Source organism: Sceloporus occidentalis, unplaced genomic scaffold (assembly GCF_023333645.1).
Source record: "Sceloporus occidentalis isolate IW3139 unplaced genomic scaffold, rSceOcc1.0.p SCAF_242, whole genome shotgun sequence".
Lineage (NCBI taxonomy): Eukaryota > Metazoa > Chordata > Lepidosauria > Squamata > Phrynosomatidae > Sceloporus > Sceloporus occidentalis.
This window is the reverse complement of record NW_028317222.1, coordinates 386,069-438,604: the sequence shown is the minus strand read 5'-3', so window position 1 is coordinate 438,604 and position 52,536 is coordinate 386,069. Positions and strand designations below refer to the sequence as shown.

General features: G+C 48.0%; 2 protein-coding genes across 2 annotated transcripts; one reads left to right on the top strand and one right to left on the bottom strand.

Moving 5' to 3' along the window:
- The first annotated feature begins 14,629 nt into the window (after nt 1–14,629).
- On the top strand, nt 14,630–38,690 carry LOC149276307 (uncharacterized). The gene is made up of 15 exons (XM_089503710.1): nt 14,630–14,684; nt 15,203–15,502; nt 15,772–15,905; nt 16,353–16,442; nt 17,665–17,739; nt 17,901–17,963; nt 30,504–30,605; nt 31,287–31,421; nt 32,488–32,610; nt 32,711–32,798; nt 33,027–33,117; nt 33,733–33,838; nt 37,504–37,597; nt 38,095–38,175; nt 38,425–38,690. Exons 1-15 carry the CDS (start codon nt 14,630–14,632, stop codon nt 38,688–38,690), a joined length of 1,803 nt encoding a protein of 600 aa, XP_089359836.1.
- Nucleotides 38,691–43,918: 5,228 nt separating this feature from the next.
- On the bottom strand, nt 43,919–47,911 carry LOC149276306 (profilin-2-like). The gene is made up of 3 exons (XM_089503691.1): nt 47,786–47,911; nt 44,100–44,289; nt 43,919–44,016 (listed from the first exon to the last, which is right to left on the bottom strand). The coding sequence occupies exons 1-3, from the start codon at nt 47,909–47,911 to the stop codon at nt 43,919–43,921; spliced, it is 414 nt and encodes a 137-aa protein (XP_089359817.1).
- Between the last annotated feature and the right edge of the window lie 4,625 nt (nt 47,912–52,536).

The window sequence follows — 52,536 nt, the reverse complement described above, 5'->3', positions numbered from 1 at the left end:
CTAATCCCGTCCTTATAACCCGTTATATCCTGTATATTCCTCATATTATATATTATATACTCTCCGGCCGTATAACTAATCCCGTCCTTATAACCCGTTATATCCCTGTATATTCCTCATATTATATATTATATACTCTCCGGCCGTATAACTAATCCCGTCCTTATAACCCGTTATATCCCTGTATATTTCTCATATTATATATTATATATTCTCCCCCGTATAACTAATCCCGTCCTTATAACCCGTTATATCCTGTATATTCCTCATATTATATACTCTCTGGCCGTATAACTAATCCCGTCCTTATAACCCGTTATATCCTGTATATTCCTCATATTATATATTATATACTCTCCGGCCGTATAACTAATCCCGTCCTTATAACCCGTTATATCCTGTATATTCCTCATATTATATGTTATATACTCTCTGGCCGTATAACTAATCCCGTCCTTATAACCCGTTATATCCCTGTATATTCCTCATATTATATATTATATACTCTCCGGCCGTATAACTAATCCCGTCCTTATAACCCGTTATATCCTGTATATTCCTCATATTATATATTATATACTCTCCGGCCGTATAACTAATCCCATCCTTATAACCCGTTATATCCCTGTATATTCCTCATATTATATATTATATACTCTCCAACCGTATAACTAATCCCGTCCTTATAACCTGTTATATCCTGTATATTCCTCATATTATATACTCTCCGGCCGTATAACTAATCCCGTCCTTATAACCCGTTATATCCCTGTATATTCCTCATATATTATATACTCTCCGGCCGTATAACTAATCCCGTCCTTATAACCCGTTATATCCTGTATATTCCTCATATTATATATTATATACTCTCCCCCCCGTATAACTAATCCCGTCCTTATAACCCGTTATATCCTGTATATTCCTCATATTATATATTATATACTCTCCGGCCGTATAACTAGTCCCGTCCTTATAACCCGTTATATCCCTGTATTTTCCTCATATTATATATTATATACTCTCCGGCCGTATAACTAATCCCGTCCTTATAACCCGTTATATCCCTGTATATTCCTCATATTATATATTATATACTCTCCGGCCGTATAACTAATCCCGTCCTTATAACCCGTTATATCCCTGTATATTCCTCATATTATATATTATATACTCTCCGGCCATATAACTAATCCCGTCCTTATAACCCGTTATATCCTGTATATTCCTCATATTATATATTATATACTCTCCGGCCGTATAACTAATCCCATCCTTATAACCCGTTATATCCCTGTATATTCCTCATATTATATATTATATACTCTCCAACCGTATAACTAATCCCGTCCTTATAACCCGTTATATCCTGTATATTCCTCATATTATATACTCTCCGGCCGTATAACTAATCCCGTCCTTATAACCCGTTATATCCCTGTATATTCCTCATATATTATATACTCTCCGGCCGTATAACTAATCCCGTCCTTATAACCCGTTATATCCTGTATATTCCTCATATCATATATTATATACTCTCTGGCCATATAACTAATCCCGTCCTTATAACCCGTTATATCCTGTATATTCCTCATATTATATATTATATACTCTCCTGCCGTATAACTAATCCCGTCCTTATAACCCGTTATATCCTGTATATTCCTCATATTATATATTATATACTCTCCTGCCGTATAACTAATCCCGTCCTTATAACCCGTTATATCCTGTATATTCCTCATATTATATATTATATACTCTCCGGCCGTATAACTAATCCCGTCCTTATAACCCGTTATATCCTGTATATTCCTCATATTATATATTATATACTCTCCGGCCGTATAACTAATCCCGTCCTTATAACCCGTTATATCCCTGTATATTCCTCATATTATATATTATATACTCTCCCCCCCGTATAACTAATCCCGTCCTTATAACCCGTTATATCCTGTATATTCCTCATATTATATATTATATACTCTCCGGCCGTATAACTAATCCCGTCCTTATAACCCGTTATATCCCTGTATTTTCCTCATATTATATATTATATACTCTCCGGCCGTATAACTAATCCCGTCCTTATAACCCGTTATATCCCTGTATTTTCCTCATATTATATACTATAATATCATGCCTATTATTAATTTTGTATCTCCTTCCGCACTTTTTCAGGCTCCATAATGTCCTCTTTAATAACAAGTGCCAAGACTTCCCCTGGATATTCAAAGTGGGGGTCTTAACACTGACTTAAACAAGGGAAAAATTATATCCCCCCACCAGGAATCTATACCCCTTATTATACATGACAATGCCTTACTGGCCCGTGCAGCAGACACCTGACATTGAGCACACACTGTAACCTCAGACAATAACACCCAATTCAGTCTAACAATGTACACTGACACCAGAACACACACACACTCATTCTAACAACACCATACTCTGACACCCCACACACATTAGCATTGTGCACTCACAGTCATTGTGCCACTGTACACCGACACATGCTCCAACACTGTACACTGACAGTCCCCTCACACTCACACACCATACACTGACACGCACACCGTACACTGACAGTCCCCTCACACACACACCGTACACTGACAGTCCCCTCACACACACACCGTACACTGACAGTCCCCTCACACAAACACCGTACACTGACAGTCCCCTCACACACATACATACATACTTACACTTGCCGTTGCAGCCAGAAGCTTACTTGCACTTAGACACATTTTCCATAAAGTGCACACCCTTTCACAACCCTCTCTCTCTCTCTTCCCTTTTGAATTATCTATCCATTTCATCACAATCTCGCCCCCTCTTTTTCTTTCCCCACCCCTCTCCTTTCTCATTATCTCCTCTTTCTCCCCATCTCTCTCCTCTTCATTTTCTCTCTCGCCTCTCTTTATCTTTCTCTTTATCTCTCCACCTCACTGTCTCTCCTCTTTCTCACTGACATCCCTCCCCATCTCTTACCTCTCTCTCTCCCCTTCTCATTGTGATTTTGTGTTGGGGGGTGCAAGGTCTGTTCCCCCGCCGAGCTCCTCCAGCAGCGGGCAGCCGAGTCCGCCTCTGGGGAGAGCTGGCAGGGTGACGGGCGCTAAGACGGGCCCTTCCTGGGTGCTGCGGTGTCCCGCTGATTACGCCCCCCCCAGGCAACCGGCCCCGTGCAAGATCATTAATAAAGATAATAATAATAATAATAAGCAAGGAAAGCCCCGCCGCACAGCACGGGATACCGTCTCTGCCTGCATGGCCAGCCCTGCTCGGAACTAAAAACCTGGAGCGTTGCCGGGAATCGTAGGCTCTGTTGTGAATTCGCAGCGTGATAGCAGTCAGACGTGTTCGGACCGGCATACCCTGGGTGTGACATAAACAAGACTGTATGAGGAATTTGCCCCATAATAAAGGCTTGGCGCCCCCTCCCTGACCCAAGCTTTGCCCCGTAGCGGTGGAAGCGACGGAGACAGGAAAAGGTGAACTTCCTACGTCCAGGAAGGGAAAATCCTCCTAATCCCAGAGGGGGAGGAGGGGGAGGGGAGCACAAGCTGTACGCCAGTGACCTGCAGAGCTGACACTCTAATATGCAGAGACAAGGGATCAGTAACCCACAGAGCTGACACTCTAATATACAGAGAGAGGAGGGATCATTACCCACAGAGCTGACACTCTAATATACAGAGAGAGGAGGGATCATTACCCACAGAGCTGACACTCTAATATATAGAGACAAGGGATAAGTAACCCACAGAGCAGACACTCTAATATACAGAGACAAGGGATAAGTAACCCACAGAGCAGACACTCTAATATACAGAGAGGGGAGGGATCATTACCCACAGAGCTGACACTCTAATATACAGAGAGAGGAGGGATCATTACCCACAGAGCTGACACTCTAATATACAGAGAGAGGAGGGATCATTACCCACAGAGCTGACACTCTAATATACAGAGAGAGGAGGGATCATTACCCACAGAGCTGACACTCTAATATACAGAGAGAGGAGGGATCAGTTACCCACAGAGCTGACACTCTAATATACAGAGAGAGGAGGGATCATTACCCACAGAGCTGACACTCTAATATACAGAGAGACGAGGGATCAGTTACCCACAGAGCTGACGATAATATACAGAGACAAGGGATCAGTAACCCACAGAGCTGATGCTCTTATATACTGAGAGAGGAGGGATCAGTAACCCACAGAGCTGACGATCTAATATACACATATGGAGAGGAGGAAGGATCATGACCTGCAGAGCTGACACTCTAATACATAGCAATGGGTTATTAGCACGCTATTGCCCCCGTGATACCCCAAATGGGGTGCGGTTAATCCAGATATAGCGGCTGGTGACAGGGCTGGGGGTAGAAAGCACTGCCCTGCACATGTGTGTCACCCCAGGGGACTGTTACTGAGAAGTGCAATCAACCCCTACAGGGGTTTCCTATTGCAGTGTAGGTTTCGGTGGGGGCGCTTGATTTGGGACACCTGCCTCTGGCTCCTCTGATACCCCTGGCACGGGGGGCACGGGCGCAGGCATAAGGACAGGAGGACCCCAGTCTGGGGTGATCTTCTTAGGGGCTGGCACTCACAGAGTTAAAACTAGACAGTGTCCCAATGATGTCACAGACCCAACCGATATCTGAATGACATCACCCAGGTCCTGCGCCTTAAATAAACTAGGTGTGATGGTCACATGACGCAGCCATACGGTCCCAAACATGTGACATCACACAGCGTCATAAAGGGTTTCTGGCAGCCAGGAATAAAAACACCCCTATATATGATGGGGCAACAACGTGTGGGTGGGGGAAATTCTGGGGGTCTTCAATGCCCCCCCCACACACACACAGCTGACACACAACTGCCCCAAGTCCTTACCTCTCCCTGGCTGGGTGCAGACTCCGGCTGCCTGGGGCTGGGGACACATCCTGCGTCTCATTCCCAGTATCCCTCCAGTATGACACTGCCGGTCCCAGTATCCCCAGTGCAGTGTGTGCTGGCTCAGTGCACAAGCTGGAGGGGGAGGAGAGCTGTATGGAGGGAGGGGCTGGCTGGGGTAAGGGAGGGCAGTCTATTGTTCTCTCATATGGACCTGGGAGAGGGAGGATACCAGTAACAGCAGCCGCTATACCCTGCCCCTATACACTGTGTATATACACTATATATACCATACCCCTATACACTGTGTATATACACTATATATATACCCTGCCCCTATACACTGTGTATATACACTATATATATATACATACCATACCCCTATACACTGTGTATATACACTATATATATATACCATACCCCTATACACTGTGTATATACACTATATATATATACCATACCCCTATACACTGTGTATATACACTATATATATATACCATACCCCTATACACTGTGTATATACACTATATATACCATACCCCTATACACTGTGTATATACACTATATATATATATACCATACCCCTATACACTGTGTATATACACTATATATATATACCATACCCCTATACACTGTGTATATACACTATATATATATACCCTGCCCCTATACACTGTGTATATACACTATATATACCATACCCCTATACACTGTGTATATACACTATATATATACCCTGCCCCTATACACTGTGTATATACACTATATATATATACATACCATACCCCTATACACTGTGTATATACACTATATATATATACCATACCCCTATACACTGTGTATATACACTATATATACCATACCCCTATACACTGTGTATATACACTATATATATATACCATACCCCTATACACTGTGTATATACACTATATATATATACCATACCCCTATACACTGTGTATATACACTATATATACCATACCCCTATACACTGTGTATATACACTATATATATATACCATACCCCTATACACTGTGTATATACACTATATATATATACCATACCCCTATACACTGTGTATATACACTATATATATACCCTGCCCCTATACACTGTGTATATACACTATATATATATACATACCATACCCCTATACACTGTGTATATACACTATATATATATACCATACCCCTATACACTGTGTATATACACTATATATACCATACCCCTATACACTGTGTATATACACTATATATATATACCATACCCCTATACACTGTGTATATACACTATATATATATACCATACCCCTATACACTGTGTATATACACTATATATATATACCATACCCCTATACACTGTGTATATACACTATATATATACCCTGCCCCTATACACTGTGTATATACACTATATATATATACCATACCCCTATACACTGTGTATATACACTATATATATACCCTGCCCCTATACACTGTGTATATACACTATATATACCCTACCCCTATACACTGTATATATACACTATATATACCCTGCCCCTATACACTGTGTATATACACTATATATATATATACCATACCCCTATACACTGTGTATATACGCTATATATATATACCCTGCCCCTATACACTATATATATACCCTGCCCCTATAACTGTATATACACACTATATATACCCTGCCCCTATACACTGCATATATACACTATATATACCCTGCCCCTATACACTATATATATACCTTGCCCCTATAACTGTATATACACACTATATATACCCTGCCCCTATACACTGTGTATATACACTATATATATACCATACCCCTATACACTGTGTATATACGCTATATATATACCCTGCCCCTATAACTGTATATACACACTATATATACCCTGCCCCTATACACTGCATATATACACTATATATACCCTGCCCCTATACACTATATATACCTTGCCCCTATAACTGTATATACACACTATATATACCCTGCCCCTATACACTGTGTATATACACTATATATATACCATACCCCTATACACTGTGTATATACGCTATATATATACCCTGCCCCTATACACTGTATGTATGCACTATATACTCTGCCACTATATATACACTATGTACCCTGCGCCTATTCAATAAAAAAGCACTAACTCCGCCACCCTGCATACTGTATACATTTATAAACTGCCCCCATATACATGATGCATGCAGTTCCGGGCTCCGGGCGGGTGTTTTTTTTCTTTTTTATTTAGCAGGGTGAGGATCCAGATCCCCGCAGCACTGCTATGTGTTATATGACATCCTGGTGCACCACCATAGAAGCCCCGGCGGAAGTGCCGGCAGCAGCAGAGGTTTTCTGAGCGCATCGCACAGACTTCCCCAGGCAGCGCTGCAGGGGACCTGTATCCTCCTCTCTGTCAGCCGGGGAACGTCTGCGTGATGCGCAAAGACAACTTCCGCTGCTGCCGGCACTTCCGCTGGGGCTTCTATGGTGGAGCGCCGGCATAGAAGCCCGGCGGATGTGACGAGCAGCAGAAGAGGTTGTCTTCGCGCATCACACAGACGTTCCCCAGCTGACCCCACAAGCACCACAGAGTCTGGGGGTGCATTGGTAAGTGGGGGGGTCAGAGTGGCATATGGGGGGAGCAGAGTGTCATATTAGGGGGGAGAAGAATATCAGTGGAGCAGAGTGTCATATCAGGGGGCATAAAGCATATCTGGGGGGGCATAAAGCATATCAGGGGTTATAAAGCATATCGGGGGGGCAGAGGGGCATATCTATAAGTAAGTTGCATTATGAATTAAGGGGGGACCTTAAAATAACTATTGGTTTTCTGTCTGTATAATAGATACCCAAAATATTGAAATACGTGTATTCCTGTCCATTACACCGTTCCACTAATGTGTATTTTTCTATAAAAATATATACTCTTTAAAATAACACCAAACTTTAAGGGTGCGGCTTATAATCCAGCCAATACGGTATAATGGTAATTAGCGTGAATTAATTAATGGTAATTAAAAGTATGCACTGGTGCATTTTAGATTATTGATTGGGATTTTTTTATGTGACAAATGCAATGGATCAAACATCAAAAGAGGCATCATAGTCTGTCTGAGTCTGTGTGTGTGACTGCCTGAGTCTGTGTGAGTGAGAGAGAGACTGTCTGAGTCTGTGTGTGTGACTGCCTGAGTCTGTGTGAGTGAGAGAGAGACTGTCTGAGTCTGTGTGTGTGACTGCCTGAGTCTGTGTGAGTGAGAGAGAGACTGTCTGAGTCTGTGTGTGTGACTGCCTGAGTCTGTGTGAGTGAGAGAGAGACTGTCTGAGTCTGTGTGTGTGACTGCCTGAGTCTGTGTGTGTGAGAGAGAGACTGCCTGAGTCTGTGTGTGTGACTGCCTGAGTCTGTGTGTGTGAGAGAGAGACTGCCTGAGTCTGTGTGAGTGAGAGAGAGACTGCCTGAGTCTGTGTGAGTGAGAGAGAGACTGTCTGAGTCTGTGTGTGTGACTGCCTGAGTCTGTGTGTGTGACTGCATGAGTCTGTGTGAGTGAGAGAGAGTCTGTCTGAGTCTGTGTGTGTGACTGCCTGAGTCTGTGTGTGTGACTGCATGAGTCTGTGTGAGTGAGAGAGAGACTGTCTGAGTCTGTGTGTGTGAGAGAGACTGTCTGAGTTTGTGTGTGTGTGAGACTGCATGAGTCTGTATGTGTGAGAGAGACTGTCTGAGTCTGTGTGTGTGACTGCCTGAGTCTGTGTGTGTGTGACTGCCTGAGTCTGTGTGTGTGAGAGAGAGACTGCCTGAGTCTGTGTGTGTGACTGCCTGAGTCTGTGTGTGTGAGAGAGAGACTGTCTGAGTCTGTGTGTGTGAGAGAGAGACTGTCTGAGTCTGTGTGTGTGAGAGAGAGACTGCCTGAGTCTGTTTGTGTGAGAGAGAGACTGTCTGACTCTGTGTGTGTGACTGTCTGAGTCTGTGTGTGTGAGAGAGAGACTGCCTGAGTCTGTGTTTGTGACTGCCTGAGTCTGTGTGAGTGAGAGAGAGACTGTCTGAGTCTGTGTGTGTGAGAGAGACTGTCTGAGTTTGTGTGTGTGTGAGACTGCATGAGTCTGTATGTGTGAGAGACTGTCTGAGTCTGTGTGTGTGACTGCTTGAGTCTGTGTGTGTGAGAGAGAGACTGCCTGAGTCTGTGTGTGTGACTGCCTGAGTCTGTGTGTGTGAGAGAGAGCACTTTTATTTCAGGGTGTGGTTAGAGGCGTGGCCAGGGCGGGGCTATTAGAAGAAGAATAATGGGTTAATTTATAAAGCCGTTTCCTGCTGTTTCTATACACATTATCGGGGCTTTTAGGGCCGTAGAACCCTGCGATCCCCTCATACCCAGCAATCACTCTGACCTCCTAGAAAAGAGGGGCATCGGGGGAGGGGAGAGGGGCATCAGGGGAGGAGAGAGGGGGCATCAGATTGTAGATTGTAAGCTCCCAGGAGCCGGGCTCTCTTCTCCTTTTGTATCAGTTTATTATTGTTTGTGATCTAAAATTTATCCTACCGCCTCTGATTGTACATCGCTACGGAATCTGCTGGCGATATATCAATAACTGTGATGTAATCAGGGGAGGAAAAAGAGGCATTGGGGACAAGATGCTGCTGTACACAGTGATGAGCACACTGCGGGCGGTGCCTGCACACTCTGTATGTTTTGTGACCCAGGGCAGGCAGCGCGCAGCTGGCAGTGATCTCCGGTACACACCCTGCGCTGTACACAACATTAACCCCTATCATCCCAAACCAGCACCCGGGCATCACACGGAGACATGCCCCCTCCCTTTATATATATCGCCGTCATACTCCGCAGCGCTGTACAATGTGTGTTATTATTATTATTTATATATCACCGTCATACTCCGCAGCGCTGTACAATGTGTGTTATTATTATTTATATATCGCCGTCATACTCCGCAGAACTGTACAATGTGTTATTATTATTTATATATCGCCGTCATACTCCGCAGAACTGTACAATGTGTGATATTATTATTTATATATCGCCGCCATACTCCGCAGCGCTGTACAATGTGTGTTATTATTTATATATCGCCGTCATACTCCGCAGCGCTGTACAATGTGTGTTATTATTTATATATCGCCGTCATACTCCGCAGCGCTGTACAATGTGTGTTATTATTATTATTTATATATCGCCGTCATACTCCGCAGCGCTGTACAATGTGTGTTATTATTATTTATATATCGCCGTCATACTCCGCAGCGCTGTACAATGTGTTATTATTATTTATATATCACCGTCATACTCCGCAGCGCTGTACAATGTGTTATTATTATTTATATATCGCCGTCATACTCCGCAGCGCTGTACAATGTGTTATTATTATTTATATATCGCCGTCATATTCCGCAGCGCTGTACAATGTGTGTTATTATTATTATTTATATATCGCCGTCATACTCCGCAGCGTTGTACAATGTGTTATTATTATTATTTATATATCGCCGTCATACTCCGCAGCGCTGTACAATGTGTGTTATTATTATTTATATATCGCCGTCATACTCCGCAGGGCTGTACAATGTGTTATTATTATTTATATATCGCCGTCATACTCCGCAGCGCTGTACAATGTGTGTTATTATTTATATATCGCCGTCATACTCCGCAGCGCTGTACAATGTGTTATTATTATTTATATATCGCCGTCATACTCCGCAGCGCTGTACAATGTGTTATTATTATTTATATATCACCGTCATACTCCGCAGCGCTGTACAATGTGTGTTATTATTATTATTTATATATCGCCGTCATACTCCGCAGCGCTGTACAATGTGTGTTATTATTATTTATATATCGCCGTCATACTCCGCAGCGCTGTACAATGTGTTATTATTATTATTTATATATCGCCGTCATACTCCGCAGCGCTGTACAATGTGTGTTATTATTATTATTTATATATCGCCGTCATACTCCGCAGCGCTGTACAATGTGTGTTATTATTATTTATATATCGCCGCCATACTCCGCAGCGCTGTACAATGTGTGTTATTATTATTATTTATATATCGCCGTCATACTCCGCAGCGCTGTACAATGTGTTATTATTATTTATATATCGCCGTCATACTCCGCAGCGCTGTACAATGTGTGTTATTATTATTTATATATCGCCGTCATACTCCGCAGCGCTGTACAATGTGTGTTATTATTATTTATATATCGCCGTCATACTCCGCAGCGCTGTACAATGTGTGTTATTATTATTTATATATCACCGTCATACTCCGCAGTGCTGTACAATGTGTGTTATTATTGATATATCGCCGTCATACTCCGCAGCGCTGTACAATGTGTTATTATTATTTATATATCGCCGTCATACTCGGCAGCGCTGTACAATGTGTTATTATTATTATTATTTATATATCGCCGTCATACTCCGCAGCGCTGTACAATGTGTGTTATTATTATTTATATATCGCCGTCATACTCCGCAGCGCTGTACAATGTGTGTTATTATTATTTATATATCGCCGTCATACTCCGCAGCGCTGTACAATGTGTTATTATTATTTATATATCGCCGTCATACTCCGCAGCGCTGTACAATGTGTTATTATTATTTATATATCGCAGCCCACGCCACGCTCTCCCTGGCACAGTTATGAATCAAACGACCGGGTTTATGCAGCTGAATGCACCGGAGAGAGCATTTAATGTCGTGCCTGAGTGGGACAGCAGCTTTAACGAGCGGTGCCGGGGAGCAGCGCAGGAGGCTGCGGTTCCTCTGATTTATCACTAGATGGCGACAAAGTCCTAAGGATGGACAGGATAGAGGAATCAACCAATCAAAAGCTTTCTGTGTCCTGCAAGTCCACTAATTATGCAAATATTTAAAGGCGCACTGCAGGGTCCCATGTACCCCGGGAACAGCATAACAGACTCACTATAACACACGCTCACACTAACACACGCTCACGCTAACACACACTCACGCTAACACACACTCATGCTAACACACGCTCACACTAACATGCTAACACTAACAGATACTCACTATAACACGCTTACACTAACACACGCTCACGCTAACACACGCTCACGCTAACACACACTCACTATAACATATGCTAACACTAACACAAGCTCACACTAACACACGCTTACACTGTGTGTTATTATTATTATTTATATATCGCCGTCATACTCCGCAGCGCTGTACAATGTGTTATTATTATTTATATATCGCCGTCATACTCCGCAGCGCTGTACAATGTGTGTTATTATTATTTATATATCGCCGCCATACTCCGCAGCGCTGTACAATGTGTGTTATTATTATTATTTATATATCGCCGTCATACTCCGCAGCGCTGTACAATGTGTGTTATTATTATTTATATATCGCCGTCATACTCCGCAGCGCTGTACAATGTGTGTTATTATTATTTATATATCACCGTCATACTCCGCAGTGCTGTACAATGTGTGTTATTATTGATATATCGCCGTCATACTCCGCAGCGCTGTACAATGTGTTATTATTATTTATATATCGCCGTCATACTCGGCAGCGCTGTACAATGTGTTATTATTATTATTATTTATATATCGCCGTCATACTCCGCAGCGCTGTACAATGTGTGTTATTATTATTTATATATCGCCGTCATACTCCGCAGCGCTGTACAATGTGTGTTATTATTATTTATATATCGCCGTCATACTCCGCAGCGCTGTACAATGTGTTATTATTATTTATATATCGCCGTCATACTCCGCAGCGCTGTACAATGTGTTATTATTATTTATATATCGCAGCCCACGCCACGCTCTCCCTGGCACAGTTTTCTGTAAACCCGCGTGGTGATTCCAAAGTTATTTAAAAAAAAATGAACCAATCAGCAACTTAACAGTAGGGGAGAGATAACTTAATGGGGAGGAATAAGCCTACAGATCATAAAAAAAAACAGGAAGTTAAGACAGCCGCTCCCATAAGACACACAGAAGGGGGGGGGGTTCCAGTATCTAACTATTATACCCGGTATTCCTCTCTCGCTGCTAAATTTAACCCTTTCTGCAATATTAAAACTATCATTCAACGCTACAGAATGTGATGGCGCTATATAAAACAATAAATAATAAGTCCAACCGATTCACGAATATTTCGCAGAGATTTTTATTATTTTCCCAGAGATTTTTTATTTTTTCCTGGCAACAAAAACCGTTGTTTTGATGCAATTTAACCGTCAAAGTTATGAATCAAACGACCGGGTTTATGCAGCTGAATGCACCGGAGAGAGCATTTAATGTCGTGCCTGAGTGGGACAGCAGCTTTAACGAGCGGTGCCGGGGAGCAGCGCAGGAGGCTGCGGTTCCTCTGATTTATCACTAGATGGCGACAAAGTCCTAAGGATGGACAGGATAGAGGAATCAACCAATCAAAAGCTTTCTGTGTCCTGCAAGTCCACTAATTATGCAAATATTTAAAGGCGCACTGCAGGGTCCCATGTACCCCGGGAACAGCATAACAGACTCACTATAACACACGCTCACACTAACACACGCTCACGCTAACACACACTCACGCTAACACACACTCATGCTAACACACGCTCACACTAACATGCTAACACTAACAGATACTCACTATAACACGCTTACACTAACACACGCTCACGCTAACACACGCTCACGCTAACACACACTCACTATAACATATGCTAACACTAACACAAGCTCACACTAACACACGCTTACACTAACACACGCTCACACTAACACACGCTCACACTAACACGCTCACACATGTACGCTCTCTAAAATACACGAAAAGCTACTTGGTCACACCTCACCACATACCACCGTTAGCACAGGGTCACAGAACGTCACTTTACGTGACCCCCGCTGCACTCCTGCCCTCCTCCAGTGGAGGAAAGAGGGGTATCTGGGGGGGGGGGGGGACATGAAGAAGGACTGGGCACACCAAGCAGGAAGTGTCGTAGCGGAGTAGGTATTGGGGCAAATTGTTATGTATATCACCATAATTCAGGGGTATTTAAGGGACCCCCACAAGCTGCGGTCTGTATGAGTACCGAGAGCCAATCTAGAACCTTGGCTCATATCCCTTCCTTTACATTGTATCCTACCCTGACCTAGAACCTTGGCCCATATCTCTGCCTTTACATTGTATCCTACCCTGACCTAGAACCTTGGCTCATAGCCCCGTCTTTACATTGTATCCTACCCTGACCTAGAACCTTGGCTCATAGCCCCGTCTTTACATTGTATCCTACCCTGACCTAGAACCTTTTCTCATATACCTGTATTTATATTCCATTCTGCTCTAACCTAGAACCTTTGCTGAGACTCTTCTTTAAATTCCATCCTACCCTGACCTAGAACCTTTGCTGATACCCCTGCTGTTATCCTGACCCAAACCCTTTCAGTTCTGCCCTCCAATCCCGGCCTCAGAAGCCCTTGGTTGCTAACATTCACTGCCCCCCCCCCCCCGCGTAATAGGTAGGGGCAGCTGTGTCCGTGTGCTTCACAGGAGGGGTAGGAACCTTCCCCTCCGCCCCGAGAACCCCGCGCTGTTTTGCATCATCGCAGAACTCGCCCGGTTGCCACAATTTCCTGATTTTAGAAAAGGGGAAGCGTCCGGGAGAGCAGGGGCCGTCGGAACGCGCGGGACTCCGGGGGATGGCGCTCGCCCTGTGTGCGCTGGGCTTCCTTCTGTGGGCCCCCACATCCCAAGGTAAGGGCGCCTTCACCGGGGGCCACACCTGGGAGGGCGCCAACAGCAGGACTTGTTCTCCGGTTCCGGGGATGTTACGGAATCTTGGCGATCACATGATCCGGATCCCGCTGTGGGGGCCACGTGTCTGACGGACAAAAGTGTTCCCTGCTTATCCATTATTAGGGGGTCCCTGGTTTTGGGGGGTTGGCCCCTTACTGAAGCTTCTTTTATACTAGTTAGAGCCCCGCAGGCTGTATCCAGCCCATCCCCCAGGGGCCACAAACACTCTGCTGATACCAGTTTGTGCCCCGCAGGCTGTATCCAACCCGTCCCCCAGGGGCCACAAACACTCGGCTGACCCCCGCTGATACCAGTTTGTGCCCCGCAGGCTGTATCCAACCCATCCCCCAGGGGCCACAAACACTCGGCTGACCCCCGCTGATACCAGTTTGTGCCCCGCAGGCTGTATCCAACCCGTCCCCCAGGGGCCACAAACACTCGGCTGACCCCCGCTGATACCAGTTTGTGCCCCACAGGCTGTATCCAGTCCGTCACGCAGGGGCCGCCCGTCTCCGTGGCGCTCACTGGTGAAGTTGCCTCCATTACATGTACTATAACCGTCTCCCCCGTTACTGACGCAAAGTCTGTGAGCGTGTGCGTGCTGCGGGAGAACACGCCAGTGACATGCCAGCAAGTCACGCCCACTGCGCCGGCAGACAACATTATCAAGAAGAGGCTGATGTTTCAAGTGGACGGGCGGACCGACAAATACCTCTGCAACGCGTCATGTGACAGCAAATGGGTGACAGGGGAAGGAACCTACATACATGTGAGAGGTAAGTGTCACCCCGCAGTGGGAGGGGCAGACTCCCAGCTCCCTGTGTCACCCCCAGGGGGAGGGGCAGGTTCCTGTGTGATCCGACAGGGGGAGGGACGGACTCCCAGCTCCCCATGTCACCCCGCAGTGGGAGGGGCAGACTCCTGTGTCACCCTGAAGGGGGAGGGGCAGACTCCCAGCTCCCCATGTCACCCCGCAGTGGGAGGGGCAGGCTCCTGTGTGACGCCGCGGGGGAGGGGCAGGCTCACGGCTGTCATTATTTTTCAGACTCCGGATACGCTGACCCCAGTACAGACTCCACCAGTCTCCTCTGCGGCCTCATCGTTCTGCTCGTGCTCCTGCTGCTCCTGTCCGGGGCCGGGACGCTGCTCCTGCTGCACCCGTTCATCTGGAAAAAACAGGTGACCCCGGGGCCCCCCTCCACACATAGGGTTAAAGGGCATGTACCAGCCGCTCGTCACCCGATGCCTGCCGCTATAAGGTGGCTCTGTTACCCCCAAACTCCCACCCCCGCCTTCTCTGCCTCCGCAGTATGGATTTTGGGCAAGATCTACAGGCCCATAATTGCCAGGACAGCCAGGACTTTGTGACTGTTGGCAGCTATGAGAAGAATAAAGCCCCCGTATGGTGAAGCCCTACTGCCCTTAAACTATAGGGGTAACGTATAAGCGAAAGATCCTTACTGCCCCCATCGTTACATCGGAATGGTGTAACAGGTAACGCCCCGGGCATATTCGGGGGGGGTACTGAGCACCCATCGCTCTTCTCACCGAGCCGTGTGCCAAATCCGCGGGGCGAGGAGCCGACGGAGCTCGCGGTCTCACCATGTGCTTCTCTGTCTACCGCAGGGGGGACTGAGGGTCTTCAAATCAGCCGGTAAACCCCCCAAAGCCCAGGGCGACCCCGGCGGCCAGGAGAAGACCGGCTCTCTGTATGCTGTGAGTCCAGGGCACCATGCATCATACACACACACACCACACTCAACCATGCACACACACACACCACACTCAGCCATGCACACACACACACACCACACTCAGCCATGCACACACACCACACTCGGCCACACACCATACTTGGACACAGACACACTACACTCGGACACGCACACACACACGCCATACTCTGCCACGCGCACACACCATACTCGGACACACACACCACACTCGGCCACGCGCACACCAGGCGTATCATACATGTGACGGATCGTCCTGTGCCCCAGACTGGACACATCCGCCCGTCAGCTCCTTCCCTCTCCCAGTAAGCGGACGCGCTGCGGCTGTCCGAAGAAAGCAGTCACAGACCAGCACTTCCCTCAATCATGAGACAGAACTTCATGCTTCGAGGTTAAAACCGAACTCTCTTTATTACAAACACACAGAACTTATATACAATCTCCATTCACTGTGCACCGAACCCAACCCCCAATCACATCAGCCACATCCCCTCACAAATCCCATCACTCACATCCCCTCACAAATCCCATCAGCCACATCCCCTCACAAATCCCATCAGCCACATCCCCTCACAAATCCCATCACTCACATCCCATCACAAATCCCATCACTCACATCCCATCAGCCACATCCCCTCACAAATCCCATCAGCCACATCCCCTCACAAATCCCATCAGCCACATCCCATCACAAATCCCATCACTCACATCCCCTCACAAATCCCATCGGCCACATCCCCTCACAAATCCCATCACTCACATCCCATCACAAATCCCATCACTCACATCCCCTCACAAATCCCATCACTCACATCCCATCACAAATCCCATCGGCCACATCCCCTCACAAATCCCATCAGCCACATCCCCTCACAAATCCCATCACTCACATCCCCTCACAAATCCCATCAGTATACAGGGGATGTATCAGGTGAGGGGATTAAGGGATACAATGGGTTCCCCCACCTGTGTTATCCCCCCTGTAGTGCGGGGGCCGGCTGATTAAGAGCCCCAGCCAGATTATAGGATCGTCTCTTTGAAGGCCGGAGCTGCAGCCACATTCAGACCGGGTACAAATAAATATAATAATAATAATAATAATAAATATAATAATAATAATAATAATAAATATAATAATAATAATAACAGTGAAGATCAGACAGGGTTCTTCACAGTACATCTCACTGAACCTCCATCTCCCTCAGTCTCTGCAGCCGCAGCTGGACGACGTGTACCACGTGCTGGATGACGAGACGCCCCCCTCCAGAGCCAAGGACAAGGTGAGACCCCAATTACTACCCCCTCAACCCAGGAGACCCCGGAGACAGACCCATACCCCCCCCCCCGCTGTATAGTGATACAGAGTATCTAGCCCCATACCTGGGTATAACGATCACTGATACCCCACGACTCACTTCTCCTCCTACCCTGCTGCTTACAGAAACACCAGGTGCAAATCCACGAGACCCAGAATCAGAGCCCAGCGAAAAGACCGAAGCCAGCGGTAAGCAGAGCACAGCGCCGTATAACGATACCGAGTATCTATACCCAACCCCCGCGCCATAAAATAATACAGAGTATCTATACCCCCCGCGCTGTATAATAATACCGAGTATCTATACCCCCCACGCTGTATAATAATACCGAGTATCTATAGCCCCCGCGCTGTATAATAATACCGAGTATCTATACCCCCCGCGCTGTATAATAATACAGAGTATCTATACCCCCCGCGCTGTATAATAATACAGAGTATCTATACCCCCCCGTGCTGTATAATAATACCGAGTATCTATACCCCCCCGCGCTGTATAATAATACCGAGTATCTATACCCCCCACGCTGTATAATACCGAGTATCTATACCCCCGCGCTGTATAATAATACCGAGTATCTATACCCCCGCGCTGTATAATAATACAGAGTATCTATACCCCTCGCGCTGTATAATAATACCAAGTATCTATACCCCCGCGCTGTATAATAATACCGAGTATCTATACCCCCCGCGCTGTATAATAATACCGAGTATCTATACCCCCCGCGCTGTATAATAATACCGAGTATCTATACCCCTGCGCTGTATAATAATACCGAGTATCTATACCCAACCCCCTGCGCTGTATAATAATACCAAGTATCTATACCCCCGCGCTGTATAATAATACCGAGTATCTATACCCCCCGCGCTGTATAATAATACCGAGTATCTATACCCCCCGCGCTGTATAATGAATCGGGACATGCTGGGGGAGGGTCTTTAGATGAAGGAGGAATAATGCTCGGTGGGTGTAGAGATGGATAGGGTGATAATGATAAGAGATGGAATGATGGTGGGGAGGAATATGGTGGTTGGGGGATATGAATTATAATGTGGGTGGGTGTTATGATGGTCAAGGGCAGCTCTACACTTCCACACACACACATTCTTGTGACGGGACCGACCTGTACCCCGACTGGGTACTCCCGCCAAATGTTGCTTCCTCCTGACAGGACACCAACAAGTAACCCCTTCAGCGCCGGGCAGAACCAGCGTTGTAGATAGAAGGGGGGACGTAGCTGCATTGGCACTGTGGCTATCCGAAGCTTAGCTACACAGTGTGGCTACAGCCCACCCCAAACAGGACTCATTTATTAAAACCAAATACAGAGCTATATATACACAAGTAAGAAAAGGGGCAAGACAAATATCACATGATCCAATTACCATGTCAGGAAGGAATTAGATCAAATCCTGCAACACAATATCCGGGGGAAGGACAGGATGACACGAGACATAAATAATGACATTAACTGGGGACGTAGACGTGGAATGACGATAGACATATAATTGGCTTGAGACAGACAATGGCCAGGACACAGGGATAACAGGAGCTCACAGGATTAACAGCTACCTGTTATGTAGTTGATAATTAGGTATGCAGCAGTGACACCAAGACAAGGGCTAACTCACACAATAACAGGGGAAACACTTCACACCTATACAATTAACAATGCTAAGACAATCAGCCTTCTTCATACCACAGGATGTCCAGCTGACGTTACAGTTCTGAGACTCTGAGTGCTAAAACATGGGGAACATCAGCAGAAACTGAACCCCTGTATCCACACACAGAAGTCTCTACAAGGCCTGGGCCCATAGTCGATAGGGAGGAGGCCGGCTCTCAGGCCTCTCCAGGGACCCCAGTGATGGAGGGTTCTGTCACACTATACCCCCCACGCTCTCCCCCATTCCTCTAACATTAAACTGCAGCCGCCGCGGTCTCCCCCATTCCTCTAACATTAAACTGCAGCCGCCACGCTCTCCCCCATTCTTCTAACATTAAACTGCAGCCGCCGCGCTCTCCCCCATTCTCCTAACATTAAACTGCAGCCGCCGCGCTCTCCCCCATTCCTCTAACATTAAACTGCAGCCGCCGCGCTCTCCCCCATTCCTCTAACATTAAACTGCAGCCGCCGCGCTCTCCCCCATTCTTCTCACATTCTAGCAGAGAGACCGACCTTGGCATTAAAAACTTCTGTATTATCACAAAAAAATATTTAAAAGTACGAGTCCTGAAACTCACCCCTGAATATACCCCAATAACCCCAACCTTCTGCCCCCTGCCACTTAATGTGACAGATAGACCCTGCCTACATCCCCCCCCAGGGGTATCCGATTACGGATCCTCCCGTTGCTATAGTAACGTTCTATTATTTGCAGGCAGCGAATACAGCCGACGACTTGTACGAGAATCTGTCTCTTGGCCAGTGAGGATTCGCAGGATACGTCCCGCTCCATCCCCGCGCATGTTCTCCACCCCAGGACACTCCATCGCCGCGCATGTTCTCCACCCGGGACACGAAGGCTTTATGTGTTATTTCCAAATAAACTATTACAAATAAATTGTCAAAAAATATATATTTCCTGTATGATTTTTTATTGCAATCGCTACAACTTCCGCTATGCTGCTTAGTGATGTAATTATAGATTATACAGGGTCCCGGTCACTGATTTATCTATACATTATACAGGGGGCCAGTCACTGATTTATCTATACATTATACAGGGGGCCGGTCACTGATTTATCTATACATTATACAGGGGGCCGGTCACTGATTTATCTATACATTATACAGGGGGCCGGTCACTGATTTATCTATACATTATACAGGGGCCGGTCACTGATTTATCTATACATTATACAGAGGCAGGTCACTGATTTATCTATACGTAATACAGGGGCCGGCTTGCTGATTTATCTATACATTATACAGGGGCCGGTCACTGATTTATCTATACATTTTACAGGGGCCGGTCACTGATTTATCTATACATCATATAGGGGCTGGTCACTGATTTATCTATACATTATACAGGGGGCCGGTCACTGATTTATCTATACATTATACAGGGGGCGGTCACTGATTTATCTATACATTATACAGGGGCCGGCTCGCTGATTTATCTATACATTATACAGGGGGCAGGTCACTGATCTATCTATACATTATACAGGGACGGTCACTGATTTATCTATATATTATACAGGGGCCAGGTCACTGATTTATCTATACATTATACAGGGGGCCGGTCACTGATTTATCTATACATTATACAGGGGGCCGGTCACTGATTTATCTATACATTATACAGGGGCCGGTCACTGATTTATCTATACATTATACGGGGGTGGGGAATTTGCCACCTTGGAAGTATGGGGGGGTTGATCATTATAAATATGCAGCATGAATGAGGGGAGAACGTGAGGGCAAAAAGAGGGGACATACTAAAACGAATGACAAAATGGAATGCCCATAGACTATAATGGGGAGGAATGCCCATAGACTATAATGGGGAGGAATGCCCATAGACTATAATGGGGAGGAATGCCCATAGACTATAATGGGGAGGAATGCCCATAGACTATAATGGGGAGGAATGCCCATAGACTATAATGGAAGGGAAAAGAATAATTGATTTTGAAATAAAAAAAATAAAAACCTTTGGCACACATACTCCCTTAGGACACACATGTGATCTAAAACTCAGATTACGTTGGATTATAGCTGTTTTCTATGGAATGACAGGTGAATGACAGTATTGATGGAATGCCCATAGGATATAATGGGAGAAAAATCAAACCTGTTTTTCAGACAAAACCCTCTGAAAAATCTTATAGATCTTTGGCACATATACTCTCCTAGTACAGATACATGATCTAAAACTCACATTAAGTGGGATTATAGCTGTTTTCTATGGAATGACAGGTGAATGACAGTATTGATGGAATGCCCATAGGATATAATGGGAGAAAAATCAAACCTGTTTTTCAGACGAAACCCTCTGAAATATCATATAGATCTTTTGCACATATACTCCCCTAGTACAGAGACAGGATCTAAAACTCATATTATGTGGGATTATAGCTGTTTTCTATGGAATGACAGGTGAATGACAGTTTTGAGGGAATGCCCATAGGATATAATGGGAGAAAAATGAAACTTGTTTTATTAGAGAAAACCCTGTGACATATCATATAGATCTTTGTCATGTATACTCCCCTAGTACAGTTATAGGTTCCAAACCTCATATTAAGTGGAATTATAGCTGTGTTCTATGGAATGACAGGTGAATGACAGTATTGATGGAATGCCCATAGGATATAATGGGAGAAAAATCAAACCTGTTTTTCAGACAAAACCCTCTGAAATATCATATAGATCTTTGGCACATATACTCCCCTAGTACAGAGACAGGATCTAAAACTCATATTTTGTGGGATTATAGCTGTTTTCTATGGAATGACAGGTGAATGACAGTTTTGAGGGAATGCCCATAGGATATAATGGGAGAAAAAAAAATCTTGTTTTTTTTAGAGAAAACCATTTGACATATCATATAGATCTTTGGCACACATACTCCCCTAGTACAGGTATAGGTTCTAAACCTCATATTAAGTGGAATTATAGCTGTGCTCTATGGAATGAAAGGTGAATGACAGTATTGATGCAATGCCCATAGGACATAATGGGAGAAAAATGTAACTTGTTTTTTAGAGAAAACCCTCTGACATATCATATAGATCTTTGTCATGTATACTTCCCTAGTACAGTTATAGGTACCAAACCTCATATTAAGTGGAATTATAGCTGTATTCTATGGAATGACAGTATTGATGGAATGCCCATAGGATATAATGGGAGAAAAATCAAACCTGTTTTTCAGAAAAAACCCTCTGAAATATCATATAGATTTTTGGCACATATACTCTCCTAGTACAGATACATGATCTAAAACTCATATTAAGTGGGATTATAGCTGTTTTCTATGGAATGACAGGTGAATGACAGTATTGATGGAATGCCCATAAAATATAATGGGAGAAAAATCAAACCTGTTTTTCAGACAAAACCCTCTGAAATATCATAGATCTTTTGCACATATACTCCCCTAGTACAGAGACAGGATCTAAAACTCATATTATGTGGGATTATAGCTGTTTTCTATGGAATGACAGGTGAATGACAGTATTGATGGAATGCCCATAGGATATATTGGGAGAAAAATCTAACCTTTTTTTCAGACAAAACCCTCTGGAAAATCATATAGATATTTGGCACATATACTCCCCTAGTACAGATACATGATCTAAAACTCATATTATGTGGGATTATATCTGTTTTCTATGGAATGACAGGTGAATGACAGTTTTGAGGGAATGCCCATAGGATATAATGGGAGAAAAATGAAACTTGTTTTTTAGAGAAAACCCTCTGACATATCATATAGATCTTTGTCATGTATACTCCCCTAGTACAGTTATAGGTTCCAAACCTCATATTAAGTGGAATTATAGCTGTGTTCTATGGAATGACAGGTGAATGGCAGTATTGATGGAATGCCCATAGGATATAATGGGAGAAAAATCAAACCTGTTTTTCAGACAAAACCCTCTGAAATATCATATAGATCTTTGGTACATATACTCCCCTAGTACAGACACATGATCTAAAACTCATATTAAGTGGGATTATAGCTGTTTTCTATGGAATGACAGGTGAATGACAGTATTGATGGAATGCCCATAGGATATAATGGGAGAAAAATGTAACTTGTTTTTTTAGAGAAAACCCTCTGATATATCATATAGATCTTTGTCATGTATACTCCCCTAGTACAGTTATAGGTTCTAAACCTCATATTAAGTGGAATTATAGCTGTATTCTATGGAATGACAGGTGAATGACAGTATTGATGGAATGCCCATAGGATATAATGGGAGAAAAATCAAACCTGTTTTTTAGACAAAACCCTCTGAAATATCATATAGATCTTTGGCACATATACTCCCCTAGTACAGAGACAGGATCTAACACTCATATTATGCGGGATTATAGCTGTTTTCTATGGAATGACAGGTGAATGACAGTTTTGAGGGAATGCCCATAGGATATAATGGGAGAAAAAATAATATTCTTTTTTTAGAGAAAACCCTCTGACATATCATATAGATCTTTGTCATGTATACTCCCCTAGTACAGTTATAGGTTCTAAACCTCATATTAAGTGGAATTATAGCTGTTTTCTATGGAATGACAGGTGAATGACAGTATTGATGGAATGCCCATAGGATATAATGGGAGAAAAATGTAACTTGTTTTTTAGAGAAAACCCTCTGACATATCATATAGATCTTTGTCATGTATACTCCCCTAGTACAGAGACAGGATCTAAAACTCATATTATGTGGGATTATAGCTGTTTTCTATGGAATGACAGGTGAATGACAGTTTTGAGGGAATACCCATAGGATATAATGGGAGAAAAATCAAACCTGTTTTTCAGACAAAACCCTCTGACATATCATATAGATCTTTGGCACACATACTCCCCTAGTACAGGAATAGGTTCTAAACCTCATATTAAGTGGAATTATAGCTGTTTTCTATGGAATGACAGGTGAATGACAGTATTGATGGAATGCCCATAGGATATAATGGGAGAAAAATCAAACCTGTTTTTCAGAAAAAACCCTCTGAAATATCATATAGATCTTTGGCACATATACTCCCCTAGTACAGAGACAGGATCTAAAACTCATATTATGTGGGATTATAGCTGTTTTCTATGGAATGACAGGTGAATGACAGTATTGATGGAATGCCCATAGGATATAATGGGAGAAAAAATAAACTTGTTTATTAGAGAAAACCCTCTGACATATCATATCGATCTTTGGCACATATACTCCCCTAGTATAGAGACAGGATCTAAAACTTATATTATGTGGGATTATAGCTGTTTTCTATGGAATGACAGGTGAATGACAGTTTTGAGGGAATGCCCATAGGATATAATGGGAGAAAAAATAAACTTGTTTATTAGAGAAAACCCTCTGACATATCATATAGATCTTTGGCACACATACTCCCCTAGTACAGGTATAGGTTCTAAACCTCATATTAAGTGGAATTATAGCTGGTTTCTATGGAATGACAGGTGAATGACAGTATTGATGGAATGCCCATAGGATATAATGGGAGAAAAATCAAACCTCTTTTTCAGAAAAAACCCTCTGAAATATCATATAGATCTTTGGCACATATACTCCCCTAGTACAGAGACAGGATCTAAAACTCATATTATGGGGGATTATAGCTGTTTTCTATGGAATGACAGGTGAATGACAGTTTTGAGGGAATGCCCATAGAATATAATGGGAGAAAAATCAAACCTGTTTTTCAGACAAAACCCTCTGAAATATCATATGGATCTTTGTCATTTTGAACACTGGTGACACTTGTAATATGTTGGTCACCAGAATGAGGAATCTGCACTCACACCAAAGGGACTCTGGTGCTTAACTGTGCCAGGAAGGGGCCAGCTCCCCAGTAGATCAAAATAAATAAAGGCTCCAGGCACTCAAGGGTTCCAGCTCAGGCAGATTTATTAAAGGAAGACAGCAACAACGTTTCAACCTCACAATGAGGTCTTTATCAAGTTGATAAAACTGTTATTTTGTTGAATTGAGTCCTCACACAAGTATGCCATCCACTCTTCTCTGATAAAACATACGTTTGCCAGTTGGTAACAAGCAGCTGCAATAGACAATAATACGTCACAATTTTCTTTTGCTCAAGTATGAGATGGTTTACTTTAGTTAGTGGTGAGAAATGCAGAATTTGCTTTTGCAGCTCAGTTATACTGGCCTTTTTAATACCTTTTTAATACCAGGGAGGTGATAGTCATAGATTCCATGAAGGAAAAAGAAAGAGCAAAAGAAAATAACAGTTTTATCAACTTGATAAAGACCTCATTGTGAGGTTGAAACGTTGTTTCTGTCTCCCTTTAATAAATCTGCCTGAGCTGGAACCCTTGAGTGCCTGGAGCCTTTATTTATTTTGATCTACTGGGGAGCTGGCCCTTCCTGGCACAGTTAAGCACCAGAGTTCCTTTGGTGTGAGTGCAGATTCCTCATTCTGGTGACCAACATATTACAAGAGTCACCAGTGTTCAAAATGACAAAGATCCATATGATATTTCAGAGGGTTTTGTCTGAAAAACAGGTTTGATTTTTCTCCCATTATATTCTATGGGCATTCACTCAATACTGTCATTCACCTGTCATTCCATAGAAAACAGCTATAATCCCCCATAATATGAGTTTTAGATCCTGTCTCTGTACTAGGGGAGTATATGTGCCAAAGATCTATATGATATTTCAGAGGGTTTTTTCTGAAAAACAGGTTTGATTTTTCTCCCATTATATCCTATGGGCATTCCATCAATACTGTCATTCACCTGTCATTCCATAGAAAACAGCTATAATTCCACTTAATATGAGGTTTAGAACCTATACCTGTACTAGGGGAGTATGTGTGCCAAAGATCTATATGATATGTCAGAGGGTTTTCTCTAATAAACAAGTTTATTTTTTCTCCCATTATATCCTATGGGCATTCCCTCAAAACTGTCATTCACCTGTCATTCCATAGAAAACAGCTATAATACCACATAATATGAGTTTTAGATCCTGTCTCTATACTAGGGGAGTATATGTGCCAAAGATCTATATGATATTTCAGAGGGTTTTTTTCTGAAAAACAGGTTTGATTTTTCTCCCATTATATCCTATGGGCATTCCATCAATACTGTCATTCACCTGTCATTCCATAGAAAACAGCTATAATTCCACTTAATATGAGGTTTGGAACCTATTCCTGTACTAGGGGAGTATGTGTGCCAAAGATCTCTATGATATGTCAGAGGGTTTTTGTCTGAAAAACAGGTTTGATTTTTCTCCCATTATATCCTATGGGTATTCCCTCAAAACTGTCATTCACCTGTCATTCCATAGAAAACAGCTATAATCCCACATAATATGAGTTTTAGATCCTGTCTCTGTACTAGGGGAGTATACATGACAAAGATCTATATGATATGTCAGAGGGTTTTGTCTGAAAAACAGGTTTGATTTTTCTCCCATTATATCCTATGGGTATTCCCTCAAAACTGTCATTCACCTGTCATTCCATAGAAAACAGCTATAATCCCCCATAATATGAGTTTTAGATCCTGTCTCTGTACTAGGGGAGTATATGTGCCAAAGATCTATATGATATTTCAGAGGGTTTTTTCTGAAAAACAGGTTTGATTTTTCTCCCATTATATCCTATGGGCATTCCATCAATACTGTCATTCACCTGTCATTCCATAGAAAACAGCTATAATTCCACTTAATATGAGGTTTAGAACCTATACCTGTACTAGGGGAGTATGTGTGCCAAAGATCTATATGATATGTCAGAGGGTTTTCTCTAATAAACAAGTTTATTTTTTCTCCCATTATATCCTATGGGCATTCCCTCAAAACTGTCATTCACCTGTCATTCCATAGAAAACAGCTATAATCCCACATAATATGAGTTTTAGATCCTGTCTCTATACTAGGGGAGTATATGTGCCAAAGATCTATATGATATTTCAGAGGGTTTTTTCTGAAAAACAGGTTTGATTTTTCTCCCATTATATCCTATGGGCATTCCATCAATACTGTCATTCACCTGTCATTCCATAGAAAACAGCTATAATTCCACTTAATATGAGGTTTGGAACCTATTCCTGTACTAGGGGAGTATGTGTGCCAAAGATCTCTATGATATGTCAGAGGGTTTTGTCTGAAAAACAGGTTTGATTTTTCTCCCATTATATCCTATGGGTATTCCCTCAAAACTGTCATTCACCTGTCATTCCATAGAAAACAGCTATAATCCCACATAATATGAGTTTTAGATCCTGTCTCTGTACTAGGGGAGTATACATGACAAAGATCTATATGATATTTCAGAGGGTTTTGTCTGAAAAACAGGTTTGATTTTTCTCCCATTATATCCTATGGGCATTCCATCAATACTGTCATTCACCTGTCATTCCATAGAAAACAGCTATAATTCCACTTAATATGAGGTTTAGAACCTATAACTGTACTAGGGGAGTATGTGTGCCAAACATCTATATGATATGTCATATGGTTTTCTCTAAAAAAACAATATTATTTTTTCTCCCATTATATCCTATGGGCATTCCCTCAAAACTGTCATTCACCTGTCATTCCATAGAAAACAGCTATAATCCCACATAATATGAGTGTTAGATCCTGTCTCTGTACTAGGGGAGTATGTGTGCCAAAGGTCTATATGATATTTCAGAGGGTTTTGTCTGAAAAACAGGTTTGATTTTTCTCCCATTATATCCTATGGGCATTCCATCAATACTGTCATTCACCTGTCATTCCATAGAAAACAGCTATAATCCAACGTAATCTGAGTTTTAGATCACATGTGTGTCCTAGGGGAGTATGTGTGCCAAAGGTCTAAATGCTATTTCTTAAGCTTTTATTTCAAAATCAATTATTCTTTTCCCTTCCATTATAGTCTATGGGCATTCCTCCCCATTATAGTCTATGGGCATTCCTACCCATTATAGTCTATGGGCATTCCTACCCATTATAGTCTATGGGCATCCCTCCCCATTATAGTCTATGGGCATTCCTCCCCATTATAGTCTATGGGCATTCCTCCCCATTATAGTCTATGGGCATTCCTCCCCATTATAGTCTATGGGCATTCCTCCCCATTATAGTCTATGGGCATTCCTCCCCATTATAGTCTATGGGCATTCCTCCCCATTATAGTCTATGGGCATTCCATTTTGTCATTCGTTTTAGTATGTCCCCAAAAAGAGGTTACATGGACACCGTCACGGTGCACAGACCCAGGTTCCGCTCCCGGTTCAGGGGTCAGATCAGAGACCGGAAGTAAACAACAGGAAGCGAAGGGGCGGGGCTACAGAGACAGACTGACTGACAAGACAGAGTGATAGAGAAGAACCGGACGGCCTGGATCTGGATCCAGAATGTGAACAGAGCGGATACACAGGGTGAGACAGCGGGCTATACATTACTTTATACACCCCCTATATACACTGTGCCCACACACCCCTATATACACTGTGCCCACACACCCCTATATACACTGTGCCCACACCCCCCTATATACACTGTGCCCACACCCCCCCTATATACACTGTGCCCACACACCCCCTATATACACTGTGCCCACACACCCCCTATATACACTGTGCCCACCCCCTCTATATACACTGTGCCCACCCCCTCTATATACACTGTGCCCACACCCACCCTATATACACTGTGCCCACCCCCTCTATATACACTGTGCCCACCCCCTATATACACTGTGTCCACACACCCCTATATACACTGTGCCCACACACCCCCTATATACACTGTGCCCACCCCCTCTATATACACTGTGCCCACACCCCCTATATACACTGTGCCCACACACCCCCTATATACACTGTGCCCACCCCTCTATATACACTGTGCCCACCCCCTCTATATACACTGTGCCCACACACACCCTATATACACTGTGCCCACCCCCTCTATATACACTGTGCCCACCCCCTCTATATACACTGTGCCCACCCCCTCTATATACACTGTGCCCACACACCCCCTATATACACTGTGCCCACCCCCTCTATATACACTGTGCCCACACACCCCCTATATACACTGTGCCCACACACCCCCTATATACACTGTGCCCACCCCCTCTATATACACTGTGCCCACCCCCTCTATATACACTGTGCCCACACACCCCCTATATACACTGTGCCCACACACCCCCTCTATATACACTGTGCCCACCCCCTCTATATACACTGTGCCCACCCCCTCTATATACACTGTGCCCACCCCCTATATACACTGTGCCCACACACCCCCTATATACACTGTGCCCACACACCCCCTATATACACTGTGCCCACACACCCCTATATACACTGTGCCCACCCCCTCTATATACACTGTGCCCACCCCCTCTATATACACTGTGCCCACACACCCCCTATATACACTGTGCCCACACACCCCCTATATACACTGTGCCCACACACCCCTATATACACTGTGCCCACACCCCCCTATATACACTGTGCCCACCCCCTGTATATACACTGTGCCCACCCCCTCTATATATATAGTCTGTATACGTATTATGACACGCTTGATGTCCAGCTGGCACCCGTGTCCGTGTTCTGTCTGCGTGACATTGACGTGTTTCTGTGTCCGGCTTTATTCTGCTTTCTTTGCCAGTATTTTGTGTGAGAAACACCTGCGGCTGGGAATAGATTGTAAGCTCTTGTGTGCGCGGCCCTGGAATGTGTGTGAATTTAAAATGTTTTCATTTATGTGGCCCCCGAGTTATGCGGCCCCCGTTAATCTGCGGCCTCTCCTCCCGCTATCTGGGTCCGGCCCTCCCTGATAAGGCTGTTTGTTCCCACACCTTGTACCCCCCCGTCTGTATTGTGAGCTGCGTGGAGTAGACCGGGCCCTCCCGGAGACATCTTTTCTCTGTAAGGTGCTGCTGTGCCTTAGCAGGAGATCGCTTTACGGCTGCCGTAAAACCCCCTCATAATGAATAATTATTGATTGCCTTCCGGGTAAAAGCTTCCGTTCTGTTGAAGGGATTTCCGCTCATGATGGAGACGCAGCCCCCGCCGCACGCCGTGGGGACCCTCATTCTCCTCCTCTGCAGCCTGCCAGCCGCTGACGCCATCATATGGGCGGTAAATATACACATTACAGGGTACTTCCTATACGTTATACAGACAGTGACCCCCCTCTGATGGGGTGAGGGGGCATCTCATACACACAGGGGTACTTCCTATACGTTATACGGGCAGTGACCCCCCTCTGATTGGGTCAGAGGGCATCTCATACACACAGGGGTACTTCCTATACGTTATACGGGCAGTGACCCCCCTCTGATGGGGTGAGGGGGCATCTCATACACACAGGGGTACTTCCTATACGTTATACGGGCAGTGACCCCCCTCTGATGGGGTGAGGGGGCATCTCATACACACAGGGGTACTTCCTATACGTTATACGGGCAGTGACCCCCCTCTGATGGGGTGAGGGGGCATCTCATACACACAGGGGTACTTCCTATACGTTATACGGGCAGTGACCCCCCCTCTGATGGGGTGAGGGGGCATCTCATACACACAGGGGTACTTCCTATACGTTATACGGGCAGTGACCCCCCTCTGATGGGGTGAGGGGGCATCTCATACACACAGGGGTACTTCCTATACGTTATACGGGCAGTGACCCCCCTCTGATGGGGTGAGGGGGCATCTCATACACACAGGGGTACTTCCTATACGTTATACGGGCAGTGACCCCCCCTCTGATGGGGTGAGGGGGCATCTCATACACACAGGGGTACTTCCTATACGTTCTAGGGGCAGAGACCCCCTCGGGTCCGTTATGGGATTGCTTTCTCGTTTCAGTACTCGGATCGGAACAGCACCCCCCCCCAGGTATTCGATGACCTCCCTGCCATGTTTGGGTCTCCGTTACCAATCGATGGACTTCGGGTGAGTCTGGCGCCGTGCTGTCACATAATGGTACCGAGTATCTCTATACCAGGGCTTGACAAATTTGTTGTGAATCTCAGCGCCAGGTAAGAAAGTTAGGAGCCAGGATTTTTTTAAACTAACAGTTGGTCAGGAGGGATCCGATCATCATCAGCCCACTTACTAAAATCACAGCGTTTCACCTGGAAGCACCCTGGACTTTCAGCTCAGTGCTGGGTTTTTTTTGTTTGTTGTTTTTTTATATATATTTATTTATTTTTTAACGCTTTCAATGCTGATGTTCCATTGGCGCACGAATGTGTTATACACAATTGTGGCATTGAAGGGGTTAACGCTGCACTGTCGCTCTCATGGAGCGATCGGGCAGCAGGGGGGTGTTGGGGCTGCCCTCCACACTCATGTGGAGACCGAAGAGCCCTCTCCCCTGTCCCTGAAGCTGCCTCTGGCAGCTGGGACGTAATTACTGGTCTATAGAGCAGCCATTGCAGGGGGGAGTCTCTGATGACTGCTGTAGCTTCCATGCCTACAGGAATCATCAAAGGGCTTGTGGGGGGGCTCGTTTTTGCTGTTGCTGGCCTGTCTGGGCTTCCAGGGAGACCACCAGCAGCAGAGCCCCGTACAAAACGGGAATTAACCCCTAAATGATTGCGCATTGAAGGGGTTAACGCTGCACTGTCGCTCTCATGGAGAGCTGGGGGGTGTTGGGTCAGGTCCCCACACTTGTGTGGGGACCCAATCAACACACAACCCCCTTCCCTGAACCTGCCTGTGGCAGCTGAAAACACGATTGCTGGTTTTTCTGCAATCGCGGTTTCAGCCTACAGGATCACTCCGTGGGAGGGGTCTCAGGCTCGGGGGCGGGGTCAGAGTGGCTGTGCTGTCTGCCCAGACTCCTGGGCAGACAGCAGCAGCACCCCCCGCGATCACAGGCTGACAAACACCTAGGCGGCAGGACAAAATTCTGAGTCGCCATGGCGACCTGGCGCCTGGGATTTGTCGAGCCCTGCTCTATACGGACACTGAACGAGCTGCACTGTATACCGACACTGACTTTTTACCCCTGCAGGGGTACCTGGTTGAGGCTGAGCCGACCAATGCCTGCACCCCCATTCTTCCCCCTCCAGTGATGGACAACAAAACCGTGTTCTTCGCTCTCATCCGGAGGTTTAACTGTAACTTTGATGTCAAGGTAAGTGAGCGTTATCAGTTTCTGCCCGCCCCCTGTGGGGTGACGCAGGCAGCTATGGGTCAGCCCCTCCCCCTGCGGGGTGACATCTCTCTCTCCGTAGGTGTTGCACGCCCAGCAGGCCGGTTTCCGAGCCGCAGTGGTGCACAATGTTAATTCCGAGAAGCTGCTGAACATGGTGTGGAATGACGGTGAGTTTGGTGCCGCTGCGGGGGGATTTTTCCGTCTCTTACCCCTTTCCGTGCTCTCCTCGTGTGCCTGCGCCCCCGTGTCTGTCTGCCCGTCCCGCGCCCCCCGTGTCTGTCTGCCCGTCCCGTCCCGTGCCCCCCCACGTCTGTCTGTGCGTCCGCAGCCCTCCTCCCTTGTTACTCTCTTATTCCGTTCTCTGTGTCTCTCCTCCTCTCCATCTTTTATCGCAGACAATATCCGGAAGGAAGTCACCATCCCGTCCGTGTTCATCGGCGAGTCGTCTGGGAAAGCTCTGCAGAGCCATTTCTCCTACTATGACAAGTAAGAAGGGGCGATGGGGGGTGAGGAGGGGCAGATACTCAGCCGTGGGGGGCGTCCCCGATCCCGGCTCATTCACCCGTATTCAGCATTACGTTTTCATGTCTTTATTACTATAAATCGCCCTGAGATATCTGTGATAATAGCGTTACGGAGGGGCCTGCGCGGCTGGAAACGATCTCTAGCGCTAGAGGCTCCTGTGCCGCCCGCTTAAACAACACGGGGAGAGAAGAGGAAGCAGCTTCCAAATTCCTGGTCGGGCTGACAGAGGGAGAGAACAGGAAGCGCCTTCCAACTTCCTGCTCGGGCTGACGGAAGAGAACAGGAAGCGCCTTCCAACTTCCTGCTCGGGCTGACAGAAGAGAACAGGAAGCGGCTTACAACTTCCTGCTCAGGGTGACGGGAGAGGACAGGAAGCGGCTTCCAACTTCCTGCTAGGGCTGACGGAGGGAGAGAACAGGAAGCGGCTTCCAACTTCCTGCTCGGGCTGACGGGAGAGAACAGGAAGCGGCTTCCAACTTCCTGCTCGGGGGGATTCTGATACACTCGCTGCGCTGAGGGATGATGGGAATTGGAGGGGAATTTGTGTGAAAGCGGCTGTTTTTGGTGTCTCCGCAGCGCCGTTCTCTACCTGGTTCCGGAATACTACTTCCCGCTCGGATACTATCTCATTCCGTTCATCGTGGTCGTGGCCGTCGTCATCATCATCATGTGCATAGTGATGGTAAGTGGGCGCTGAGGGCCCGTGGCCCTTGGCTCCTGGTAGTGGATGCCCGCTTCACTTTCTCATTTTATCTTTAAAGGGCCGCTTGGCTTAGATTATTGGGAGTTGTTAAGCCGTTTGCCGCGTAGATTCATCGTCTCTGTTTTAGTTTCTCAGCTTCTAAATTCCCCGTGCTATTCAGCTCCGTAAAGGGCCACAGAGGCCCCCGGGGGCCCGATCCTCTCCTGCTGGGGGTAGAATAACGCGATCATGCCCTGAGACGTTGTATATATACGTTTCTATACATTGTGCGCTGTTGATAAGCGTGTCTGCGTGTCTGTATATGTATGTAGGTTGTATGTATATATAGCGGGGCGTCCGGCCGCGGCTTTAATAATTCATGCTGATTGGTCGGTGCTCTGTGTACAGGGGGGTTTGGGGGTATGCTGGCCCCGCCTGCCGCTGGCACTCTGTATTTACTTCTATATATATACATATACATACATGCGCACACGTGTATATAGAGACACCGCATGAGACGCGCATCTCTGGGATTAGAAGGATCCAAATATTTTGTCGTAGAACGGGAAACGCGTGATATACGTTCCTCCCCGGCTCTGCTTATATTCCACTTTAACCCCTTCACGCCCAGGTATATAAATAGTCTACCATCTCCACACACGCACACATTCTAACATTATATACCGGTATATACGTATATACACAGACACTCTAACACATTATATATATATATATATAATATACAGTATCTCCCAAAAGTGACCCCCCCTACATTTCTGTAAATATGTTATTATATCTCATGTGATAACGCTGAAGAAATGATCTCTGCTACAATGTAACGCAGCGAGTGCACAGCCTGTATAACAGAGTAACTTTACTGCCCCTCAATATACCCCAACACACAGCCATTAACCCCTCAATATACCCCAACACACAGCCATTAACCCCTCAATATACCCCAACACACAGCCATTACCCCCTCAATATACCCCAACACACAGCCATTACCCCCTCAATATACCCCAACACACAGCCATTAACCCCTCAATATACCCCAACACACAGCCATTAACCCCTCAAATATAACTCAACACACAGCCATTAACCCCTCAATATAACCCAACACACAGCCATTAACCCCTCAATATACCCCAACACACAGCCATTAACCCCTCAATATACCCCAACACACAGCCATTAACCCCTCAATATACCCCAACACACAGCCATTACCCCCTCAATATACCCCAACACACAGCCATTACCCCCTCAATATACCCCAACACACAGCCATTAACCCCTCAATATACCCCAACACACAGCCATTAACCCCTCAAATATAACTCAACACACAGCCATTAACCCCTCAATATAACCCAACACACAGCCATTAACCCCTCAATATACCCCAACACACAGCCATTAACCCCTCAATATACCCCAACACACAGCCATTAACCCCTCAATATACCCCAACACACAGCCATTACCCCCTCAATATACCCCAACACACAGCCATTACCCCCTCAATATACCCCAACACACAGCCATTAACCCCTCAATATACCCCAACACACAGCCATTAACCCCTCAAATATAACTCAACACACAGCCATTAACCCCTCAAATATAACTCAACACACAGCCATTAACCCCTCAATATACCCCAACACACAGCCATTAACCCCTCAATATACCCCAACACACAGCCATTACCCCTCAATATACCCCAACACACAGCCATTAACCCCTCAATATAACCCAACACACAGCCATTAACCCCTCAATATACCCCAACACACAGCCATTAACCCCTCAATATACCCCAACACACAGCCATTAACCCCTCAATATACCCCAACACACAGCCATTAGCCCCTCAAATATAACCCAACACACAGCCATTACCCCTCAATATACCCCAACACACAGCCATTAACCCCTCAAATATACCCCAACACACAGCCATTAACCCCTCAAATATAACCCAACACACAGCCATTAACCCCTCAAATATACCCCAACACACAGCCATTAACCCCTCAATATAACCCAACACAGCCATTACCCCTCAAATATAACCCAACACACAGCCATTAACCCCTCAATATACCCCAACACACAGCCATTAACCCCTCAATATACCCCAACACACAGCCATTAACCCCTCAATATACCCCAACACACAGCCATTAGCCCCTCAAATATAACCCAACACACAGCTATTAACCCCTCAAATATAACCCAACACACAGCCATTAACCCCTCAATATACCCCAACACACAGCCATTAACCCCTCAAATATAACCCAACACACAACCATTAACCCCTCAAATATAACTCAACACACAGCCATTAATGTCTAATACCTCGGCAACAAAAGTGAGTACACCCCTAAGTGGAAATGTCCAAATTGGACCCAAAGTGTCAATATTTTGTGTGGCCCCATTATTTTCCAGCACTGCCTTAACCTCTTGGGCATGGAGTTCACCAGAGCTTCACAGGTTGCCGCCGGAGTCCTCTTCCACTCCTCCATGACGACATCACGGAGGCCTTGCACTCCCCACCTTCCGGTTGAGGAAGCCCCACAGATGCTCAATAGGGTTTAGGTCTGGAGACATGCTTGGCCAGTCCATCACCTTTACCCTCAGCTTCTTTAGCGAGGCAGTGGTGGTCTTGGAGGTGTGTTTGGGGTCGTTATGTTGGAATACTGCCCTGCGGCCCGGTCCCCGAAGGGAGGGGCTCACGTTCTGCTTCAGTATGTCACGGTACATGTTGGTATTCATGGTTCCCTCAATAAACCGTAGCCCCCCCAGTGCCGGCAACACTCATGCAGGCCCAGACCATGACATTCCCACCACCATGCCTGACTGTAGGTAAGACACGCTTGTCTTTGCACTCCTCACCTGGTTGCCACCGCACAAGCTTGACGCCATCTGAACCAAATAATTTTATCCCGGTCTCATCGAACCGCAGGTCGTGGTTCCAGTAAGATAACCTCTGGATGTGACGCTGAGCGCGTGCACTCAACTTCTTTGGTGGACCATAGCTAAGCAGGGGGTCCCGGGCCGGGCCTGATACACTCGTACCAGGAATACCTCCCAGGCGCCAACAAGTGATTTCTAGTTGCCATGGCGACCTGGCGTCCAGGATAGGTTTTATATATATATATATATATATATATATATATATATATATATATATATATATATAATAATTTAGTGTGCATAAAATATGGTTAAGAAGATTTAAAAAAAATATTGTGTAGAATTTAAAACCTTTTATTTTTTACACATTTTCTCTTGTTTTCTTAAAACGGGATCTTCTCTTTCCTACTTGTGCCCCCAACAAAAATTAAATACCCCCAGATTATAAAAATAACAAACAAAGCAGATGGACGAGACTCGATTTCTGTAAAACAGAGCTGAAGGAGTTAAAAGAATTGGGGAGTTTATTGAAGCCGTTTCAGGACTCTGCCCAGCGCGGTGTCCTCGTGATAAAGGGGTTAGGGGGCCGCCGCCGGTAAGTCCCGGTGTGTGCGGGGGGGGTGATCCATGCCTGTGCCGTGTATCCCGCTTTTGTCCGTTAACCCTCGCCTGGCCGAACGTTGTCTGACGGGGGCCGCGTGTTGTCTGACGGGGGCCGCGTATCTCTGTCCCGCCAGGTGGCGCGCTGCATGCAGCACCGGAAGCGGATGCGGCGGAATCGCTTATCCAAAGAGCAGCTGAAGAAGATCCCTGTCCACAAGTTTAAGAAAGGTGAGGAGCGAGGGGCGGGGTGAGGAGCGAGAGGCGGGGTGAGGAGCGAGGGGAGGGGTGAGGAACCGGGTGCAGTTACTGCTCCTCACCACCAGGTGTCACATGACCTGTGTGCACACCAAATGGGGGGAAAAATTCTGCTTAACACGCAACACGTGTGGGATGGCGCACATATACACACATGTTCACATATATATATAATGAGTGGTCGGAGCCGTATGCCTAACCCATGCGTGTTTAACTTCTCTCTACCGCTTCTGCTGGGAGGCTCTTCCACCTACCTACCGCCCCCTATTATCGATTGTTTTATGATAGGAGATTTTGACCCGCAGAGGTTCCGCCCAATCTGTTACATTCTGGAATCTGAATTCAAATAATAACCCTTTGGTGGCCAGACTAGTGCAGACTTCGGGATGTGTAAGCGTCAGAATGAATATATTGTGAATAAATGTTAACGGCGAGCGGCCGGAGCCTAACGAGTCCTCGCTTTCTCTTAGGGGACGATTATGATGTCTGCGCCATCTGCCTGGAGGAATACGAGGAAGGGGACAAGCTGAGGGTGCTGCCTTGCTCACATGGTAAGTTACCCAGGCCCTGCGCTGTGTCACCCCGCAGGGGGAGGGGCAGCCACCTGACCCCCTGTGTCACCCCGCAGGGGGAGGAGCGGTCACCCAGCCCATTGTGTCACCCTGCAGGCGGGAGGAGGGGTCACCCGGCTCTCTGTGTCACCCCGCAGGGGGAGGGGCAGTCACCCAGTGTCACCCCGCAGACTGTTCTGCCCGTATCGCCCGTTCCCCCCCGGTGACCCCGTGTCCCTCTCTCGGCAGCGTACCACTGCAGCTGCGTCGATCCCTGGTTGACGAAGACCAAGAAGAGCTGCCCCGTCTGCAAGCACCGCGTGCTGCGCTCACCGGACGACTCCGACTCGGAGAGCGGCGAAGGCGATGGCGGCGAAGGCGAGCACCGAGAGGAGAGCAGCGACAACGAGAACACCCCCCTCCTCCGACCCTCGCCCACTTTCGGCAGCATGGACGAGTCGCCCCCCCTCCGCCAGGATGAAGAGACGGGTGTCCCCCCGTCGGTTGCCGTGTGAGCGCCGCCGCCTCCCGCCATCTGTATTTCGCGTGGACTGTCGATCCCGGAATCCTTTGTGCCCCAATGGCCGTCGCGCGGTGACAGATCCGCTCCCAGAATCCTCGGCGGCGAGGCGCTTAACCCTCCATGATTGCTTTGCTCTGTGATTTCATTCCGTAACCCTTTCTTTGCTGGGTCCTATTTTTTTCCCCCATAATCCCCTGTAAGATGTCATTGTTTCCCCGATGTGACGCTTACCATTCTCCTCTATGCTTTCGATCCTCAGAGGCGGGGACCCGGCCGGAGCCGGCCCTTTAAATTACCACGCGGTGGGCTCACGTGGGGGCACAACCACCCCATGAGAGCAAATAACCCCACCCCGTACGCTGCTTTCTGTGACCTGTATCTAATTACCCTCACAGGTTCTGTATCAACCAGTTAACTAACTGCCCCTGGGGGACCCAGTCCTGCGACAGCAGCAGGAGGAGAGGGGTTTCCTTGGATGTTGGGGGGGGGGGCAGAGGGTATGATAGCCGAGGCCCTCAGCCTGGTGGGCATTTACACCAGTCCTAGATCCGACGCAGTGGCTGTATTGTCCTGGGGGGTGCTTCAGGCTACGGGGCAGGTTTTTTGGGGGGGGCTGCTGCCCCGACTTGGACCCCCACGCGGTGACAGAACGTGGCCGGTGCTGACAGGGTGTGTGTGTGGGGGGGGCTTCTAAATAACATTAGTATTTCTAGCCAATGGGGGGGGTCAGTTTGCCAAGTTTTACAATTAACCCAGTGTGTGCCTGCTGACGACGCAAAGCATTCGCGGTTTTCTCCCCGCTGCGGTGTGAAAAGGGTTAAACGTTGATTTTTGGGAGGAATGGTTAATACACAAAAAAACACTAATATTCGAGATCCCCAAAAGTAACTTTTCTGTTATTTTTACACCAAACGCTGCAGGCGGAAGTAACGTTCATGCGGTATGGGGGGAGGGGTTTGGGGGGGGTGACGCTTCCTCCCCACCAATAGGAACTTCCCTGCTGAAAACGCTGCTTTCACTGCTTTTCGTTAATTTTTTGGGGCTAAAAACGAAATGGTTTTTTTTTTCCGCCAAAGGCGCCCATTGGCCTGTAACCTGCTCATTAACATATTTACCCCGCCTGGTTTTATATTCTGTTTCTACACGTTTAACGACTGTAAGTAAAGTCATTATTCCTAGAATTTCCTGATTTAATGTTTATTTCAGAAAAAGATCGTTTTAATAAATAAATAAATTGTGAATTTCCAGATCCTGGGGGAAAAAAATTATAATTAAAGGTACAGTCACTCAAAAAATCTACGGCGTTAAGGGGTTAATATTTCTTATTTATTTCCGGTATTCATTATTCTGATTATTGCCGGAATTATGCTTTGTCTGACTTAGCGGTCGCCGTTTTGGTTCTCCTTGTCCCCTGATTGGCTGCTCTTTGTCATGGTAACCAATCAGAATACAGAGTTCGGGATGTTTCTTTTCTTCTGCGCGTGTTTTTATTTTTAACCCTTTGTTCGCCCTTGTTCACTTTATAACACTTTAAAAAAAAAAAAAAAAAAGCTTTTTATTTAAATATGAATAATATGACAAAAACAACAAAAATTAAAAAAAAAAAGGTGTTTTTTTTTTTCTTCAAATTTTATTTAGGATTTCTCCCCCAAATTAGGTGCCAGTGATTAAAAAAAAAAAATACCCCACATGCAAACTTTTCTCCCTACAAATAGCATTATTTTTACTTAATTTTGATCTTTGGATTTGGGGCAAAGAAGGGGTTAATTTTAAAGAATAGTGGGGGGGGGTAAGAGAATTCTGGGTACTTTAAAAAAAAATAATTCATTTTTTTTAATGTTTAGACTTTTTTTGTGACTGGAGATCCCTTTCGGGGTCCTTCAAAACCTCAGGGGTCTCTCTTGGAACAGGATGGTACCCCTTATGATGTCATCGGGGCATCACCGGAGTCCATTTAATTTCATTTTTGTTTTGGGGGGGGGTGTTTCTCCTTTTCACTTCGATCCCCGTCGCTGCTGATCACAGCGCGATCAGTAAGCAGTCCTCCATTGCCCGGCATTGCTGATCACAGCGCGATCAGTAAGCAGTCCTCCATTGCCCGGCATTGCTGATCACAGCGCGATCAGTAAGCAGTCCTCCATTGCCCGGCATTGCTGATCACAGCGCGATCAGTAAGCAGGCCTCCATTGCTGATCAGAGTACCCGATATTCAGAGGGTTCAGGATAGACCCCACGTTGAGGTTCTGTAGACCGGAGGGTAAGTAAACCTTACTGCCCCGCGCAGGGGAGGGCTGTGATCAGAGGGTAGCTGGTTGGGGAGCCGGACGCCCGATCCATCGGATGCTGATTGGAGGACGAGCTTCCCGTGATAGCAGCTGGCGGGATCCGTTGACGTCTCCGGACCACGTCCTGAACCTCCAGAGCTGCTGCCGGCTGACCATGCGCGAGGACCGAGCGGTGCTTTCATCGTCATCCCGACATGCTTCAAACATTAACCCTTTAATACCCCATCACAGACCCCACCGCAGTGACTCACTGACGCTGGCAGCCGAATGGCTCTAATAACGGTCGTTATGGAAACCGTGACTGGTCAGGAGCTGACAATATTCTGAACGGATTCACCTGTATTCAAGCAGGGATTCCAGAGATGTGATATAGCAAGGAGAAAAGAGCCAATCAGGATCGTCGGCTATCATTAAATCAGAGTAGAATAAGGAGTCAGCTCTGGACTGTGCTACCCCAGAATCTGCCCCTTCACCCCGAGACTGGGGTAAAACACCGAGAATCTGCCCATTCCCCCCTGAAACTTGGGGTGAACCCAGGCACCTCCAATGTATAGTGATCGGGGAGACGGCCTCAGGGGTACAGGGTAACGCCCTGGCGCGTCGGGAGGGGGCGCTCACGGGTCAGCGGTCTGTGTTAATCTCCCCCCCCCCCCCATACTCACAGCCTGCTGCTTTACCGCACAGCAAAGAAAAACTGCAGGGGGATTTATTGAGGACACATTCCAGCAACAAAAACAGGAAACTTTTCTCCACCGCAAACCCCGCAGAGGAACAGGAAGTAGAACCTTATTTCTAGAAGTTTCCTCCCTATAGAACGGCTTAATAAAAAAACTGCACAAAGTCCACTGGGAGCCGCAGACCCCCAACAGTCACACCGGGGGGGTGGGGGGGGGGGGCATTCACATCGAGCAGGACTCGCTTATATGCCACATAAAGACGTTTTACTTCGCTGAGCAGGTGGTAGATAAGTGGAACAGCCTCCCAGCAGAAGTGGTAGAGGGTAATACAGTGAAGGAATTTAACCCCTTCGTGACTGGGGCGGCTTTACCGCTTCTGTCATTTTCTCCTCACTCATTCACAGAAGCTGCACAAATTGTTTCTTTCAGGACAATGAGTGCTTTTTTAAGATCCCATTATTTTGATCAAATCGTCTCATTTACTACTTTAAAAAATAGCGAAAAATTGGAAAAAATCATTTATATATAACACACATACATATATACACACACACACACACATACATATATATATATATACACACACACACACAGAGACTCCCCTACCGAGCCTAATTTCTTTGCACGGTGTCAGGCAATAGTTGGTATACGGGCATTTCATTAATTTTTTGTACTTTTTTGACATTGTGACATCATTGGAGTGTTTTTTTTCATTTTAAGTCTGATTTCATTCGTTAAGCGATTTGTTGAGTTGAGCGCAGTACCAGTGAGCGGCCTGCAGGGGGAGCTCAGGGGTCCGACCAGACCCTTTTTGGTCTCGTCAGTTCTGACCAGCAGAAGGGCGCCGCCATCTTGGTGCAAGCAAGGGGTTGCTGATCACTAAGCTCATTGAACCCCGTTGCCTGACACGCGGACGGCCACTCACCGGCCTCGGCTCCGTACAGGCAGCCGGTGAAACGCCGAGTGATGCTGGCAGACTTGGCGTTAGAGGGCAGTGTGGCAATTGACCCGGGGGAATCATATCTGTCCCAGTCACCGCTACATCCATGCATCGCGACAGCAAGTCCCAGGCTGCATCAGCAAGATGTATAACCCAATATACCCCCCCCCCCGCATGTTGTGTACATCAATATCACCCCCCAGCACACTGTATACATTAATATCCCCCCCTCATTTTGCTCCAATAAACTATAGGATGAGGAAGAGCCAACAGCAGGAGCTTCTTAGCCATATTTCCTACCACTGGCAGCCCTGTGCAGTGTATAAGTAAACTACTCCCATTTCATTATACATGACACAGGGCTGTTTGTCTCCAATAACGCAGTTAAAAATAAACTCCATTTGGCGTCGGATCCGTGGCTGAGAGTTATGAGAGCAGCCAGGTGCTGTTGGTAGGGAGTTTCCCAGACTTTGCCCCCAGCCTCCCTCCCTGTAAGCCCTGGGGTATTATGGGAGAAGCCTTGGGATTTTTAGGGAAATTCCCCCCACCCCACCAGGGATTGGTGCATCCCACTGCCAGCAGCCACATCCCTGCACTTAGTGTCCTAGACGCATGGCACAGTAGACCAGAGCCTGTTTAAGATTCTTGCCAAGCCCAGCCTCAGGGCTCTGCTATTACTGTACAGGGCAGAACCCCGCGCATTATCTCGGTATGGTATCAGCCAGAGACTGATGCACACCTATAGGCAAGACCTGCCACTTACCCCAGGGTAAAAGTTCTTGCCCTGGGGTAGTTGGCCATTCACACCTTTCTCCCCCCAGCGCAGTCTTCCACCCCCACCCCACTCCCAGCCATCACATGTAGCAGGAGCCACAAGGATGAAAGCCGCACGCTCTGGCGTGTCCCAGATAGAGGAGTACTCTGCGCGCGGCACCGCCGACTCACCCACAAGGCAAACACCGCCGAGCACTGATAAGCGGGATAAAGACAGACGGGGCAGAGGTTGCGCGTCGTCGCCGAGGACACGCATCACACCCATGAAGCCGAGCCGGCCAATCCGCACGCACGCACGCAAACACGAAACACGGCCAATCAGCATACAGCGTACTTTTTTTTTTTTTATTCTTAAATCAGATATAAATTCTTTCCCTGAAAAAATTTACGTTCATTCCGATGAGCAGGGCAGCAAAAAAACATAAGTGATAAAAAAAGAACGGGGCGAAAAAAAGGGGCGACGGGAGGAAAACCGTGGATTGGTCCGATGTTGGCAGCTGGAACAGGCGACTGAATCAGTAGTAACGGAGGGGGGCCGGGGGGGTCAGAAGTTTAAATCCCGCAGGTACTTGGCCATTTCATGCGCTTTAGTGTGGAGGGCGCCGCCGTGGACGCCTTCTGCCCCCACCACGATCACCAGAGCTGGGGGAACAAGACGAGAAGTTAGACGGGGTACGGGGGGGGGCAACGTGTACTGAGATCCCATCCCCCGGCACACAACCTACCGGTCTTTGCCCTGCCGATGGCCACGTTGTAGGTGGGTCCGTCGGGGTTCTTGGTTTTCACGTCCATCACCATGATGTCGGGGATGTTGAACTGATCCCGGATGACGGAGCACTTCATGCCGCCCAGCGTCAGGCCGTTCACCAGGAGCCCCGAGCGGTCGTCTGCGATCAGAGTGGAGACCTCGGCGGGCTGCGGGGAGAGAGGGGGGTCAATGCAAGATCATTAAAGGGTTAATTATCAGCCTGTATGTCTGGCACCCCCTGGAGGGGCAGGGGGAGAAGTGCATGCAGCTACTTCACCCCCCCCCCATAAAGTGCCAGGAGCCAGACCCGCCTGCCCAAGATCCAACTAGAAGGGCATCTGCCACGGGCTGCATGCCGATGGGGGGGCATCGCAGTATTTAGCGGCCGTGTCTTCAGGTATGCGGAGGGATCCTGTCCCGTCACGTCCCTGGAATGCGAGGTATTTCAGGGCCCCCCCTGGGCTCCTGGAGACAAGACACGGCAGGGCCCCGTATGGCAGCAGCGGCACATGACGTGGGAGGTCTGCGCAGGGATCTGCCTTACAGCTGCCTTCAACTGTGCCAGCAGCGGAGTCCCTGAACCATGTGTCAGCGAGACAGGGCTGAGCCAGCCCTGCATAGTGTATAGTTAAATCAGACCACTTTCTAGCATTGGCACACTAGCAGTCGAGCCGGCCCTGTATAGTGTATAGGTAAATCAGATCACACCAGGAGCGTCTGCCGGCCATTTCCCCGCCAAACTCCGAGTACACAGGCGCGGCGCGGACGGCTGAGTCACCGCATGACCTCAGCACATGCAGCCGGGGCCCCCGGTCTCCACGGGGCGGGGGGGGCATGTGACTGGCGGCAGGGAGCTGCGCATGCCCCGGCCACTCTTCTGCAATTCACTTCCCGCTGCAACAACCTGCAGACTTTACCAAAAATGGACATACTTTGCAGCCCCTCCCCCGCTTCCTCCCGGCAGAGCGAGACCACCCGGCACGCGCCGTCACCCTGGCGGGAGTAACCCCTTCAGTACCTGCAGATGGAGGGTTAACCGGCCCCCAGTAACACCCAGTAAGGGTCAGAAATCTCCCCGGTTAAAGAGACAGCAGGCAGATTTACTGCAATTCACAGCCATGGACCCTTTAATGCCCCCCCAGAAATACATTAACCCTTACAGAGCCAAACTGCATGGAATGTTGGAACAGAGCCACACACACGTCGCCCCTGCCCTTAGGAGGTTGGACTGTATTGTGGGGCAATAGACAGGCGGGGGGGGGGGGATGGATGGGCATTACACGGGTACCATATGGTACATGGCAAAGTTAACCTTCGGAGGTCTGGTGTCACGCAGCGTTTACACGCAATGAACATGTATGTACACGGCTTCTGGCTGTAGGAAGCGCACCGTTACAGGAAGTTGCCCCACAAGCACTTCCTCCTTCCCGTAGCCACTTATTCCCACCCAACACTTCAGCAGCTTTTATACAGCTGCCCTGACCGCGGGGCGACTAACGCCTGCCAGAGGGGGCAAATAACTAAACACTGCCCTAGTCTACAGCGGCTTGAAAGGCACGGCTGTCACGAGGCCGGCGCAGCACAAAGCACACTGCCAGAACATTGTGGCCCCTTGCGGCTATCTGGCCAATACAACGAAAGAGGGTATTACCGGGGGGGGGGGGGGGTCAATAAGGGATCATTACTATTAATGCACTGTAGCCCCTGGGTGCTAAGGGCCCCGGCTCCAGGTTACACCGGCTGCACATGGGCCGGCGGCGGCCACTGGGAGCCATCTGGGGCCCATTAATCAGCACTGACGGAATTGAACACAGAAACGGGCTTTCAGATGTTTCCTTTTTCGGCCTGAAAGTCAGTTTTTCCTCCCCGTCCCTCCTCTGGGAGGGCCCGCAGCTCCCTGCCATTTTGTTACAAACAGGAAGTGAGGCATCGGCTGAGATTTTACAGCCACAGCTGATGTTACTCAGGAGCCGGGTGCAGGGCCCGGGCCCCACGTAAAGGACACAATAGGCACTAACAGGGGCCCCTGACTGCATGGCAACCCAGGGCCCGCATCGCTGCCAGTAAGAGCCGCCCGGCACACTATCCAGAGGGCCAAAATCTGTAACGGTTACCCCTATGCTCCAATTATATACACCCCGGGGCAACCGGCACGAGACTGAGGAGCGTGTGACGAGTGCAGCAGCTCAGGGGTTAATCAGCGATTTAGATACCATTTACAAGGCAGAGAAGGGAGTGAGCGAGCAGTTACACCGGAACCTACGCGGGGGGGTAAACAATGAACATTAACTACCCCGCCGCTCCGCTTCAATGCATTACGTCAAATGTCACTTTACTGAGAGGGCGGTGGATAAGTGGAGCAGCATCCCAGCGGAAGTGGTAGAGGGTAATACAGTGAGAGGATTGAACACACATGGGACAGGCATATGGCCCCACTAGACTGGGGGGGTATTGGGGCCTGATCCAGAGTTCCCATTAGTTGTTTCCACCGGTGCCTTTATCTGGTTGGGAATCTGCCCCTCCCACGCAGCTGCCCCAGGGTATATAACTAGTGGAAGGGTAACTGTTACAGACCTTGCACCTGGATACAGTAACCAGGGAGCGGCGGTGTGCCGGGCGGCTGTGGGATGGAGATAATGCAGCCGAGGGACCCGCACCAGATAGCGCCGACACCGGCAGGAGCGCCGACTACTCAGCTGCCACTTCCTGCAGCACACAGGAAACCGCAGCGGGGAGGGGAAGCCGAGCAACTGGAACAAAAGCTGGCGGTTCCGGGGCCTGACCCCCCCCCCCCCGGTTAACCATCTCAACCAGCACCCAAGCAGGGCGGAGATCACTAACGGGTTAACCGACTGACCCAGAAGGACCACCCTGTACAGCGGCCAGGAGGAGGGACACAGGATCTGCCCCCTCCCCCGACCAAGCAGCAATATACCCCCAACAGTGTGCCCTACAGCACCATGCCCCATTTACTCACACGGGAAGAGCACCGCGCCCCTCAGCACAGGGTCCCGGGATACCAGGGGTTAACACACCAGTACTATATATTTATGGCAGCTACAGGACTGTCACAAGGGCAAGATCCGGTACTACTTTACAAGGGTAGTAGTTACTGGGAAGGGATGACCAGTACAGGCAGAGCAGCTAAATTGCAAAGTAAACAGAAAGCATGAAGTTATCCAGAACAGGGAACAAGAGGGGCCAAATCGGGCCAGGGGGGTCTTACCTACAAGCAGAGGCATCAACACTACACACAGGGGGCACACCGCAGGGGCAGACAGGGGTATCTGCTGGGGGACATGTTACCACTGCATGGTGCAATAGCCATTATACCCCCAAGACACCCCAATACTCAATACTCGGGTTGGCACCCCCGCCCCAGTGGGTTAACCGGGGTTTATTACAGGGAATGGGTGCACCCAATACCTCAAGGGGGGAGGGTATTTAGGGGGAGTCCACAAACGAAACGTTGGGGGGCAGAATTGCAGTAACCTGTGTGTGGGGGGGTAGGCTTGAGCAGTGGCTGCAAGGGGCCTGCCTGGGGTGAATTACCATGTGGGAGGGGGAGGTAGCGCCTGTCAGAGGGGCAACAAAGATGGATAACTGCGGGGTAATTCGGTAGGTATTTTATTGCCTGAGGCGGCCCCCAGGCGCAGGACTCACCGAGAGAGTTCGGAGCTGTCCCCCCGGGTGGGCGGCCCACACGCACGGGGTCCCGCAGATTCCCACTATGGCGGCGTCCTGGCAGTTCTTGTCCATGAGGTTGCTGACATAATCGTCCCAAGACATGTTGCTGGCGGGCTGTGTGCGGGGAGGGTTTCGCTATCGATGTTCGCCTGGCCCGGTGGTCGCGAGCTGCTGCTGCCTCGTGCTCGGTATGCGCGCGCAGAGTCCAGTCCCGCCGTCCCCGCCCTTTATATAGCGCGCGCTGACAGGGCCTAGGCAGATGGGTGGGTTGTGCTGTAACTGCGCGTGCGCAGATGGGCGCGACCGAGTGTGTGGGCGTGGTGTCTGCGCGGGCTGCGGGGCAGGGCGCGGCTGAGGCGCCGAGTGCGCGTGCGCGAAGCAGAGGCGCGAGGCGGCACACGGAAAATAGGGCGCCTGCGCTGCAGTGATGTCAGCAACGGAGGAGCATGGTGCGCGTGCGCGGAAGAGGTGAGCTGGCTGCTGCGGATTACTCCGCCCAGGTACAGGGCGAGGCAGCAGCGCATGCGCAGTGAGGTATCCTTCCTCCAACAGCTGTAATGTAGGCCCTGCCGCTGGAAAGCTGCTGCATGGCACATGCGTCTGTGCGGGGTAACGGCACATGTGTGTGTACTCCACCGGCACATGTATGTGTGTATGTAGAGTATACATGTACATGTGTGTGTGTGCAGCGTACCGGCACATGTATGTGTATATGCAGAGTATACATGTACATGTGTGTGTGTGCATAGTACCGGCACATGTATGTGTGCGCGGAGTAACGGCACATGTATGTGTATATGCAGAGTATACATGTACATGTGTGTGTGGGGTAACCGCACATGTATGTATGTGTGCTGCTGCAGGTACTCATCAGTCCTGTGACTCTCCTTGTTATTATTATTATTATGAATGGATTCATGTAGCGCTGTCACATTCTGTGGAGCAGTACAATCACCATCTGCCACCCTGACCTTTTCCTCTGGCCCCTAGGATCTAGGGGCCGGTGGGTGGACAGCCTCTTCTTATTGCTTGCCTATGGCCCCCCAGTAAGCCAGGGGCCACCCGCCAGGGATCCGCTCCGCATCATCTTCCATGCTGATCCCGTATCCCCTAACTGCCCCGATTTCATCCCGAAGCCGGCTGAGAGTCACGGGAGTCGCATCTACAGGAGGGTTCTCTGTTAAACCCATTGATCCCCCCCCCTAGCTCTGCCACCCTGTAGATTAATACAGCCCCCCCTGTAACAGATACCCCCTGCCCCCCCCTCCGTAAGTGATACCCCCTGCCCCCCTCCATAAGAATTACCCCTGCCCCCACCCTGCTCGGCTTTCTGGATAACGATATTACAAATAAACATTTCTGGTAGATAAGGATCAGGGAGAAGGGGGGGTCGGGGGTCCTCACCGCATTCCAGGGGCCACTGAAACAGATAAACCGGCAGAGGGTGTAAGGTGGGGCCCCACAAGGACCCCATAGTTAAGGGCTCTTTCTTTTCATTGTGATCACGGCGGCTTCGTTTAAACCTTTCGTGGCGCCACCTGGAAAGACCCCCACTCTAGGGCGGGTCCATATTATCTATCACAGAGCCCGCCGGCAGATCGGCCCCATCCGGCCCCCGCTACTCTGTAAAGACTACGACCTTAATCAGTGGTTGGTCTCATCTTAGATTCAGGAGCCGTATGTCTATCCCATGCGTGTTTAACACCCTCACTGTATTACCCTCTACCACGTCTGCTGGGAAGCTGCTCCACTTATCCACTACCCTCTAAGTTGCGTCTCTACAGAACGCTTATTTCAGATGTGGAGAGAAGTCCGTGGATCCGCCTGGAAGGGACGCCGGGAGTGATGGATCTGGATCAGAGTTATAAACATCAATCACTGGGGGGGTCAGGGGTCATCTGGGCTCTTAGGGAAGCCGAGGGTGAAAAGGTCAAAGGTCAGCCCCTTGTAAGAGAATCCTACGCCATAACACGGGGTGGGGGCTGGCGAGGGGTTTCCATTTGCCCCGGTCTAACTCCTCGCGGGGGCAAATGTGTTGGGACGTGCCCTTCTCAGGTGTTCCTCCCACCTCCGGAATTTCACAAGCCCCCCGATAACCGACGGCAACCAGAACTGCCCCAAAACCCCACCTTGTCCTTATACCCCCCTCCCCCGGGCAGATACCCCAGTCAGGTGACACACCCGGCTTGTGCTTTATTAATGCCGTATCGGGGGCCGCGCTCGGACCCCATGAATAAGATCTGGGTGGGGGCTAAGACTGTCCTTCCTGCCCCGGGGCCGGGAAATGATTCTAGCCCCACAGGCCGGGGCGCAATGCTCTGCGGGTGATCATCCCGGGGCCGCGCATCAAGCACCAGGTCACCTGACAGCGAAGTCTTAATAACCCCGCACCGGGGCAGTTCCGAGGCTGCCGTGTTCTGGGGCTCTTTCGCCTAAATAAGCAGCAGGGATAGGAAGCCACGAGGCTCGCCTGTTCTGTAACTTCCTTGCCGCGGTCGCCGGCGGTGACTCGGCGGCCCCTTCGGCGGCCCCTTCGGCCCGTATATGGCCGTCTCTCTCGCTGCCGGAAGCCTGCGGTTCCACTTCCCTTCTGAGGACGTTTTTATCTTCAATTTTACAGAAAGTTCCCAAAATACAAGAAAATAGAAGAGAAATTCGACTCCTCCCCTCCCTGTCTGTATATTAGAGCGTCAGCTCCGCGGGTTACTCGCCCTCCTCTCTATATACTGTATCCTCTCTCTCTCTGTGTATATTAGAGCGTCAGCTCCGCGGGTTACTCGCCCTCCTCTCTATATACTGTATCCTCTCTCTCTCTGTATATTAGAGCGTCAGCTCCGCGGGTTACTCGCCCTCCTCTCTATATACTGTATCCTCTCTCTCTCTGTATATTAGAGCGTCAGCTCCGCGGGTTACTCGCCCTCCTCTCTATATACTGTATCCTCTCTCTCTCTGTATATTAGAGCGTCAGCTCCGCGGGTTACTCGCCCTCCTCTCTATATACTGTATCCTCTCTCTCTCTGTATATTAGAGCGTCAGCTCCGCGGGTTACTCGCCCTCCTCTCTATATACTGTATCCTCTCTCTCTGTATATGAGAGCGTCAGCTCCGCGGGTTAGTAGTGGGCGGGACCGGTTAATATGTTCCGTGTAATAATAATGTGTCTGTACTGCGCCGCGGTATATGTTGGCGTTGGATGCGCCGGCCGTGTGTAAGTTGTGTCCGGAATCCCGCATTCTTTAATCAGTGAGCTGCCAGCAGCTGCCCCGCATACCCCTGGCCCCCGGGGGCCGGCAGGCAGGTCTGGGCAGATCGACTAAACAGCCCCCCTGGCGTTTCCAAACTCTGTCCTGCACCGCGTTCCAAGAGTAACGGCCCCATCAGCCCTCCCCACCCCCACCCGGGGCAGATTCTCAGAGTATTACCCCAGTCCCGGGGCGAGGGGCAGATTCTCAGAGTATTACCCCAGTCCCGGGGCGAGGGGCAGATTCTCAGAGTATTACCCCAGTCCCGGGGCGAGGGGCAGATTCTCAGAGTATTACCCCAGTCCCGGGGCGAGGGGCAGATTCTCAGAGTATTACCCCAGTCCCGGGGCGAGGGGCAGATTCTCAGAGTATTACCCCAGTCCCGGGGCGAGGGGCAGATTCTCAGAGTATTACCCCAGTCCCGGGGCGAGGGGCAGATTCTCAGAGTATTACCCCAGTCCCGGGGCGAGGGGCAGATTCTCAGAGTATTACCCCAGTCCCGGGGCGAGGGGCAGATTCTCAGAGTATTACCCCAGTCCCGGGGCGAGGGGCAGATTCTCAGAGTATTACCCCAGTCCCGGGGCGAGGGGCAGATTCTCAGAGTATTACCCCAGTCCCGGGGCGAGGGGCAGATTCTCAGAGTATTACCCCAGTCCCGGGGCGAGGGGGCATCAGGAGTTTGGGAGAAGGTAAAACAGGGACACTTGGCAGGTATGTGTTGCGTTGGGTGAATTTGCTGGCAGGGGGTGAGAGAGAAGGATGGGGTGAAAGAGGAAGGGAGGGGGAGGGGGGAGGAAATGGGGAGGGGGGAATGAGGAAGGGGGAGGGCAGCATCCACATCATGGACTGTACACACACTCATAGCTGCCAACATTCCTCAGTTTGCCAAGTCAGTGCTGACAGCCAGGTTTATGCCCGGAGCAGAGGAGGGGCCGGGGGACTCTTTGGGGGCATAGCCCTATTTCGTTACAGTAAAGGGGTGGGGTGACATTATGTGGCCCCCGGGTGCCCCCCTAAATCTTGGGTGCTATTTGCCCCTGCTACGCATGATGGGAGTTATAGTGCAGAAACGCTGCTGGTCACGGCAGAGATTCCAAGCAGGGAACGGTATCCTTTACTGCGCGGGTGGTAGATAAGTGGAACGGCCTCCCAGCAGAAGCGGTAGAGGGGATTACACATGCATGGGGTAGACGTCCGGCTCCCGAGTCTGGAACTGGATTTATCTCCGCGATCTGCGGCTGCTCCACTTAATAAAATGTAACCGGACCCCCGGCGCTCCCAGACCCCCGACACGGATATTATCCACGCGGCCCGGGGCTGGGGAGGAAATACCATTCCTGAGACTGTGGCCCCCGAGCCGTGCTATAGAAATGTGACCAAAACCAGTTCAAACGCAGACAAGTCCCTACAGCTCCCCGCAGCCTGTACCACTGATACATAACTCACTCTATTACCCTCTACCACATCTGCTGGGAGGCTGCTCCAC

Bases quoted from the DNA above. Each gene is read 5' to 3' on its own strand.
- LOC149276306 (XM_089503691.1), bottom strand. From the start codon at position 47,911: ATGTCTTGGGACGATTATGTCAGCAACCTCATGGACAAGAACTGCCAG. The intron at 44,290-47,785 runs GTGAGTCCTGCG...CTCTCCCCGCAG, and splicing joins GACAGCTCCGAACTCTCTCG to CCCGCCGAGGTCTCCACTCT. The intron at 44,017-44,099 runs GTAGGTTGTGTG...TTGTTCCCCCAG, and splicing joins CATCGGCAGGGCAAAGACCG to CTCTGGTGATCGTGGTGGGG.
- LOC149276307 (XM_089503710.1), top strand. From the start codon at position 14,630: ATGGCGCTCGCCCTGTGTGCGCTGGGCTTCCTTCTGTGGGCCCCCACA. The intron at 15,503-15,771 runs GTAAGTGTCACC...ATTATTTTTCAG, and splicing joins AACCTACATACATGTGAGAG to ACTCCGGATACGCTGACCCC. The intron at 30,606-31,286 runs GTAAATATACAC...TATACGTTCTAG, and splicing joins CTGACGCCATCATATGGGCG to GGGCAGAGACCCCCTCGGGT.